This window comes from Gossypium hirsutum, chromosome A07 (genome assembly GCF_007990345.1).
Source record: "Gossypium hirsutum isolate 1008001.06 chromosome A07, Gossypium_hirsutum_v2.1, whole genome shotgun sequence".
NCBI classification, from domain to species: Eukaryota; Viridiplantae; Streptophyta; class Magnoliopsida; order Malvales; family Malvaceae; genus Gossypium; species Gossypium hirsutum.
Window position 1 is genome coordinate 8053325 of NC_053430.1, and position 72089 is coordinate 8125413.

The 72089-nt window shown below is 32.0% G+C and overlaps 3 protein-coding genes and 2 long non-coding RNA genes across 7 annotated transcripts; 1 reads left to right on the forward strand and 4 right to left on the reverse strand.

The window, feature by feature from the left end:
* The first annotated feature begins 6738 nt into the window (after window positions 1–6738).
* On the forward strand, window positions 6739–10883 carry LOC107926704 (uncharacterized). Of its 2 annotated transcripts, none has more exons than XM_016857603.2 (5): window positions 6739–7624; window positions 8872–9024; window positions 9321–9419; window positions 9677–9832; window positions 10460–10883. In XM_016857603.2, the coding sequence occupies exons 1-5, from the start codon at window positions 6944–6946 to the stop codon at window positions 10592–10594; spliced, it is 1224 nt and encodes a 407-aa protein (XP_016713092.1). In that variant the 5' UTR covers window positions 6739–6943; the 3' UTR covers window positions 10595–10883. The 2 variants fall into 2 exon arrangements, with proteins under 2 accessions (XP_016713092.1, XP_016713093.1); XM_016857604.2 differs by having other exon boundaries at window positions 6739–7609.
* Window positions 10884–20017: 9134 nt separating this feature from the next.
* LOC107926701 (UDP-N-acetylglucosamine--N-acetylmuramyl-(pentapeptide) pyrophosphoryl-undecaprenol N-acetylglucosamine transferase) lies at window positions 20018–29324 on the reverse strand. The gene is made up of 5 exons (XM_016857598.2): window positions 28892–29324; window positions 27949–28806; window positions 27001–27109; window positions 21208–21343; window positions 20018–20362 (listed from the first exon to the last, which is right to left on the reverse strand). The coding sequence occupies exons 1-5, from the start codon at window positions 28972–28974 to the stop codon at window positions 20250–20252; spliced, it is 1299 nt and encodes a 432-aa protein (XP_016713087.1). The 5' UTR covers window positions 28975–29324; the 3' UTR covers window positions 20018–20249.
* An 814-nt stretch (window positions 29325–30138) lies between these two features.
* On the reverse strand, window positions 30139–32574 carry LOC107926716 (uncharacterized). Of its 2 annotated transcripts, XR_005930286.1 has the most exons (4): window positions 32303–32566; window positions 31027–31159; window positions 30540–30852; window positions 30139–30423 (listed from the first exon to the last, which is right to left on the reverse strand). It is a non-coding gene; the product is annotated as an uncharacterized lncRNA (long non-coding RNA). The 2 variants fall into 2 exon arrangements; XR_005930287.1 differs by lacking the exon at window positions 30540–30852 and having other exon boundaries at window positions 32303–32574.
* A 3761-nt stretch (window positions 32575–36335) lies between these two features.
* Window positions 36336–39078, reverse strand: LOC107926629 (probable serine/threonine-protein kinase yakA). Its single transcript, XM_016857521.2, has 2 exons — window positions 37901–39078; window positions 36336–37431 (listed from the first exon to the last, which is right to left on the reverse strand). The coding sequence occupies exons 1-2, from the start codon at window positions 39001–39003 to the stop codon at window positions 36555–36557; spliced, it is 1980 nt and encodes a 659-aa protein (XP_016713010.2). The 5' UTR covers window positions 39004–39078; the 3' UTR covers window positions 36336–36554.
* Window positions 39079–65348: 26270 nt separating this feature from the next.
* Window positions 65349–66534, reverse strand: LOC107926627 (uncharacterized). Its single transcript, XR_001692228.2, has 2 exons — window positions 66124–66534; window positions 65349–65706 (listed from the first exon to the last, which is right to left on the reverse strand). It is a non-coding gene; the product is annotated as an uncharacterized lncRNA (long non-coding RNA).
* Between the last annotated feature and the right edge of the window lie 5555 nt (window positions 66535–72089).

Genomic DNA, 72089 nt, shown 5'->3' on the forward strand with positions numbered 1-72089 from the left:
ATGTCATTTGTTGCATTAGGCATAAATGTGTCAATTAAAGTTGATATTTTAAGGGTTTGACTTTGAAGTTGTCACCTTCAAAGATTGACTTTCACTTTAGAAAATGAAAGTTAATGTAAATGTACCGACTTCAAAATTTAAACTATATCGCTAAATAATTTTAGTACTTAATTATTTTGTAAATTAAAATTTTAAACTAATATATATGGTTTAAAAAGTGGATTAAATAAGAACAAGAAAAAGGAATTGTGAGAGAGTTGAATTATTATGTCTCTTTTAGGGTGATATCGGTTCGGTTCGATCAGATTTTTTAATTTTTTTGAACTGTCCATCATAATTTAGTTTGACTCAGTTTGATTATCGATTTTTTCATATTAATTTTTTGCTTTGATTTTTTAGATTTATTTTGATAAAATGAAATTTATTTTATGGCTTTTGAATATTTTTGAGAAAATTTTAAGATTTTTCGCATAAAATATTTCTCAAAAACATTATTTTTTCAACAACTTTTGAATTATTTTAACTAATTTAAATATAAAATATTTATTTTTATATAATAAAAATTAAAATCAATTATATATTAAATAAATAATAATAACAAAATTTATTACCAAATATATCAGTTTGAGTCTATTTTCGATTTCAATCACTACAACCTTGTATTTTCTTAGATTCCTTTGATGTTTCTTTCCTTGGTTTTGATAGGGTAGTGTTAAGGATCCTATAGATTTGTGTGGGCTGACCTTCTCTTTCAACAAATCATTCCACGATTGAAAAGGCCCAAACAGGGCTTAGGAATTTGTAGTCCAAATGGTGATGGGTCTTGTCCGGAAGAGAAAGGAGCTTGTCCTGACAACTGTATTACTGCTATCCCTACTTGTCCCTTTCCTTTCGTATTCATTCCCATGCAACAGAGAAGACGCGTCTCTGCTGTCAGAATCTGCAAGGCTACCACTTTTGCAGCACCACCTCAACGGTCATGCTTTAATGTTCACTCCTCTCACTCTTGCTTTTCAACTATTTGCTTTATTTCTACTAACCTAATCTCTATTTTGTCCCGCCTCGTACTCCCCATTAATAAAATCATAATCGCTTATTTCACCCCAACTTTATTTAATTTTTCATTTTTTTAAATTTATTTTATTTATCAAATCGTTTATTATAGAATTTAAAATTTTAAATTCAGCTATTAACAGTATTACAATTTTTTTATGCAACATATTGAAATTTTATAAAAAAATATTTATTTGATAATCATATAACGAAAAAATTGACAATTTAATAAATTTGAACTTAACAAAGAATTTTAACAATGTTGTCAATTCTTAAAAAATTACATAAACATTTTATTCAAAATAAGGTATTTAGACTAATTAATGAAAATCAAAAAGTTAAAAAGTACCAAATTATGTCAAATATAAGTATAGAGATTAAATTTCAAATTTGAGCATAGTATGTGGACTAAAATTGAAAATCAACCATTATTTCAAAAAACTAAAGGGTATGTATTTGGACATGTCCACAACAACATTTTAATTAAAGTGAAGGATTTAGACTGATAATGTTGTTATAAATGTTGAGTTGTTTAATTATGTGAAAAATTAAAATATAAAGATTAAATTTTAATTTTGAGTATGATAAAATTAAAAAACATTTTAATTTGAATGAAGTATTTGGATTAATTATAATATTATAAAAATTGAAGGAAAAAATAAAGTTACAAATTTGAGCATACAACAAAAGTTGAGCCATTCTTTAAAAAAAAAAACAGCAGCTTTTCTTGTTTATTAAAGAGTATATATATATAATACTGATTTAAATAATTATAATACAACATACCAAATAACATAAATATGATATGAATAAAAAAAATTTTAAGTATTTTTTTGTAAATATTGATTTTTTAAAATATGAATAATATATAAATTTAGTCCTTCAACTCATTCATTTGTATTTAGATGGCCCTTAAATTATTTGTTGGATCTTATTGATTTTTTTTTGTAAATATTGATTTATTAAAATATGAATAATATATAGTATATAATATATTATCGATATTAAGTGTTAGTGATGGTGCCTTATTTTTCTACCTATTTCTTTATATACTCACTAAAATTAATTCATAACAATTGAGAAAATCTTTGAAAAAAAAAGAGAAGTTATAAAAGTCAACAACATAAATTGGAAAAAATTAAGAAATAAAAAACTTTGAATGCAAGACTCATTTTAACCTTAGAAAAAACAACATTTCAATATTAGTATAGAAAATGAAAAGCTTATTTTATAAGATAGTTGTGTAATTATTGTTTTCCATAGCATTAGCACACATAGTTGATAGGTGTAGAATAATAATAAATAGGTAAATATGCAGCCAATGATAAAAATAGGAGATGCAAATAATGTTTGGATTTAGGAAGAAGCAATGATGTAAAATTTCAACTCATAATTCAATTCGTGTAATATTATAAAATTTTCTGAATCTGAAGAAATTCAAGTTTTAAGTAAGAATTTGAGATGTAGCTCGCAGTATTTTTTTTTTTTTTGACATTTTACTTGTAAATTTGTTTGTATAGGAAATTTTATGTATGTGTGGTGATGTGATATATTTTTGGCTTTAAAACTCTATATTATCACCTTAAATAAATACTAAATACCCCCAATATTTTTCTTGCCTTTGGTCCTCCACTCTAGAAGAAGCTCTCTTTTTCTTTTCCTTTCTTTCCTACCTTTCATCATTTCCCCTTTAAATTTTCACCATTTTCTCTTTCATTTCTTTAAAATCTCACACCCAAGGACTATCATTCTCTTTTTCCATCACCACCACCTAGTGTTTGGTATTTAGTGTGAGAAATTATAGAAATGAATTGCATCCATTTTATAGATTATGATACTAATTATATGATTTTTTTTTTAATATCTTACTACTACTAATTCTTCTCACCACTACAATTGGAGAGATAATTATAAATAAGAGAACAACAAAAGTTCCCGATATAAATCTTCAAAGAAAGAAAGACAATTTATGTATAAAAAGTCGTTAGTTATGTACCTATCATACAATTAAAAATTTTACTATTCAATTAATATTCCTTAAAAGAAAGAAAACATATGTCTTGTCAATAATGCAACAATTATAAAAATATTTTTCTTGATTATAATGAAACAAATCAATCTTTGATGGTTCAAAATTAATTTAAAACTCATGAAGAGCTAATATATATTGTTATCCTATATTCAATGTGACAATGAAATATGTTAATATTTCATAATACATAATTAATTTAAGGCTCCATAAGAGCTAATGCATTGTTATCATTATGTTATAGTCAGCCTCAAAGAAATCATTATATTTTAAAAAGATACCAAATTGAGATTGTGTATGAGGAGACAATTAGTTTTTATATATTAAATCTATTATATTGGGTAAGAATTTCATATTGAAAATTTATTGTCTTTTCCTTAAGTTTGAATTATGCATATATTAGTATGGTTAAATCACATGTGATGGTAAACTAGAAGTTTACATTAGTATTGTTGAATCTCACGCATAGGAAACCTAAAGTTTACTAGTCCAAATATATTAATTAGTTGACCATCCCAATAAATAATGATGCAACAAGGCAAGAATTTACATGAATATTTATTAAAGAATTTAAAGTTTTTATTTTTTTATCAAGTGCTGCTTGTTCGCAAAGAAGATTTATTAAACCTCACTAACAAGTTGATCCTTTCTTCATTGTTGGAGGTACTTATAGGAGAGGTCCTCTTCTCTTGTAGTGTAATGTGGTAGGTTGTTATAGCAAACGTACTAATATAGTATACGTGAGGTGTGAATGTAGTGGTCTCAGATAGTACGAGATTGTTTTTATTCTCTGATTGGGCCCACTCATTATTTGAGGTGTTCACACTTAGAGAAGCATTCACACCTAAAAAGTAAGTGCCTGATGAGGTAGCTTGTTGAGCGAGTGTAAAAGGCCACCTTCGAGGAGGAGAGAGTGGTTCGAGTTCTTAGTTGAGAACACAAGGAGAGTTAACTAAAGAAAGCAGGCGATTTGGCTTGGGAAGATGTTCGAGTGAATGGGACCTAATGACGGGGAGTTGAGAGTCTGGTTTCGATAGCTCATTGTGCTAACACGTGTCCTAGCTCTAGGGGGAATAACAATTTTCAAAATTTTATGTACCAAACATATTATTATGAGTATAATGTCATGTTAACTTATTATTTCCACACATTACTCACAAAGAAATCAGCTAATGGATTAACAATTGTCATTTGTATCAGAATTGAAAATTTAAAATTTAAAAAGTATAGATTCTTAGAATGATCCAAGTGAAAAATATTGACCAAACCTACAATTGTACGCATAGTATAAGACTAACAATTGAATTTAACCAAAAGTATTTAATGGTTGTGGTTTGGGTTAGGACTAAAATTGACCAATTAAAGTACATGGACTAATCTAGAAGTATTGCAAAATATAGAGACTATAGTGGAATTTAACCTAAATTTTATTTTATTTTTTAAGAAAAAAAAGAGAGGAGAAATGCAATTTTCAAAATTAAAAAATGGGTGGAGAATCCTATTCAAAAACAAGTTGAAAGGTTACTTTCTCACCAGTCTGATAAAAACCTATTATGCCATTACTTGGCAGTGCCAGGGAAGAAACCCAACCTGAAAAATGAAAAAAATGAAATTTTGGTCCTTTCTTGGTTTCACTGTTTGCTTGCTAGTCAAAAGGGTTGGATTTGTGTTCTCATTCTCATTCACATTCACATTCAAATCATAAAAATGATTGCAATCAACAACCATTATTATACTCTATGCTACGCTTGAGGACTTGAAAATGAGAAATTGAAAATCAAAGCGTGATTAAAGGAAAAGATTCTGCCTAAAATTTATATGCTTTAGGGAATAGGAAAGGAACAAATGGGGGGAGTCCCCACTGGAACTGGATTGGATGCTTTCTGCTCAAGACATCACTCCATTTCTGCTATTTATTTTGTCCTAATTACTGAAATATTTGCAATTTTCAATCATGGCTACTGCCCCTCTGCTGTAATCCAATCCAAAACCATTTTTTTCTTCTTCTTTATTTTTTGGTTAAATTATGATACAAGTCTTTCTACTATTTCTACATTTGAAATTTAGTCTTTATACTTTTTTTTATTTCTAAATTAAGGTCCAATTGTTAAACTTTTTTTGTTAACTTGAATTTGACAAAAGAATTTTAACTATGTTAATAATTATATTTACATTTTTAAATTGGTTAAAATATGTTCCAAGCTCTTTTATTATTTGTATATTTAGAATTTAGTCTCTCTACTTTTTAAATTTTAAAATTCAAGTACAATTGTTAAAACTTTTTCTACTAAATTTGATAATTTGATATTTTGAAATAAAAAATACTCCCTTGATAGCCATGTAACTAATAAAAAAGATGTTGCAATGAACTTAAATTTGACAATACTGCGTTAATAAAAACACTTGCACTTTTAAATCGGTTAAAAAAAATACTCCAAGCTCCTATATTGTTCGTATATTTGAAATTTAGTCACTCTACTTTCATTCAAAGAAATTTAATTCTTCTACTTTCAGATTTCAAAATTCAAGTCCAATTGTCAACATTGTTAAAATTCTTTTACTAAATTCAAGTTCATTACAATCTCATTTTTTTATTATGCGGCAACCAAATAAGTTTTTTTTTAAATTTCAAAATATCACACCAAAGAATTTAACAGTATTTACAATTAAATTTGAATTTTGAAATCTAAATAAAAATAAAGGGACCAAATTTCAAATTTTTGAAGAGTATAAAGACTTGAAACATATTTTAACCTTTTAAATCTGAAAAGTTGAGGGACTCAATTTCAGATATATAAAGAATAAAGGGAATTAAAGGCAATTTTAACCTTATTTATTTGGTGTATTGAATTTTGGTTTTGTAGGGTCAGTTGAAACAGACCCCACAGATCTGACTTTTTGAAGACTCTATTCCCAATTTCATAGATGCATTTCTTGGCTTCCTAACCCTAAAAAGAAAAGAGTGAAAATACCCACAAAATATCATAGCCTCAACCTAACTTTTGTTGAAAAAGACAAATAGGCTGTGACTTTAAACCCTTTTCTCTAACAATACTTAGTCTCAGTTTTAAGCTTAAATAAATAATTAAACTTTTCTGTATGAGAAAAGAACATAGGTTTACTTACAGGTTTACTTACATATTACAGATTCCAAAGGACAAAGTGGCAGCCTTCTGTCTGATAGCTAAATCCCTACTAATTCCCAAAACATGACTTATCATACCCCCACCTAACAACAAATGAATAACAAAATCTCAATAAAGTAAATACAATATGGAGGATTTTTTTATCTAATAAAATTAGATAAATTAATTTTTATATATTAAATTAAAAAATTAATTAGTTGTTTTATTAAAAATTTATCTATTTTTATTATTAAAATCTAATTTTTGTATTATAACATAAAACATGCCGTGTATTACTGTTTGGTCATTTTATTATTTATTTTAATTTTTTAATAGTAAAAATAAATATAATTTTTAATAAATAAAACAAAATATAATTTCACTCGTAACACCAAAACCAGAGTAAAAAGTTGAACTGATTACATAAAGCTAAAAAAATAATTAAATTAACTGTTAAAATAGTTTTCTTTTATTTTTAATTTTTTGAGAATTTATTTAATTAAAAAGAATAAACAACAAATAAATCAACATAAACCAGAGTGGTGCTCTAAAAAATTGACCCTCATCAAATCCAATCAAAATTCAATGCAACAAAAAGGAAAAGGAAAAAGACGAACCTCATAACTCACTCCATCTTCTTCTTCTCCCCTCGTCTAATCCTTCAATCTGTTATTTTTCATTATTAACATTCTCTTTCTCTGTTGCAGAACAACCCAACCCAACCAAAACAATAGCCATGCCATTTCTTACAGAAACCTCAGCTTCTGTTTCTGTTTCTGCTTCTTCTTCTTCTTGTTCCACAATAGCAGAACATCTAAAACTAAGACGACCAGCCAGGAACCAAATCAACACGACAGAAACAGATCCAGACCCAGTGTCGGAAATCCCATCTTTAATCCAATCCACTCGTTCTAAATCCACCATTTCCTCTCTTTTCCTCTCCTCCAACAATGACACAACCAAAAAGAAAACCAATCCTTTTAGTCAGTCTGCTCTTAGAGGACTTGGTTGCACCGCATCTACATCACAACAAGTGTCGGTGCCAGCCATGATACGTACATCAGCCGATTGGGAAACTAAGAAAGTAAAGAAGAAAAAGAAAACACAGCAGCAGCAGCAGCAGCAGCAGCAGGAGCAAGAAAAGAAGAAGAAGAAGAAAAAGAAGAAAAGTAGTAAACTTGTTGTTGGCTATGAGAGCAACAACAGCCATAAGGTGCATCATCATCATCATCAACAAGGTGTGCTTTTGAATGAAGGAAGTGGTTATAACATTAGTTGTGGAGTGATTCAAGATGTTTGGTGTGGACCTGGAATTGGGTTTTCAGCTGATGCTGTTGGCTCTGTGGATCGTGTTGCTACAAGGAGAAATGTGCCTGCTAGAGGGAAGATTGATGTTGAAAAGGTCAACCACAGGGGGGTATATCCATCCTTTTATGCTACATATATGGTTATTTCTTTTAGGGATTACATATCATGTCATTGGATGAGTTCTTTATGAGTTTTGGGACCTTAGGAGGCTAATTTCTATGCTTTAGTACAGTTTGGACTTCATTTAATTAATGTTGTGTAGGTTATTATTATTATTATTTTCTGGATTTGGCACTAGAATTAGGTCCTTTTCCCCCCCTTTTTGGTGCTTAGCCCATGCATCCTTTTGATATTTATGAACACTTTTTTGGCCATTCATTCAATTCATTGTGAATGTTAATTGATCCCTGCCTAAAACTTCTTTAGGAAACACTTTATGTTTTTAATAATTTAGATATACCCCACAGATTTGCTCATTATGAATGAACAAATCGCAATTTCTGAAAGCTTTATTGTGCCTTAAGTTGGTTCTTTATTTGCATTTGAAGCAAGCATATAGGTGATCTTGGCACTTTACAACCTGTTTCATACTTACTTTTTCTGAATTTATTTTTATTCTTAATATATTTGTTGAAATTCATTAGTGACACAACAACCACTTAAATTCTTGGGGGTCTTTTGGTTTTAATTATTTTTTTAGGATTAAATAGCCTGAACTTGGCAATTGTTGAACTGTTTTTTTCTAAGTTAGTCCTTAAACTTGACAATTATTCCCACATTGGGGCCTGAACTTTTTTTTGTCCAAGTTAGTCCTTGATATTTCCTTGAAATCCCTAAAGTTCAGGCCTTAATGTAACACCAATTGCCAAGTTCAGGGACTAACTTGGACAAAAAAAGGTTCAGGCCCCAATGCAGGAGCAATTGCCTAGTCCAGGCCCTAATATGGGAAAAATTACCAAGTTTAGGGACTGACTAAGACCAAAAAAAATTCAGGTTCCAATGTGGGAGTAGTTGTCATGTTCAGGCTTCAAATAGTGAGTTAACCTTAATTTTTTATGGTACATTTCTTTTCTTTGGATTTGGTAATGTTTCTTATTTAGTGCTTTCTTAGTGTGTTAAAGAAGCATTTATAATTTAGCTTTGTTAGTGATGAAAGGTAATATCTTTGGATTTTAAAGCCTATCATGGACCCTATCAAATTAGGTGACAGTCTTATACAGCTTTTGATAAGCATGTAAATGTTTGTTCATCTGATTTGGTATTCTCCTTTCTGCATGATCAGTATTCTTTTGTATTATAATTTTGGATGTAACTTCGTTTTTATGCTGGCTGATTTCATTTCATCTATGTTGACAGCCTTCGTATATAGCAAGGCGGACTGTAAATTCCGAAACACTCTCATTTCTTGATTCTGATTCAGCCTTCATCTCATCGCGTCCTGAACCTGATTTCTTCGGATCTAGATACTATCGCCATGCTCGACATCCTTCTCCAGAGGGGCTTGCTGAGGTATGTCCACATTTGACTCTCACATTTAAGTCCTACTATTGTAAGTAATGAAGGAATGGTTGAGATCCTTATTTTGAGAGTAATGTTTACCATTCAAAAAAGATTCATTAAGTGCCAATGAGGCCTTGGCACCATTGGCAAAGGTTGAGGCCCCAGACCTTGAAGGCCCAAACCTTGAGGTTGGTTTTTGTCTGGTTCTTCATCTGCTGTGCGTTGTATTAGTTGGATTCTAAGTCAGATAGGAAATTTATCTTTGTTTAATTTCCATGTCAAACTGTTGGTGGCTGCTGGTGTAGATAGTGATGCTGCAGAACAACTTTCTAGTGGGCGGAAGATTAGATTCACGTGATCGATTTAGCGACTGGAGGCTTGATATTGATAGCATGTCATATGAGGTATGTTATGTTGTCTTTATCTTCTTAAATTGTCTTTTAAAAGGAAAGAAGCTTATTCATTTGGTATGGTTCGACTGGATTCTCGTTCAACTCTTGATTTGGTACAAAACCAAAGGTTTAACTCGGTTCATGTAGCCACCTTTAAGAGGGTCTTTAGCTCTAGGATTCAAATCTTAGTTGTGTGATGCGCCTTTGTACCAAAAAAAGCTCTTGGTTCAATACAAAGAATGAACTTTCTTTTCATTGATGTAAAACAGCAATTACTGGAGCTCGGTGAGAAAATCGGTCATGTTAACACTGGATTGAAAGAAGATGAGATAAGTAGATGCCTTAGAAAGATGAAAGGCTCAGTTATGAATGATTTACCAGTAAGTGTGAACATGAATGTGGATAGGAAGTGCAGCATTTGCCAGGTGAGTTTTTCAAGTTTGTTCTTCATGTTCTATTATCTTACCTGGGAGGTCCTTGTATTATAGGGATCGAATCAAATTAGTCCTTAAAGAATCAAATAAGTTCACATTGTAATAGAGTTAACATTTTTTTTATAAAAAATGTATTAAAATTTTTGTTTTTCATTTACAGAATCATAAAACTTTAAAAATATTAACTGTGTTAAACAACAAATGTTAATCTTATTTCAATTTGGCATTGTTTGATTGTTTTGTAGTATGAGGATTAAATTGATTTTTAATAGTAGAGGGTTAATTTGATCAGGCCCCTATAATTAGGGGCAGCAGGAGGGGGTGGTAGGAGCCCCAGCCTCTCTTAAAATGAGAAATTTAACCTTTGGCCCTTTTAAGTTTATAAAATTTTAAGTTAGTACATGATAAAATTGTACTTTGACTGGCCCTAAAAAATGATAAAATTTTAATTTAGTCCTTTAAAAATTATAAAAATATAAGTTATTAAAATAGTTAAATTGCATTTCAACTTTCATAAAAGCATACAATTTAATTTTGTCCTTGGCTATAATAGAAGGACCTCTCAAATTCATTCACCCTTTTTCCTTTTTATTCAAGTTTTAATTGTTTGGAATATAGGAGGAATATGAAGCAAATGAAGAAATGGGAAAGCTATATTGTGGACACAGTTTTCACATCCAATGTATAAAACAGTGGCTTGTGCATAAAAATACTTGCCCGGTTTGTAAGACCGAAGCAACGGCTCAATGCTAGCTGCAGCCAGCTGTGGCGGTGCCGATGGAGATTCAATTTTTACTCCCCCCCTCCCCTTTTATTTTCTGAAATGTGTGAAGCCTTAAGGGTTCAACCTGTGTTGACTTGGGCAGTACAGGGAAGAGAAATGTTGCAACTTTGCTCAGCCCTCTTCCTTGAAATCAACTACTGTGGGTTTGTGATTGTGTTGCCATATTTATGAAAATTTTTTCATGTTTATAATTGGTGTTATGTAAATTTTGATATGAATTGATGATATACTTGTATTGGTTTTTATGTTTTTTTTTTTTTAATTTGGTATTGTTGTGTTACTTAAAATTGCCCAACAATTAAATAAATGCTTTGATTTCTCTACTTGATTTGTTTGGGAAAAAGTTGCCTAAAGTGTTTTGAGTAAATTAATTGAAAATAAGAAACTCGAAATCGATTGGGGTATTAAGGATGATATCGGTTCGATGTTTATCATAATTCAATTTGATTTTGTTTTTAGATTTTTTTGACTTATTTTGACAAAATGAGCTCTACTCTTGAAATCATGAGATTAGTCAATTGGTTGTTCAATTTATCTTTTAACCATGAGGTCAATGATTTGATATTCGTTTATAGTTTATGGGAATAGAACATATTTCATAATCATTAGTAAACACTTTAATTTTAACAAAAGAAATTGTTTTTAAGATTTTTAAATATTATTTTTCAAGAATTTTTAAATTATTTTTAATATTTTTAATTTAAATTATTTTTTTCATTTTAATATAAAATATTTATTTTTATATCATAAAAAATTAAACTTAATTATTTATTAAATAAAAAATAAAATTTGGTTTGGTTTGGTTTGGGTAATCGTAATTCTAAATGTGCATTTTTTAAGTCATTCAAATACTTAGGTTCGATTTAAATTTTGGTTTTTCGATTTTTCTTGCTCAGCCCTATAGGGTAATGGTTCGAAGAAGGGTTTTGAATCAATTGATCCGAGAATCAATATAAATTAATTGAATTGGGCAAAAAATCAATTAAAGTGAGCAGTTAAACTGAATTTTTAATATTTTTTTATAAATTTTTAATAAATTTATTTAATTGAATCGATCAACTAATTGAATTAACAAATCGATAATTTAACTAATTCGACACAAACCTGATTCTAAAAATCTTACTTTCTACCGCCGTCAATGCCCTCCTTGCTTGTTTGTGCTCTTTTATGTGTCCTCCAATAATTGATTATTAACACATGGATTAATAAATTATGGAAAATTAATTGTTCTATTGCATATTATAGTAGCTAAGTCATAAGAAATTGTGTAATCAAAAAATATTTGGTGTAATTCATGTTACGTAATGTATTACATGCTATTAATAAATATTGTAATGAGATAATATATATTGTAACAACACAAAAATTTAACGAGAATTTATAAAGTATATATTGTAAGAAATTTAATGAGAATTTACAAAGTATATATTGTAAGAAATTATGTAATAGTGTAATATATATTATAATTTGTGTTACACAATATGTTTTGTAATAAATACCGTAATAAAGTAATATACATGATAATGCAAAAACCTTACGAGAATTTATAAAATTATTATGAATGTTTATAAGAAATTGTGTAATCAGATGATATCTTGTAATTAGTGTTACACAATATGTTACAAGATCCACTTGGATTCGAGCCTTGAGGCAGCAAATGGTGAACCTTTATTTGGTCAAGTCCATAGTGTGTGCATGAGGTGTGGGTATATTCTTACCGTGTGTGCGAAAGTATTAACCTCTAATTGTATAGTATATAAAAAAAATCTTATGAGAATTGTTCTATTACAAAATATATTAGATAAGTGATAAAAAATTATATAATTAGGTGATATATGTTATAATTGGTGTTTTTTGTAAGGAGTAATATATATATATATAATGAGTAGTAAGCTGTTAAATAGATGAAACCTTAGGGTAGAAATTTCCAACAATCGTTCTTCTAGGTGAGTTGAAAGTTAATGTTGGATGGGTGTTCTAAAACAAATGTTTTCCAAAGCAAGTCATCGTTTACAAGAATGTGTAGAATTTTTATATGTAATGGATCAGGGATTAATGCTTTTAAAAATCATTTGTATGTATCAAACAAATCCCATTTTAGATTTTCTTCAAAAAAAATTGTACGAAAATGGAGCATATGTTTTAAATTGATAGTTCAAATGATAAGATAAAGTTTTCGTAACTACGTCAACAATGGACAAAGCATATTGAAAAATGGTGTTGTTGAACACTTGAATGAGATGAGCTTGCACTGATGCAATTAGTAGGTTGTTTGAAATTTATTGAACAAGTAATTATGGCATTGAAAGTAGCTATGTGTTGTTTGAGGACTTGACGGAGATCAAGCATCGACTTCAAACAAGATATAAGGTAAAGGAGAAGTAAACGTGTGAATAAAATAAAATAAAATAAAATAAAGAAAAAATAAAATAACACACAAATTTTACGTGGAAACCCTTTCGGGGAGAAAAACCACGGGCAGAGGAGAAGAAAATTCACTATGTCGAAAATTTGAATCAATACAAGAGGAATAGACTATGTCTATTTATAGGCTTGTAAAGCCATATTCTAGTAGGATTGAAACACCTTATCCTAATCAATATAAAATAGATGGAGTTTAATAAGGTTTAAAAAACCTTATTCTAAAATGAAATAAAAGAAGTCTAGTTCTATATGGATTTTACTTTTATTTTATTTTCCATCGTATTTTATTTAAATAAGAATTTGGGTCACTTAATTCTAACAATCTCCACCTTGACACAAATTCTCAATGAACAAGTTCTTCATCGCGAACTTTCAATAAACAAGTTCTCCACCTCTTCCATAAAACCCCTTAAGGGTTTCCACCTCTTCCATAAAACCCCTTAAGGGTTTAACTTCAACAATGAACACCAACCAAGTCTAAGCAATGCTCAAACTTGGTTATAGGAAGTGACTTAGTCATCATATCTGCAGGATTTTCATGAGTACTAATTTTGCTCACAACAATATCACCACGAGCAATAATATCACGAACAAAATGATACCGAACATCAATGTGTTTTGTTCTCTCATGAAACATTTGATCTTTTGTAAGAAAGATCGCACTCTGACTATCACAAAATACTGTGCTGATTTGAAGGTCTTCATTAAGTTCACTAAAGAGTCCCTTCAACCAAACAGCTTCTTTACAAGCCTCAGTGATCGCCATGTACTCAGCTTCAGTGGTAGACAAAGTGACTGTAGTTTGCAAAGTGACTTTCCAACTGATTGCACAACCTCCGATTGTAAAGACATAACCTGTGAGAGATCTTCTTCTATCAAGGTCTCCAGCAAAATCAGCATCAACATACCCAATGACTCCATCTCTAGTTCTTCCAAACTGTAAGCAAACATCAGTAGTACCTCGTAAGTATATTAAAATCCACTGAACTGCTTTCCAGTGTTCTTTACCAGGATTCGCCATGTATCTGCTAACTGCACTGACTGCATATGATAAATCTGGACGTGAACAAACCATAGCATACATGAGAGATCCTACTGCACTAAAGTATGGAACATGTGACATGTACTCAATCTCATCATCTGATTGTGGAGACAAAGCTGATGAAAGTCTGAAATGAGCTGCTAAAGGAGTACTAACAGGCTTAGCACTCTGCATATTGAACCTGCAAAGAACTTTCTCAATGTACCCCTTCTGACTTAGGTACAATTTACTTGCTTTTCTATCTCTAATAATCTCCATACCAAGTATCTTCTTTGCTGGTCCTAAATCTTTCATCTCAAATTCTTCACTTAGTTGGGCTTTGACCTTTCTTATCTCTACTTTATCTTTTGTTGCTATCAACATGTCATCAACATAAAGAAGTAGATACACAAAAGAACCATCACTGTTTTTCTTAAAGTAAACACAACTGTCAAAACTACTTCTTTTAAAATCATGAGAAGTCATAAAGGAATCAAACCTCTTGTACCACTGTCTTGGTGACTGTTTCAAACCGTAAAAGGGACTTTTTCAGCAAGCAAACATAGTCCTCTTTTTCCGAGACTGTAAAACCCTCTGGTTGTTGCATGTAAATATCCTCCTCAAGTTCTCCATGCAGAAATGCAGTTTTTACATCTAACTGCTTAAGCTCCAAATCATGCATGGCCACAATACCAAGCAAAGCTCGAATCGAACTATGCTTAACAACTGGGGAGAACACATCTGTGAAGTCCACTTCTGGAATTTGACTGTAACCCTTTGCAACAAGCCTTGCTTTATATCTGGGTTCTTCAACTCCTAGAGTCCCTTCTTTCTTTTTAAACACTCATTTACAATGAACAGCCTTTTTACCTTTAGGAAGTTTTACAAGATCCCATATTCTGTTTTTGTGGAGTGATTCCATCTCCTCTTGCATAGCAAACATCCACTTTTCTGAGTCTTTACAGCTAATCGCCTCAGAATAATTAAATGGCTCTTGATTTGCATCTATATCTTCAGCCACATTTAAAGCATAAGCAACTAGATCAGCCTCGGCATACTTCTTTGGAGGTTTAATTTCTCTTCTTGTTCTGTTTTTGGCGATAGAGTATTGCGGTGAAGAAGCAACTCTATTCTCAATTTTTGTATTGGCTTGAGGAGTTGATTCTGTATTAATCTGATGCTCCACCTGCTTTTGGTTTTCTTTATTGGAAGAGTCTTTAAGAGATAAGTTAGGTAGCATAGCAGTTTCATCAAAAACAACATCTCTGCTAATCACAACTTTTCTATTTTCAGGACACCATAACTTATAGCCTTTTACACCAGCTTTATAACCAAGAAAAACGCATTTAATGGATCTTGGTTCCAATTTTCCATTATCAACATAAGCATACGCAGGACACCCAAAAATCTTTAAATCAGAATAATTAGCAAGATTACCAGACCATACCTCTTGTGGAGTCTTTTTCTCAATGGCAACGGATGGAGATCGGTTGATCAAAAAACATGCAGTAGAGGCTGCTTCTGCCCAAAATGACTTCGGTAAGTTGGCATTTGACAACATACATCGAACCTTCTCCATGATCGTTCTGTTCATTCGTTCTGCAACGCTGTTTTACTGTGGAGTATGACGAACTGTCAAGTGTCTCATGATCCCTTCTGACTTGCACAATCTATTAAACTCATCAGAACAAAACTCTAAGCCATTGTCTGTACGGAGGTATTTTATCTGTTTTCCCGTCTGCTTTTCAATCATAATTTTCCAAGACTTAAATGCGGAAAACACATCGTTTTTCTGCTTCAGGAAGAACGCCCAAACTTTTCTGGAAAAATCATCAATAAAGGTTAGCATATAATTAGCTCCACCTCTCGAAGGCACTATGGATGGCCCCCACAGATCAGAATGAATATACTCCAACGTTTCCTTCGTGTTATGGATTCCTCTAGTGAATCGAACTCTCTTTTGCTTCCCAAAAACATAGTGCTCACAGAAATTCAGTTTGCAAATTCCTTGCCCATCAAGAAGTCCTCTTTTGCTCAATTCAGCCACGCCATTCTCACTCATATGCCCTAGGCGCATATGCCAAAGTTTAGTAATATCATCATCTGACAAGGAAGAGGAAGCGACAGCTGCATCACCAGTAACAGTAGAACCCTGCAAAACATATAACTTGGCAATTTTTCTCTGCCCTTTCATCACAACAAGGGACCCTTTGAAAATCTTTAAAACCCCACTTTCAGCTGTGTATCTGTACCCTTTTGAATCAAGAGTACTTAACGAAATTAAATTTCTTTTCAATTCTGGAACATGCCGTACGTCGCTAAGTGTTCTGACAACTCCATCAAACATCTTAACTTTAATTGTTCCAATACCTGCGATTTTACACGAAACATTATTTCCCATCAAAATAACACCTTCAGATACTGTTTCATAAGTTGTAAACCAATCCCGATTGGGACTCATGTGGAAGGTGCAACCTGAATCAAGTATCCACTCCTCACTTACTTTAGAATCATTGACAGAAGCGACTAGAAGTTCACCATCGCTGTAGTCTTCTACAACATCAGCTTCACCGAAATTTTCTGGTTGTTTTCCCTTTTGATTCGCAGCCTCTCTTTTAATCTTATTTTGTAGCTTATAACACTCAGATTTAATGTGCCCTTTCTTCTTGCAGAAGTTACAAGTTTTACTTCTATTTGAAGACTTCGATCTACCCTTAGATTTACCACGAGGATTCTGTTCCTGTGTCCTACCACGATCATTATCAGCATTCCGATCTTGTCTCCCACGAACAATGAGACCCTCTCCCTGAGAGTCGGGTTTAACCACAAGATGTTTCATCTTATCATACGAGGTTAAAGAATCATAAACCTCATCAACTGTGAGAGACTCGCGGCTATATAAAATCGTGTTTCTAAAGGTTGAATAAGACGGGGGCAACGAACAAAGTAGAATCAACCCTAAATCTTCCTTATCATACTGAACCTCCATGGCCTCCAAGTTTGAGAAAATTTCTTTAAACACTGTTAAGTATTCGTGTACAGACGCACCTTCCTCCAAACGATGAGCATAAAGACGCTGCTTCATATGCAATTTACTTGTTAGAGTTTTCGACATACATATTTGTTCTAGCCTCTTCCATAATGCAGCGGCAGTCTTCTCTTTCATTACATCTTGTAAAATTTCGTTGGAAAAATGCAGATGTAATTGTGTTAACGCCTTTCAATCCTTACGCTTCTTCTCTTCATCTGTTAATATCGAAGGCATCTTATCTATCCCTAGCAGGGCATCCTCCAGATCCATCTGCGCAAGAACTGCTTGCATCTTAATCTGCCACAATGCAAATCTGGTGTTGCGATCCAACAGCGGAATTTCATACTTCAAAGATGCCATTACTGTGATTGAGATGAACAACCCGGAAGCTCTGATACCAATTTGTGAAAAAAAATAAAATAAAATAAAGAAAAAATAAAATAACACACAAATTTTACGTGGAAACCCTTTCGGGGAAAAAAAACCACGGGCAGAGGAGAAGAAAATTCACTATGTCGAAAATTTGAATCAATACAAGAGGAATAGACTATGTCTATTTATAGGCTTGTAAAGCCATATTCTAGTAGGATTGAAACACCTTATCCTAATAAATATAAAATAGATGGAGTTTAATAAGGTTTAAAAAACCTTATTCTAAAATAAAATAAAAGAAGTCTAGTTCTATATGGATTTTACTTTTTTTTGATTTTCCATCGTATTTTATTTAAATAAGAATTTAGGTCACTTAATTCTAACAAAACGAATGAAGGTTGCGTGAAGGTCTAAGGATTAACTATTCCTTGTTTGTGATTGGTTGAGCCTAGTGTCATTATTTGGTTGGACTACTCTTACAATTCGCTTCTTGCTTATGCACTCTGATCCTTGGCAGCTGCTATTGTTGGCTTTTCATAAAGACCTGTTAGCCGTTTATTATATGACAACCGTCTGTTGTGGATCCATTTTTCTCTGGGATTGAGTATCTCATTTGGGCTTAATCTTTATCCTTTTAGGCTTAATATATTTGGTATAACAATGTGTCCTCCCTTCAAGTCTAAGGTAAGTTATAAGGTGAATTAATGAGAACCAAAATAAATCAATCACTCAACCCTTTTGTTTAAGTATCCATTGTCACTCTCAATCATGAAGGGACTTTGTAAATGGTGAGTGAAAATGGTATGTAAGCAGATTTTGTAGTCATGAAACACCTCATTGTTGAATGTATGATGATAGCAATGTTGTATTGTGGAGTAATTGCAAAAAGTTTGCTAGAAGTTTGAGCTACATCAACTTGATTGAACTAGTGGTATGTGAATCACATTATGCATTTTTCGGATCAACCAGTGGGGGGTTTCGAATCAGGGTAAAGTTGTTAGCATGAATTGTATCCTCCTAATGTTATGCATTTTTCTAACTTGCTATTAGAGAAGCATAATGTCAAAACTGTTGTGCAACGGATGTGTTTGGTAGAATAGGAGTATGCTACTAAAATTGACTAGTATGATAATGGATCTCTACAAGATTGAGAGTGTATATTTTTAGGGGTTATGCCATGTCTTGTGAGGGAGTGTGGTATCCTTTTTGGAGTAATAAGTGAAGATGTATCCTTATAGGTTTGAGGATGTATTCCTAAGAGACTAAGAATTTATCCCTTTTAAGGAACAAGAAATTATCTCATGAGGGATTACGAAATGATCCACCAAGGGATTAGGGAATTATCCCTTGAGGGATTCGAAAATGATCTATGAAAGAATAAGAAATAGCCCCTTAAAGGATTAGGAAATGATCTCTTGAGGGATTTACGGATTTATCTCCCGAGGGATTAGGAAATGATCCCTTGAGGGATTGAAAATATTTCCCCTAAGGGAGTGAGCTGGATCGATTAAATGGGAGTAAAGTTTAGGAGTTTATCTATTTTGATAGTATTTTATTAATCTCAAACAAGGTGCTTAGTTGAGGGATGACATATTATCTGTTATCTTAAAATATATTTTGATGCGAGAGAATGCATTTAAAAAATGTTTGAATGTTCTTCATTGCTAATTTGATTAATTTTATGATCGTTATTAATTATCACATAAATCACACAAGCGTTATGTTACTTGGGGGAAAATACATGTAAGCATTGTCTAGTGCCAGTTGTAGGGTGTATGAGAGTTACGGTTACATGTAACTTCTTTCCAATAATTATTGTATTACGCATTCTCTTGATCGCCAAGTGAAAAGGCTCATATAATTTGTTTTTGAAACCAGTTGATCCAGATGTTTTGTCTTACCATGCAAGGTTGCTTTATAGAGTTGTGTTCCAATGCTCTCTCTATATACGTGTTGTTTGTGTTGAAAGGTAACAATGTGAGTTGTTTTCATTGTTAATCTTGACTTTTTACTTGCCATTGTCGATCTTCTTCCCTACATCTATTCCTTTTTTTTATGGCTTGGTTTGGGGAAGCGTAGGCATTTGAGTTTATGCTAAGGTACATGCTCATGTGATCTCGACGTATATAATGGTACTACGGTATTGTTTGGAGATATGTACATGCATCATGACTTGTCATACATTTTGATATAGAATGAGGTAGTTGTATACTTTGTATTAGATAGGACTGGAAGTACCTTGTGTGAATTAGCACGCAAACTTACCTCGACACCCATAGTGATCAAATTTAGTGCAAATTTCTTTCATTGAGATCCTAAAGAGTACAAAAAAAGAGAATATCAATTGGCAAGTCCGACTTAAGACCTCAACACCCACGGGTTTTGAGTTTTCTTTATTTATTTAAACAACCTCAACTCCTATTGATGTCGAGTTTAACTTAATATTTTGACTTCTTTTCTTTTCTTTCTTGCTTGCTGATATAATCTCTTTTCTTCTTGTACCAAAGAATCGAAACAAAATTGTGTCTTAACTCCAAAATCTAGTTACGCAGTCAATTGTTTCTTTCTTATCTAACCACCAAGAATGAGTAGAGTTGTTCTACATTGTGAAGATCCGTGCAAGACGAACAAAAGAGAGTAATTCTATGATCCTCACACACTCCTGAATATGCATTACAACAAAGCACTTTGTGAAATTATTGATTGATCTCCATGAACAACAAACATCAGATCAACCTTCGTTAAACATGAAAAATTATTATCCATCAAACTTCCCTTAGCTGTTCTCCTTAACTAAAGAAAGGATGTGTTTTGCAATCTCTGCAGAAGCATCAGGTTTTGCAGCATTCAGAGCCCTCTGGGACATCTCTGCTAGTAATCTCTCATCCCCTGTCACAATGGGCACACATGATATAAAACCAAATTCAAGCATTTTCCACTATTAGGGTAGACCCTGTAACAGTGATAAAAATTAGAGTAAAAGTATTATGAAGGTTCTTGTACTAGGAGTTAGATTACATTTTGCCCCCTTTACTCCAAAAATAGGCAAATTAGCACCTGTACATTAGATTAAAAAGCAAACTTATCATTTCTTTCTGTTAAAAATTTCATCAATTTCTACTGTTTAAAAACTAGCTTGGTCAACAGAATAACTAATAATTACATGAGGCATGTCAGGTGTATATCATTTTGACATATAGGATCAGTTTACTCATTGATCTAACGTACATTGACTAATTTACCCATTTTTTAGTAAAGGGGATAAATTGCAATCCGAATCCTAGTACAAGGTTCTCCATAGTACTTTTACCTAAAAATCTGTAATATCAAACAAGATGCATGCTGCAGATGTGTTTTTTCTTTATTGCATATGGCCAGCAAAACAAAACCAAAATCCTCCATTTTGATACTCACTCTATTCTTATACTCCTTTTAACTTTTCCTAGCAAACTACTAATTTCAAGCCAATTAATCTTTTGAACATACATCGTATGATTATTTCTGGAATTTCACAGAATTGTCCCAAGTTGATTATCAACATATACTTGTAAAAATGGACTTATGTATGTTTCAAGAATAACACTTGCATGGCATGAAACAAATATGTCTGAATACATGGGTCTATTAGGCACATTCGGTAATCCGATTTACCATCAATGATCTCAAGTGATTATCAGATTTCCAGTCTCCAGTCATAACACTAATCATAAATGCAAGCAACAGCTGTAAAATACCTAATATTTCGGATATAGCTGACCCAAGGGTGGTTGAATCAAGTTCATCCTCAGTTATAACCCTTGAACCCGCTACATCTGCCATTAGAAAAGCATTTTTGTGTTGATGCCCTTCTGCAACATTTGGTGATGGTACCTACAGCATCCACAGACAAATAAGTACACAACCAGTAAAAAATAAAATGAGGCAAAAAGTAGTAATTTAGGTAGAATCTTGATTTTCATAACAAGAATGACTTGGTTAATTCTAAACTGATCTTTAGGCACAAACTCAAGAAATTGTCACAACAGAAGGAAAAAAAATCAATATAATGAAAAATTTTGCCTCTGCCTACAAATGATTAAAGAAAAATAAAAACAAAAATGTTTTGATGCTTATATTTTAAGGATACCAACAAAAATGAAATATCTGATCATTGTGCCAGCCTAATCAGAACCAAGGCAGAACTTTTTAAGCTTCCCAAGATTTTATGAAGATAGTTGAAGAATCATGGGCTCAGCAGGTTAGGGGAGATCCTTTAATAAGGTTAACTTTGGTTGCATCTCCAAGAGAGTTGAAGAGAAGAGAATTGAGCTTAAGAATATTCAGTCTCAGCTTATGAAACAGCCTAGTGAAGAGATTGTTGCAGCTGAAAAGAAAGCAAGGCAGGAATATTATGGATTTAGGGAGGCATAGGAAAAAATTTACGGACAGAAGGCTAGCGTTCAATGGATAAAGGATGGGACCAAAATACTTCCTTTTTCCATAAGCAAGTGATGATTAAGTAGAAAAGCCAGACCACTCATGTTCCTAAAGCAATGGGAATAAACTGGAATGTCTTAGCCAGATTATTAAGGAGATTATTGGCTTTTCCGAAAAAAATTTGGGGTAGGCTGATCCAAACATTGTTAAGGTACCTAATGAGCTGTTGAAGGAACTTATATACCGGGAACTGTTTTTGATGAGGTGAAGGAACAAGTAGTGGAACCTGTTACAATTGAGGAAATAAGGAAAACTATTCTTGCAATTAATGGAAATAAGAACCCAGAACCTTATGGTTTCACAGCCAAAATTTTACAATGTGCTTGGGATAATGTGGGTGAGGCAGTGGTGACAGCTATACAGTTCTTTTTCTCCACGGCAAGTATGTCTCCTGCTTTCAATGCAACAGTTCTGCTTTGGTCACGAAGGTTCCCAACCCAGGCAAGATGACAGATTTGAGGCCCATTTGTGTTGTTACATAGTCTATGTTATGATATAATTTTGGGATTGTATGCTTGATATTAGGCTATAATGTAAGGGATTGTAATTGTGTAAATTTGGCTGTTTATTAGGATTTTAGAGATTACTTTATTTTGTATATTCTTAAATTGTATAAATATCCCTTAAAGCTAGAGGGAAAATTAAGTTACTCTTTCAGATTCATCTCATTCTTTTTTTCTTCTTTCATCCTTCTTCTTCCCTTTCTCTCCCACGGCAACAACCATCTTTGGCAATGGCCTCCTTTTCTCCTCAAATTCACATGGTATCTTTAACTCTCACCCCACTTGCCACTGCAAAGCCCACCCCCAGTCGACCCTTCTGAATGAGCACCAAAGTATAAATTATCTCAACCTTTTCAGGAATTAATGGCCTCTAAAAGGATTATTATACCCCACGAATGGAGTAGCTGAACTTAAAAACTGTCAATTTATTGAAACTGGTCGCAGAATGTTTAATCATAACAAAGTACCACTTCATTTTTGGGAAGATACTGTTATTACTGCATGTTATATGATTGGCTGCATACCTTTTTGTCTCACAAAAAGTCATCATGCCATTGTCTTCTTTGGACAACCTTCTTATTCTCTCCCTACTCGAATTTTTAGTTGTACTTGTTTTGGTCATAACCATACACAAGGAAAAAATAAACTTCTTCCCAAAGCAATTAAATGCTTTTATTTGGGTATTCTCGACATCTAAAGGGATACAAATGCTATGATCTTATTACTCACAAATAGGTACAAATTCTATGATCTTATTATTTGCAAATACTTTATTTCTGCATAGTTAACCTTCTTTAAGACTACTCCACATTTCTCATCTCCATCTCTAACCCAAAAGGTTGTTGTTAAAGCCCTCCCAGCTCCTATCTTATTTATTGCTAATAACACACCTCCTATTAAATATCTTCAAGTATATTCTCAACACTCCACTACAAATGCTCCTAATCCTTTTTCTCTAGATACAATTCAAGTAGATGTTCCAAGTGACTTATCCTCTTCACTATCATATTTTCCATCTCCAGTCATGCCTTAAACAGAAGAACACACTCCACCAAACAGCCTCAAAACAATAGTTTTTATCCAAAAAGTTTTCGGGAAAAAATATTTTTAATAGGTAAACGTTTTCCGAACGATCTGACGAAATTTGTCAAGTTGCTCTGCAATTTTCGGGTTTTCAGCGATTTTGATTGACTCATAGCCTTAAGTTTTCATTTAACTTTGCTTTTTTTTTATTGTTCCTTTATGCATTCTAACACTTTATTATTTCTTATGTTATTAGGTTAAAGCATGTTGCACATTCCTTCTTTCGTGCAACACAATTCTTTGGTGTCTAGCCAATTTTAGACTCTTAATGCCACTAGGTTTGTTTTGCTATTTGATTTTAATACATTTTGATTAGTTGATATAAACATTTTAAAAGATTCACAAATTAATTCTTACCTCATTTAAAATTTTATTTTATTTTTGAGTGCATAACGGTGATGTTTGCTTAATTTTTCTTTTTGAGTGTTATGTTCTTTTCAAGCTTTCACAATGACTTATGACACTTGTAGTAGCAAAGAAAGTAATAATCCGAGTGAAAAGCCATCAGTTACCATGGAGAACCTTGCTGATTTCATGATGAAATTGCGAAACGAACTCTACGAGGTCAATCATAAGTTTGAACACTTGATTAACAAGATGCAACGAGATCTAGATGCTCGAGAGGCTAAAGACAAACAACAGGATGCTATACTTCAAACAATGAGCAATACCTTGAATTGCTTGGATGCTCAAATTGAACGTTTGGCTTGTAAATTGGACAATGATGATGGTGTTGAGGTTGAACAATCTCGTGCTCGTGGAAATAATGCTAGACATGCCCCTCGTGCAAATGATGAAACTTTGGTTAATAATGATTGTAGGCAGTCTTCTTTGGCTAAACCAAAGTTTTCTATTCCACAATTTCGTGGAAAGAATGATCTCAAAGCATATTGTGAGTAAGAATAAAAAATATAACTTATGTTCCGTTACTATAAATTTCTGGAGATGAAAAAATCTCATTGGCGACCCTTGAATTTTCGGATTATGTGTTAAGTTGGATGCAACTTGGAATTAATCGTCAAAGAAACTACGAAAGGGAAATTGAAACATTGGATGAGTTGAAGCAAGTGATGTGAAAGTGTTTCGTTCCTTCTCATTACTACAGAGAGGTCAAAATGAAACTTGCCATGTTCAAGGCAACCAATCAATTGATGAGTACTTCAAGGGGAGATGGCCAAACAAAAGGAAGAGTAAAATTGATCTCTCAATTGTCGTTAAATATTAGTGGTGTAGTCAAAAAGATCATGAAGGTTCTGATGTCCAATTAAATATTCAACTAAAGAAGAAAGTAAGTATGACTTTGTGTATTTTGTTGACTCTCACTCTAGTAAAAAAGAGATTTGTGTTGGGGAACTTTGTGAACCAGAAAAAGATGATGGTGAGAATTTTTTCCTCGAATCTATGGATATAGAAAGGTTATATTCTCCTATTGATATGTATTGTATTGAACTGAAAATTTATAATACTTGTGAGGAGATATGAGAATTGAGGAAAAATCATGTGAAAAGAATAAGAGAAAAGAGACATTGAGTGATAAAAGTTTACTTGATGGTCCACTTTTGGTAGGTGAAAACACATATAAGGTAAAATTAGAGAGTTCTCAAGTGAGAAAAGAAAATGAAAAGCAAGAAAACACCCATAAAAAAGTGAGGAATGATTATGTTTTAATTAATCATAACTCAAATTTGTTTAGTGGTGTTTCTTTGTTATAAGATTTCAAGGATTCATTAACGGACTTCCAATCACATTACTCTACAATCGATAGATAATTTTACTTGTGGATAATTTTACTTGTGGACGAGAGGTAAGTTGAACATTGATAATTCTCCACAAGTGCTATAAGGTAAAAAAGGTAAGGAAACATTAGGAATTGATTTAAGAAGGTATACCTAAAATTTTTTTAATAAGTATGTTACTGATTTTATTTGTAAAATATTTCTTTATGGCATGCTTTCTCGTTGGTCAAGTTTCATTAAATCTTTGTCTGAAAGTTCAATTAGTTTTATGAGTTTATCTAGGTTTGTAAATGGTACTTTTGTCGCATTCGATAAGTTTATTAAAAAATCTTATGCATTTGATCTTGCAACAATATTTTTTACCTTAAACTTTAACGATGAATTTTTACATAATAATATTAACCTTCTTGATTTTTATTGTTATGCAAAATTCTTGACTCATCGTTGAAAATTCTAATGGATGACCATGCATATTCAAAGAAAGTTACAAGTTATTTTTTACTTCAACACTCTGTGCCTAACATTTATTTGTTTAGTGTTAATTGTTCGTTTTTGAAGGAGAGGTACTCATGTGCCTAAGCATGGATGACCATGCTGATCTGGGGGATCAAAATCATGTCTTTGATCCTGGAGACAGTTTTGGTGCACAGGAAAACTTAAGTAAGTATTTGTTTGTTTTTATTTTATTAATTCTAATCTTTTTTCTTTTTCTAAATGTAAAGATTTGAAGACAAATCTTCTTGAGGAAGGGGGGAATGATGCGAGTCTCGAGGCGCAATTTCAGGCTCATGGATGTGATGGGTTTACACTACCTTAAGACCCAACAACAAGGTTAAAGGCTAAGTAAATCAAACCAATATTCAATCAAAAGAAATATGTGAAGATGAATCTTTTTGAGGAAAGGGGGAATAATACATGCACAGAATGAGTGAAATTTATTAAAGTCAATTCAATCAAGTTGTCAATTTTCAAGCTGAAAAAATTAGTCAACTTGCGGTGAACTTTTAGATGGGATCTAGACATTTATGAGCTTAGATGTCTGTATAGCATTTGAAGAGTTATATTTGAGAGTTTTATTTAGATGTACTTAACTAGCTTATATTAAGGTCTCTTCATTGTACACAATGAATCAATTCATTCATTATTCACTTTGAGTTAATAAAATTCTTTTTGAGTTTTGTATTTAAGAATTTCTTTTGAATTATAACTTAGAAAAATTTAAACAATCTTTTCAGATTGTGTGGATCATCAATGCTAATAATATTAACATGGTTTCCAAGAGATATTTAGAGTTATATGATATCATAATGGTTGAGGAAAATTTCATGAGAAAAAATCTTGGTTTAGTTCCCTTCCACTTAGGTTAATATTTAACGCTATTATCACTACAACAGGAAGCACAAAATATTTACAAAGTCTTTTATGGTTTGGAATAATAATGCTTCTGGCTACAAGCAATACTCTACTATAATGTTTTTTCTAAATATTTATTAAACAATGACACAAAGTTCAAGAATTTCCTTCACTGAAATTGGAATAATATGTTCTCTGAACAATTAACCGCCCTAGCTTTCATGTCATCAAATTAGTAAAATGATCTAAGTTAACTCATTCATGGTTTTGATATTTTTAGAAACTAATGTTAATTAATACCTAAAGAGACCAAAAATAATAACAAACAAACAACAAGAAAAAGAAAGAAAGATAGGGGTAAAGGTTTTCAATCTACCAATATAGAAGGTTTCCCAGTAGCCAAGATCTCAGAACAAGTCATTGCACCAGCTCGAGAAACAACAAGGTCAGCTGCTGCATATGCCATATTCATTGAATGCAAAAACCTTCATAATTATCAGAGATATATCAAATATTATGGAACTAGAGAATAGACACATCAATAGGCACATAATTATTTAAAGAATCTAACCTTCATTGAACCACAAATAGACAAGATTAGAATAATAAGCTCATAATTATCTATATCAGCACAACCATGTGGAATTTGCTCTCAAAACTATATACAGTTATCGCTACATGAGAAAGAACGATAGATAACAGATCAAAAGGTAGATTCCAGCAGCCAAGCAAGAATACGATCAAATGAGAAGAGTCATAACCTTACAAGGCAAACAAAATGATGCATCTTGACTTAGATATTCGAACAAGCCCAGGGCCATTACATTTTTGTCTTCTTTTCAATGCGAAGACATGAATGTTTGTATGAGTGTCTAGAAAACTAACATCCAGAATCAACAAAGCCATGCGTACTTGTGCATGTGTCTACCAAGCTAATATGCCCTTGTGACTAATGTAGAACAATACATTCATTAATTTTCTCCAAAAATATCTGGTTATGTAAAGTTTTTTCCAATCTAACTACACATAAATTCATAAAGCACCATATATTTCAGCCTTCTCAACTTTATCTTTGTAGTAAATTTTCTTAGATTATTATCTATAACGAGGTGAAAATAAATAAAGTCCTTACAGAGTTCAAAGTTCAGGGTGCTGCAAAGGCATTATTTCTTCCAAAAAGTTAACATAATTGCTTCATCTAGTGTATCGCATTTGCATATTCAAATCATACTAAGCAGCAGAAGTCTTAAATCAATCAAACAAACAATATTAATCATATGAACAAATAGGTTAAATCCTGCATCACAAACACAGGGCAACTTACGGTGCCAAAAGCAGTCGAGGGTGGCTCCTAACCAAGCTCTCCATTTCATTAAACGACTCCACCCCTGTTTGCCATATAATAAACCAATTCTCATGTTCCAACAGCAACTGAGAGTACACATTCAACAAGGCAATGTTAACAGCATTAGCTCCTAAAGAACCTCCAAGAACCAAAATCACTTTGATCTCCTCTGAAGAACCCTCCATTTTTTCTAGCCATGGAAAAAAATGCAACCTCGACAATGCCTTTGAAACCGAATTTTTCAAAGACAATCTCACGGGATTCCCACAAACAACACATTTTTCTTTTCTTGGGAAACTTTGAACCGTTGAATTGAATGCAACAAACACCAAATCAGCAAACAAAGAGAGAAACCTATTAGCAATACCGGGAACGGAGTTCTGCTCTTGGATCACAACCTTGATCCCTTTCAGCAGAGCAGCTAAACAGACAGGAAAAGAAACATACCCACCAGTTCCAACCACTAGATGGGGTTCAAATTTTGACAAAAGGGTAAAGCATTTGGTGATGGATTTGATCAGAAAGTACGGGAGGAGGAGATTACGGAGAGAGAAGAGAGGCCTGACTAGTTTGACGGCCGGTATTGGTTTGAACTCAAAATGAGCTGACGGAATTGCTGTGCTTTCCATGCTGTTAGGGCGGCCTAGGAAGAGTAATTCGGAGGTTGGGTTGACGATTGTAAGCTCATCTGCTATAGCTACAGCAGGGTAGATGTGTCCCCCAGTACCACCAGCAGCAAACGCCACACGGAGGCCGTTCAGGGCGTTGCTGCCGCTGCTAGTGGTTTGATCATTTCTTGCTTGTTGTATGGAGAGGCAGCAGGTGATGTTAATAGACCTGCAAAAATATAGAATTCTTTACAGTTAATGGGGATTTGTGGGCAAGCCAAAGAAAGAAGAAGAAGAAGCAAAACTCGGTTTACCTGGGTTTAGAAGGGGAGGAGTAGGATAGTAAATAAGGGGGTTTAGGAGGGAGAGAGAAGAGGAATTGAGTTGTGGAAGCCATTTTCAAAGCATTAGTATTTCAGCTGCTCAGGTTTTAGATAGTAATGTGAATAAATGTGGGAGGTTTTGGAGTTGAGAGAAAGGGTTCAAAGTTGAGACAGGGGAGGTGAGGAAGAAGCGTAGATAGGCCATGGTGGGCCTTTTTGCTGTAATTGCCTTCTCTGTTTTCTAGTTTTACATAAATACTACACACAGCTCGAAGTCCAGGGGAATCTTAAATTGGTCCTTTGTTAATATTTTCCTCCGTTTGGGCATGTGTAGTGGTCACGTGGCATTGCTTGTCCTTTTTCGAAGTTGGATCACTCACCTCGCCTGCTATATTTCTGGTACATAAGACACCCTTAATCACTGCAGCCCTGCATGACTAATAGCCAGTTCTTCATTGCTTTTGCTTTTCAGAAGTGCTTTTGAGAAATTTGAGTGTTTGGCATTGCTGTCAAAAAGTGCTTTTGAAGAATAAAATGTCCATTTTAGACATGAGATTATAAAGTAACAAATATGTATTTAAATAATGTTCAAATTAGTTAATATTATGATATTTTAGCAAAAATATAAAAAAATAACTTATTATAACTTATTGTTAATATTTTAATATATAATATTAATTTTAAATATTTCTAAGTAATTAATATTAATTATTTATAAAATTTAATTAGAATATATAAACTATATTTAAATATTTAAATATAAAAATTAAATATTTGCAATTAGATATTGACACGATTGTATTATTATAAAAATTATTTTTTACTTTTAATTAATTAAACACCTATCAATTTCGTTCCAACTGTCATTGTATTGTAATGTTATAATGTTTTTGTTCTACTATATGACAATGCACATTATTTGTCATATTTTTGTTCCAATTTAATGCACACTACTATTTTAGTGTAATGTTTGCCAATAATTGTTTCAAAATGGTATGAACTTTGGACCAAAAGAAAAAAAAAAGTTATATAAACAACAATTCAATAGAAAGTCGACAAAATTAATTGAAGTTGGTTCGATTCGGTTAATTATTTTAACAGAAAAAGCTCAATTCAACTAACGGTTTAGTTAATTATAGTTCAATTAACAATGGATCGAACTAACTATTTCATCACCCTTTAGATTAAATGTTTGAGAATATAAAACAAAATACTTAGAATTATAAAAGCAAACATAGTTTCAATTGAACAGTTTAGCGTGTATTGCATTTCATTTAAAGGTTCAGCTAAAATCTTTAAACAGAATCAGACCTATAGTAATAAAACTGGTACATACCATGATGTAAAAAAGTACAAGAGAAACAGAAGAGCAAATTTCAGTCCACTCAGATGTTGAACATATTTTGAATAGACCAACAAAATCAGCTATCCACTGTAACATACTTGAGAACTCTATAGGGAGTTGATACACATAAAGCATGAAAATGCTGAAGCCTGCATAAAACTGGAGAGCCTTCCACAACCTTGACAAAAAAGAAACAGAACATAAGCTACTAAAAACATTAACCAATGATAAAATCAAATTCATTGACAAAGAAAATGAAATAGAACAATGTACAAAGAGTCAAGAAGCAATCACCTGAATAGTCCTAGAAAATTACTAGTCAAAGACCAATCTACTAGCATTAATACTAGAAAATTGCTAGTCAAACAGGAAGCAACTTTAAGATGGAGCCTTTCATGAAATAAACACTGGGTTAAGAATCTGAGCAAGCATTAATACTTTGGGTTAAGAATCGTCAACAGCAAGCAGCAGCTATATCCATTTTCTAAAACAAGGAACTCAAACATAAATATGGTTTGAGTTACACATGATATCACCTTTCAAAGTTCAAGCCATGCTTTCCAATCTCTTTGTCCCACTTAACTGAATTAATCATACTTTTTTCCTACTAAAAGTAAAAAAAAAATCCAAAAAATACAACAGTTGCAACTTAGGAGTGAACAGTTCTTTTATATGTTAACTTAGGAGTAATGATCACTTGTAACTTGACACAGTGGCTACTTAGCTGACACCAAAGAGAGCAATTATATACATATATTTACTTATTAAAAGAGGGAAACACCTGTATGTTCTTCATTACTACTAAAAGCCAACTGCCTGCATCTATTTGCTCAGCGCAGAGCCTCACACTCTCCACCAAAGGTCACATAATTCACCAACATCAAATGCTAGCATCTGAGAATATCATATTCTACCTGGGAACAAATTTACAAACAGAAGGCTGTGAGCCAAGCGCCGTAGAGAGAAGAATGGCTCCTGATTAAATGTTTTAAGTATAAATCAAGCTTTAGCAGAGAAAAGCCAAAACTTATGTTAAAAAATGGAACAGGAATATACCCCAATGGGCACTTACTGGCATTAGATTCTTTTACCAAAACAAAGAAATATACCATGTTTAGCTATTCACAAGTTCTCCAACTAAGTTCCCAACATTAAACAAGTTCATCTATTCTCAAATCCAAGCAATCACGTTGATCAAATCAATTGTTATATTAGATAAGAATTAATTCCAAAAGCATCTTACTAACTACTTCCAAACCACAAAGTAAAAACACCAAAAATGGAAAGAACCAATCAGGTTTTCATTACTTAAATATCATTATTAATAAATAAAACTCTTTGCTTCTTCTTGATTTTTCTCTCGATTCTCGAATGCAAAGAATGCAACAAGCAGAACCAATTCCATATTTTACTAAAAGAAGAAAAGGGACTTCAGCCTTTAATATAATCAAACAGATCTAAGAACAATTACATAAACTGAGCAAAGTTGGAATCTGCACATTCAATCTATTTGACTTTTCTAAGAAGAAAGGCCTTGCTGGTTATCAATTTGAAAGTACTTCACAGCATTTTCAAATCAAACCTTCCCCTTTAGCTTGGATACGAATCTGATTCATTGCAAAATCCAACCGTTGAATGTGATTTTATGATCATTTATAGATTGGAGAGCTTGAATTCGAGTAATTAGTAATGTTTCTTATCGTAAAGCTAAACCCTAGAAACAATTAAAAAGAACATCATCAAAACTTTTAAATACAAAAGATAGAGAAAATTCACCAACGATATGGAATTTGGATACGAATTTTGATTTAGTCTATATTTCTTCTATTTTATCAACTAAAATAGTTTGGAATAATTACAAAGCGGTAAAGCAAAAGAGGCAGAGCAAAGCAGCAGTAGAGGAACAAAGCAGTAAAAGCAAAACAGGCACAAAAGCCAGAATTTTCCCTCTTTTTTTTCTGTTGGAAGAGTTACTTACCTGCGGAAGAGGAACTAAAAAGCAACTAAAAACAAAGCATAATTAATAATTAAAGAGAAGAAGAAGAAAACAAACTTACCTGCGGAAGAGGAACAAAGAACAGAAAAGAGCTTTCACAGTGAAAATGTGAAAAAAAAATGGGTATAGAGCTTTCACAGCAGAGGAAAGAACGTTTTTTCAAGGGGGAGAAATAGGTTAATTTGGTCTTTTATTAGCCAAAAGCACTTCCAGCGTTTTAGATGGTGAGATTTTTAGCTTCTCCATCTAGAGAGAAGCACTTTTTTGATGGAGAAATTTTAAGAGAAAAAGGAGGCTTAAATGCTGATGGACCAGACTAGGTTTTCACAATCCGATACATAGTTAAATTGGTTAGGTGTTCATAAAAATAAAAATAAAAATAAAATATATTTAAAAAATTGGTTCAACTCTTAATTTAATCATTTTTTTAAGATTCTAAATTTAATTGATTTGATATTTTTCTTTGAATTGATATTTCGACCGGTCAATTCAATTTGATTCAAACAATTATGTTCAAAATTTATGAAATTCAACATTTCATTAATCAATAAATGCATCATGAAATCTGCCCATAGTTAGCCTCTCTTGAGACGTAATTGATCGTTAAGTTCTATTACCATTTATAAATATTGATGATGAGTTTGATCAAGGAGCAATAAACTGTATCTTCTGATGTAGTCAATTCTGTATCAATTCTGGTTATACCGACCCATGTACACCATTTTAGTAAAAAATTGAAATAGTAAACTTTTGTTCTACATTGATAAAAATATCAATCTATACCAATGACACTGATTCGTTCTGTCCAATTTCGATTGCACCATTTAAAATATTGTACACCAACTAGTACATTAGTTAAAATTTACCAACTTTAAACTTAATTTTATTTATTTTAAAATAAAAAAACTAATAAATAATAAAAGAATATTGTGCACCAACTCGTACATTATTTAAAGTTTACCAACTTTAAACTTAATTTTATATATTTTAAAATAAAAAATTAATAAATAATAAAAGAAGTGTTGGGTTTGATTTTAAACCGGTCCGAAGAACTTAATTTTATATTTTAAATTATTTAAAATATATTTATAATTTATAATTTATAAAACAAATATAAATTATTTAAACTCCATAACTAAAGTTGGTTAACCTATTGAACTGATTGACCTAAGATCGATTTAATTTTGTCAGATTTTGAATTCTATTCTGGTCCAATCAAAATTTTTTTTAAAATTATAATAGTTTAAATTGGCTTAATACCAAATCGGATGCTCTCCCTTACTTTTGTTATATCTAAGGGCTAGTTTAGTACTGTTTTTGAGAAGTGCTCTAAAAATTATGGTGAAAAGAAATATTTTTGAAAAGTTTAATTTAAGATTTAAGTGTTTAATATTTTGCTGTCAAAAAATATTTTTAAAAAGTATGGTGGCAAAGGTGATTTTGAGAAGTATTTTTCAAAAAGTTTAGTTTAAGATTTAAGTGTTTAATATTTTGTTGTCAAAAAGTGCTTTTGAGAATTAACATGTCCATTTTATATATTGTGTTATAAAATAACAAATATGCATTTAAATAATGTTCAAATTAGTTAATATTATGATATTTTAATAAGAATATAAAAAAATAATTTATTATAATTTGTTGTTAATATTTTAATATATAAAATATAAATTTTAAATATTTTTAAGCAATTAATATTTAATTATTTATAAAATTTAATTCGAATATATAAATTATATTTTAAATATTTAAATATAACCAATAAAAAGTTAAATATATAATATTATATATTTAAAATAAATTTCAATAGGAAAATAATTATATATCCAATATAAATAGTATATAAAATATTTTACAAGAGTTAAAATTATTTTTTGTTCCTAAAAGTGTTTTTGTCAAAATCAGAAGTTAGAAAAATTTATTTTTGGTTTTGGGTTTAAAAGCGTTTTTCAAAAGCACTTTTAATTTCAAAAATAATGTGTTTAGTATTATTTATGACTCCAAAAACGCTTTTAAGAAACAATGCAAAATTAAACCTAAATAAATCCTTAAACTTTAATTGTTACCTAAATAAGCTCTTAATTTTTTTGTTTTTGTTTTTTTATATTAAACTAAGCCCTTGTAAAAGTGGGCTATTGTCCCTTATATTGTATCTTTACACAATAATAATGGCTTAATTAGATATGAGTGAAAATATAATGACTTATTTGGATATTAATTAATGACATGCTATGTGATAAAGGGTAAACTACATAACTAGTCACTCAACTATAAATTTTTTTTATTTTAGGCACCAGAAATAAAAAGTTTGCAATTTAAGCACTTACGTCACATAGTTCGATCATTTTGGTCACTCTCGTTAAAATCACAAACGATGAGCTAACATGACAGTTAAAAAATTTGGTATAATAACAAATTTAACTCTCAAATTTTATTATTTTATATCGATTTATTTATAATTGTAAAAAATTAACTCTCAAAATTTAAAAATATTCTCAATTTGATCGTAATTCTAAAAAAATCAAAGAAATATATAAAAATAAATAAATAATTTAAAAAAATGTAATAAAATTATTACTATTACTATTTTGGTTTGTCTTTGTGCAATGTATTGATACATCTGGAATAAGAATATAAAATTAAACTAGGAATCCAAACATAATTGAATAGAATATTCTAAATCAAGTGTTAAATTCAACATTAATGCTATAAATTTAACAAATATTTATAACAAGAAAATAATTGGTCATTAATATTGTAAGAATATTTTCATAACCATATATAGTAAATGACATAATTAAATTTCATAATTGCTAAAATATATTACATTAGTTTAGACCATTAACATAACATAACATATAATCAAATTCATAATTAAAGTGGACAATTAAAAATTTCCAAATAAAAGACAATTAATTTTCTAATTTAAATATATATTACATTCATAAAAATAATATTGCAATCACCAACAATAAATATTTCACCTTTAACCAATTTATTACATTTCTTGATTGTTATAAATACCATAAAAAACACAAAGAATGGCCATTTTTTATCACAACTAGAGCCTGGTGGGTAACTGCAGGTGCCTTCACTCTTTTTTTCCCACTCAACGGTGTGACCCAAAGGCAAGTCCAGTTATATCCCAGCACCGTGAAATTTCAATCTCTACTGTAACCTAGTTTTCATTCCATCGCACTGTAGGTGCAATTGAATCCAAATGCATCCTAAGTGCCCATCATCAAAACAATTTGGGTATTACCCGAAATCATAGAATAATCCAAAAAGGAAAGAGATACCCAAATTGTTCAAGAAGAAATATTATATTCAAAGCATCATAACATACTCAAGTAGTGTAATCTTATTCGAGCTGAAAGTAGTACTCATGTAGTAAAGTTCTTCTAATAATATTATATCCATAGTTTGAACTTGATTCAATTGGGGAAGAAGTCCATTTCTACTTTTTCCAATAGTAAATACACCCATAGATGATATAGAGACACCCATTACAAAATATATCAATTTTGCAAGGTGTTATCTGGCCAAACATTTTGTTTTCAGACCTAGAAAACTGACAAAAAGGCTTTGCATCAGAAGACTAAAGTTCTCAGGTGAGGCTATAAAATATACTAAAACATCCGGCTTAGTAGGATCTTACACCAAAGTTTGTTTCCTAGTGAAGCAATGCAAAGCTGATTAAGATTCCTTATAATGCAAATTGAATATGCTGAGGTTAACACTTTGTAATATGACAAAAAACTGATCCTTCACATTCCCTTTTCACCAATGAAATAATAATTAATTAATGTCAGCCTCTGCTAGATTCGCAAGCCAGTTAGCAATCAAACGGCTGCTGTTTCTTGCATATGATCTTATTGCTGCATTCTTATTTGGGTCAAAAACTTGCTACCATATCTGATTTACTAGGATAGATTTTGTAATATATAATTAGTCACATGGTCTTGTTCTGATATCCAAAACCTCATATTCTTCTCCTCAAACAGTTCTATCATCTTGAATGTTGAAGTGTATAATTGCATGGGTTTTATTTGATCTTCATGCATATAAAAGTAAACTGGAAAGCCCTTTCAAAATAATTTAACAATCAACGCAATGCAAGGACTTGTTATTATGTTACACAATACAACAGCCATAGCAAAAGAAAAGAAACTTAAAATAATGAACGATGGTGAATATCTTATTGTGAATTATCTTACTAAAAAACATTAATTTGTGCCTATAACCATTGTTATTCGGGTAGAAAAATCAAGGTACAACCACCATATTCATCAAAATTGTATGTTTCAGTCACCCAATCACCTGATTTGCTGATTGCTACCATCAGTAGGCAGTTGTTTCGAAGCATCTGCCAATGCGGCCGCTGCAGCAGCCGGAGTCAAGGTTTGATACTGCGGAGGAAGTTGAGGAGTTTGATGCTGAGCATAGTACATTTGATCTTGTGTAGGGTTCGGATACTCATAGCGATAATTAGCAGTATGAGTTACAGCAGGTGATGGTGGGGGATGTTGCATTTGGGAGAAGCCTACATATGGTTGTTGAACTTGAACCACTTGGTGAGGTGATGGAACTGCTGTTCTATACACAGTTGCTGCCATTTCAGGTTTAGCTGTACTTGTGGGATAGATGGGCGGCATAGTCTCTTTGTAAGCAGTTGAGACAGTAGCCATTGAAGGAGTTGGTGGTGTCAATGGGCGAGTTGGGGCCATAATACTAGCATCACTTGCGTTGGATTTCATAGTCATGACACCAGTATTAGATTGCATAGACATGTATGGTTGTGGTTGTGTTACTTGTGTAACAGGCATTACATATACTGCAGGGTACTGCTGATCAGCTGGATGATGAAGCAACTGCTGCTGTTGTAATGGTGGAGCGTACACCGGATAGTAAGTTGACATCTGCATCGGAGCAGGGGTGTAATGCACAGTGTCTTGCACGAACTGTTGTTGTTGTTGTTGTTGTTGCTGCTGCTGTTGCTGTTGTTGATCCAATTGTGAAGACAAAGTGTAGGAATCTTGAATCTGTTGAATTTGGGCTTGGTTGCTTGGAATGGAAGTATCTGAATTGGTATTGGGGTTAGCAGCAGTCCTATTATCTCTGATTGTAACATGAGTTTGATCTTGATAATACATGGCCTTTGAGAGAGAATTTGCAGAGGCAATGCTACTATCGCTGCATGTAAAATAACATTGAAATCAAGAAGACTGATAATAGCATTATAGCATACTAGAATCCTGTTGAGTGCAAGTATCTGTTTTAGAGTGCCTCATTCCCTCAATGGTGGAAATATTGTTCTTAGGATGTTTATGCTTGATTTTAGCTCTGAGTTTTTGTGGGGTTCATGGAATTTTGGCAGGAGCGCTTTGTTCTTATCACTAAGATCCTTTAAGGGCATGGGTTTGAATCCCATCAGGCCAAATGATAAAACATTTTCTTGGTAGATTTAGGAGCTACCGCCAAAATTCCGTAAACCCTTTTGGGCTCTCCTTGAAATCAGAAGACAAAAATCGAGTGTAGACACCTGAGAACAATACTTTCACCCTTCAGGGAGTAAGACACCCAAGGCAGATATTTGCGTTCAACAAACCTAATTCCAGCTAAACATTGGACTATGGAACTGTTAAACTTCAGAAAAATTTACCTTGCAACTGAATCAGGGGAAGGCAAATTATAAGTGCCACAAGCTTTGTGTTGTACTGGCTGCAATGGCAGTGGAGGTTTGCGAAAACCGACTGGAACTCCTTGATCGGATCTCTCATCATCAGATAAAATACGATTCAAGTTGTCACTAGAACCACCTGTGCGAGTAGGCGCCAGATGCGGCGGCAGAGCGGACACTGCCGCCCCATAGCAATCATCTTGCTTATGGATATTAGTAGCAAAACTTATCTGAGCAAACTGTTCTTCTATGCCAACCCTTTGGTCTTGAACTTTAGGACCACCATCTTGATCAAATCGAACCCGAATAGGTGGCAAGTTGGACATTGAAGGTGAAGAAGAAGATGAACCAAAAGATGAAGATTTCTCCACTAATGGAGAATCAGGCAATGAACACTGAACTTCATGAACTACATTATTGTTTTTGACTTCTTTATTCTGCTCTTCTACAACTTGTTCTGCCTCAAATTCACCATCAATATTCAACAAGGCTTCTATGGTAGCAGAATCTGAGTTTCCTCTAGGAACCAATCCTGAACCATTAAGTGCATCAACAAACCATGTTTCTGACTTAGCATCATTTAGCAATGGACCCATTGAAGCTGCAGTGTCCGGCTTGTTAAAGAAAAGAAACAAACGGATTCTCGAGGAGGTTGCCGAAGAAGCTGATGTTGCTATTAAACGATCATATTCTTCAACCATGTTCTCAAGATCCTCATCTGTAGATACAGATACAAGGGAATCAAGGTCTTCAGTTGGAAGCTGGTACTTCAAGGTAAAAGAACGACCACTAAGAAGAGCACGAGAGAGACGGGTACAAAGGGCCGAAAGGGAACAATGACGATCAACCGCAACGATACGAGTCTCACCGCCGATGTAACAAAGCGATTTGTCATGTGGACGAGGCATTATATGACCACCAAAGCTACACATTAGGCGTAGCCTTGCACCAGGAACAGCTGGGAGAGGATCATCATAGGTGTTGTCATTATGCGACCGTGGAGATGATTCAACTGATTCAGGATAGTTTAGATGTACACTTGTGGCACCAACTGTGGGGGCAGCAGGGAAAGATGGTAGATCCATTGGAGGAGGATGCAAAAAGAATGAAAGGGAAGGGTTGGTTTTATAGTTACTGTCTTATCATTTTGGACTTTCTCTAAACAAAGCAATGCTATTAAACAGCTAAGCCTTGACTACGACTAGGATTTAACAGCAAAACTGGTATTGGTGGTATATTATTATTTTTTTTTTACAAGGGTAAACTAGTTCAAATACCATTGATTTATTACTAAGTTTATATTTTAATCACTTAACTTCAAAAAGTTATTAAATGATCATTAAATTATTTAGAAGTTTTCATTTAAGTCAGTAAGCTGTCAAAATCGATATTGTATGATCTTCTCTATTTGCACCGTCTGCACCAATTAAAAGTCTTTATTCCTTTTTTTTTCCTTCTATAGTTCAGTTTTTTATTTCAAAATCTAAATAGTTTTTTTCTCCGATCTCTAAAACTAATAGTTAGATCGATGGGTACAATCCACTATACCGTTCATCGAATAGTCATTTAGGGTTCGTTAGCTGGACTTTAAAAAGAAAAACTTAACAACCCCATGACATAAATAAAAACTTTCGAATAATTCGATGACCATTTTATAACTTTTTAAAGTTAAATAATCAAAATATAAATTTACTAATAGTTTAATAACCTCAAGAGTAATTTACCTTTTTATAATCAGAATGCAAATTAAAATAGAAGTTAGCAAGTGGGTCGCATGGCAGCATGTGCCATGGGAGCATTGCTAGCTGTAGATTTGGTGGGAATGGGAAAGGGGTGGAATCCTAGACAAACTAGTTTAGTCATGGCATCTGGACTTTGATGGGAAATGGAGTCCATCACATGCGGATTTATAGATTTTTGTGCTTTATCATCATAACTGCTGCTTTAATTCTTTATTAATTTAAGAGCCAAAAAACCTTGGCGAGTCACCAGCTAAGATTGTGAAAGCTACTTTGCGTATATTTAGTTTAGTTTTGCAACTTTGCTTTCCAACAGATACGAGGAGGCTGCAATAAGTATACGAAACCCAAGAGAGAAGCCATGGGCCATTAACCACCATTCATAACCTCAAAATACTAATGATAAGGGGAATGAATTTGGATTGTATTTTATTTTTTATTAAATAAATTAATTTTTATATGTTAAAATTAATTTTGTATTTTGTCATTCATTTTATTTTAGAAATTCAAAACTGTTTAAATAGACTTTACTTATTAATATAGGATAAATTATAAAAAAAATAGTCACTTTTGATTGTTTCAGATTACATTTTAGTTACTTATGTTATCATTTTGTTACAAAGTAGTCACTCCACTGTTAAGCTTCATTCGTGACAGTCCAAATACGTTTCAAATACCAACTTGAATATCCTACATGGCAGTCCAAATTAAATTTATTTAATTAAAAACCTATTTTTATTTTAGCAACTGGACAATCAAGTTGACATTTAAAACTCAGTTGCACTGCCATGTAGGACTATCGTTAGGGAGGTAAGGGAGTTTAATAGTAGAGTGACCACTTCGTAATAAAACGATAACATAAGTGACTAAAACGTAACATTTCAAACATAAGTGATTAAAATATAATCTGAGACAAACAAAAGAGACTATTTTTATAATTTACTCTTAAATATAATATATATTTAAACTCAAACCCAAGCCTAAAGTTAAGCCCAATTTAAACTTTTTTTCAAAACCCAATCTAAATATTTTGGATGTTGGTTGGAAATTGAGAGTTGGACCTAGGATGACTTAGTTTTGTATAATTGTATTAAGAATGTATAACTTCATAAATTTCAGAATATCATTTTTAGTAGTATATTCTATTGGGATAATTTTTTCTCTTTAATTTTTATACAACTTTTTAAATTTCTGTTGATAGTTTTTTATTAAAAGAAATATGGTTTTAAACTAATTAAATTTTTTAGTAATGATATTGGTATTGCATACTAAATCATGTTTAATTATTTATAATAAATATAACATTGGTTATCGTATTATTAAATTAATATATTATGTCATTATATATTTTACATTATCATTAAATTTAAATTTTATAAATTTTAATAATTACTAATTTTATACATATATAATTTTAGTATTAATAATATTTTATATTTAATTACTTTTTTGAAATTTTAGTAAAAATGTTATTAATAACTTTTGCTATTAATAAAATTTTAATATAAATATGTAATATGTATTTTCATAAAATAAATAATTATTATTATAGGTTCTACAATATCTATTATTTTTGATACAATGCTTAAAACTATCCATAGCCTCCTTCTCAACTTTTAAATAAGAGGATAATGCGTTTTAATGCACTCGACTCCACGTCCTCTTACACTAGCAATGATGTTAATACCAGTCAAATTAAGACTCAACCGACAAGTTTACTTTTATTTTTTAAATTTATTTCATTTAATTTGGGCTCTCATTCAATTCAGAATAACTACCTTATTCCTTTGCCCATTAAATATCTAAGCATTTAATATGCTAGAAATGAAAGATTGACACTAACAATGGCGGAGCCACTAAGAGACCCATGAGGGCCATGGCATCCCGGTTAACTTTCAATTTAGACCTTTATAATTTATAAAATTTTAAATTAGTAATGATAAAATTATATTTTGATCTAAAAATGATAAAACTTTGATTTAATTCTTTAAAAATTATAAATATATAAACTATTAAAATAATAAAATTATACTTTTATTATCATAAAAAATATATAATTTAATTCCAACTCCAAATTTTTTTTTAACCCCACCACTGGACACAAACATAATAGCACGGAGATGAGAAGACAAAGCCTCCACAATTCAACCGAAGGCATATATATAATAGATATCACAACTTCCCCAGCTAAAAGCAGAAACTTCACACTTCCAAATAACCCTAAGCACTAATTCTCCTTGTCAACTTCTCTATTTATTCCCAGAATATTTGTTTGTTTTTTCTTTTGTATTGTTTATTCTTTCACATTATTATAAAAAAGATAAGGTAAGCAAAGCTACTTTAAAAAATGATGCCTATATGTTTGCCCAAAATTGCAGCTTGTGTTGCACGCCAGCAAGGCTCGATTGAAATGTCTGGGGGGATTCAAGCATCTTATTCGAAGAAAGCAGTCAATTAGAAGAGATAGAAAATACATAAAGATGGATAGGGTGGAATTTCAAGGGTCTTCTAAATGATTCCAAAGTGTGCAAGCGAAGAACCAACCAACCCATTAACCCCTCATTATTGTGTAGCATCCAATTAATCACACTAGCAATGGCAGCATATCCGAACCCAAAAGGGGAAATCACAAAACTTCAAATATATCAAATTCCCAAAACGGCATGCATGCTTTAGCTTCATATTTACCGGGGTCTAGTTCACTAAATAATCAGTAAATTTTCATTTTAGTTATTTAACTTAAAAAAATTACAAAATGATCATTAAAGTATTTAAAAGCATTCATTTAAGTCATTGAATTGTTAAAATTGTTATTGTATGGCTTTCTCTGTTCACATCATTTGCATCAATTGAAAGCTCTCATTCTCCTTCTCTTTTACAGTTCAACTTTTTTTTTCATTAAATATATTTGAATGTCACGAATCTATGAATCAAACTTTAAATAACTTTCTTCTCTGATCTTTGACACTGACAATTAAATTGAATTAGATTTAAGTTATGTTCTTCTACTCGACAACGGGTACTAATTGTTGAATTGTCATTTCATTAGCCAAATTAAAATTAAAAAAAAAAAACTTAACAACCTGGTGACTTAAATAAAAACTTTTAAATAATTCAATGGCTTAATAAATTTTTTGAATAGTTTAGTGACCATTGCTGTAACTTTTTGAAACCAAATGATTAAAATGTAAACTTATTAATAATTTAATAACCTTAAATATAATTTACCCTAATCTTATTATATGTACTAATAATCACCCAATTTTTAGCCTATTTCTATTTTGGTCATTAAGGTCGATTTTTTTTTTTTTTTGGTATTAAGAAAAAGTAGTCTATGCTAAGAAGTGCCAGGACATTACAATTCATCTCATATTAGGTCCAACAGCCAAGTCCTCTAATAATATGGTTCTAATTTCAGCAGGGGAACTATCTACTATCTCCATATTGAAATGTCCTTCTTGCGGCCTTATAGATAAAAAAATCTGCAGCTCTATTTACTTCCAGAAAGATATGGCAGACTTGAACTTTCCACGGACGCCTGCGGGGTTCGCCACTGCTTCTAATAATGGGACAGCTGCTAGTAGAAACTCCAGCACCGTTCAAAACCGTGATAGCTGAAAGATTGTCGGATTCCACAGTCACTCTTCGCGACAGCCTCTTTGCCATGCCTACGACAACCCATCAACAATCCCCCAAAGCTCTGCTTCAAAGACCGGACAGCATTCGATGTTCCGGCAAAAACCAAACAACTGTTCCCCATTTTACGGAGAATACCATGTATTGAAGCTTGCAAAGAAACCAAATCGACAACACCATCCGTATTTAAGACTATGTAGTCAAGGGTTTCGGGTTGACATTCATGTTTGATTAGAACTAGCGGTTTATAAATGTCATTGAAAGAAAATAACTTTAGTAGCCTACTCAACAATTTTGAGTTCAAATAATTGTTGAACCAAAAAAGAGAAAAAAAAAACTTTTGGAATAATCATCAGCCATTCTTAAAGAAAAGAGCGTTATGATTACGTTTCAAAGTTGTTATGATACTTTTATTATTGGCTCAAAACTCGAATGAGACCTGAATGTGTTCGGGTAGGATGCCATCAAGTTTGTAGATTGAGCTCGCATGATAATAGGTGCTTGTAGGAGGGATACCTATATTCTCCTGTAAAGTCACACATGAAATCGTGTATGAGAACACATAAACACGTGTTAATCTAGAATAAGATACGTATTAATATGCATGAAATCTACTTAGCATGTTATATCAATAAATAATACTTATATCATATCAACAGAGAAGCCTCATCTAGGAGAGACAGAGAAAACTACTCAAGAGAAGGGAGCTTTGAGAAGCAAGCAGAAAGAGGCAACAACGGTGGAGCTGTTAGCGACAGATATCACTCTGCCCGTTGCTGCCTCCATTGCTGATTTAACTTTATAAAATGGTTTTTCATTTATTTATATTTTTCATAATTTTATATGTATTTTTATAAAAAAAAACTTTTATTTTATTTGAATTTTTATTTTAAAATTTTTAAGAATCAATACTAAATTGATAAAAAATATGTAAAGTTAATAGATAAATTTGTTATTTTTTTAATATATTAAAACTAAATTGATAAAATCTCTAAACATTGAAAAACTAAATTTATTATTATATCAATAAAAAAGAGTTCATGTCAACTTTTCACGAGCGATCATACTATTAAATAGAGACATAGTTAAAGGGGTATGCAGGGGTTTGGTCTCCTCTGGCTAAATGAAAATTTGCTTTACGGTTCTCCCTCAAAATTAAATATTCAATTTAATTCTTTTTAACATTTAATTAAATAGAAAAATTATAATTTTAACCCTTTTAAAAAATTAACAATTAATTTAAGCATTTTAATACAAATTTCTTAGTTTTGTCCCCTAAATTTTATAATCTTATCTTGATTTTCTTAACCAAAATTTTTAGCTTAACGCTTGATATTAAATGTTGATAATATTAAGGACTAAAATAAATTTTTTTGAACTTAGGTGATAAAAATAAAAATGCACTAATTACAGTATATACAAAGATAAAACTACATTATAGAAATATGTAATTTGGAAATGAATGGATTGAATACACCCAAACTGATAAAATCTAAATAAAAAATGATCATTTCGTGGAGATGTTGCAGCCAATACAAGCGGTATCTATTCCAAGGGTGTTTTTGATAGGGTCCTTAGGTGAATAAAAACGTGGAAAGTAGCGAACGGAGTATTGACAAGTAGTTTAGAGGATAATTTAGGAATGTGAAGCCATTAAGTAATTAGCACCAACCGCCCCATTTGGTTCTCTATTTCTATTTAGAAGAATGTGCAAAGTGATTGTGAATTGAACACACAAAAGATAAGAAATGCTTTGGCCTTTTGCCTTAATCAAACTCTCTTTATTGCTTTCTCTTCCATGCTTCTTGGCAAGTTGCAAAATGTGGGTTTGCTCTACATATGGATTCAATACTGCCCTCACCTTGATGCTCTTTTTGGTTATTGTGATAGTAGAAAAAAAAAAAAGAGTTATCAAATAGTATTAAAGTCATGCAAATTGCATGAAAAAAAGCTGATGACCACTTGAGCCACATGCAACTCAGTCAAGAAAGGACCACAAATGTCCTTCTTTTTACATTATTTTTCTTTTTCTGTTGCGGTCAACGATTGTTCTCAAAGCCAAAAACATGGATTCTTCATTTAGAGATAACAGGAAATGGCTTCTACACTATGATAACAATTTTTGTAAAAGAAATCCTAGCTAGCTAATTGTTATACCACTATATTGCCAAAACACATGGCACCACGAGAAGGCATCGGAGAGACATCCACAGGTAGCCCTCCTCTCACCTTTCATTGGAAGGTCTCTCACCTTGCAACATTCGGTTGGTCACTGAGTGACTAATCACCTGGCCTTCTCATCCTTTAAGCCACCATCTTTTCAATGTAAATACTTTTTAAAAGATTATTGAGATACACCTGAACAAAAATAATATTTTGCTGCTTCAAAAGAATAATAGAATGAGTCCCATCACGGATGTCGCCACACACTCCATGATGACAACTGCCTTACTACATCATCACTACTTGACAAGGGATAACAACCCTAAGCATTTACCCTATGCACTTGACCTCCTTTACTTTCAAAGTAATCCTCTTCTTCTTCCTCTTTACTTTCTCCGACTCTCCACTTATTTAAATAAACTGATTTCTTTTATACCACCAGTGGTAACCCTAGCAATATGTGCTTGATTTTTTTCAAGTGTGCAGAGATTGATTGGTCCACATGTGTTTCTGGAGCATTTTCCAGAACGTAGCATTTGTCTATAAATTGTAATTGGTTTTGGTGTGGTGGGGTCTCACATATGGTTGATGATAAGTCAACAATATGAAAATCATAACAACTGACCTAAAATGGATGTAGATTTTACGGCCACACAGCATGCGGTTTTTGACTTTGTAAAGATGATCTTCCAAAGATTTGCATTACATCTCATATCATATAAAAAGTTGCCTCCACATCATCCAAACCGCAAATCTGTTTTACTATAGTTAACTTTTTTATATATACCAAACCTAAAATTAACTTATAAATCCTCCTTAACTTTTAAATAAAATAATAAATTTACTTTTAATGTGCTCGAAAAATTTACTTTAACGTGCTCGAATCCTTAAATATTTAGTATTTTAACATTTTTAAAACTGAATTGATATTCAAATGATTTATGCCAACAATTCGATTAGGAATTTAATATAAATATTACATTTGAAAAAAAAATTAGATAAGAAATTTTTAAAAAGTTAAAATAAAAAATCAAATGTTAGTTTAGTTGAAATGATAAAGTTGTGTTTATAAATGTAATGATCAGGTCTCAAGTTCAAATACCATTTTGAAAGTATATATATATATTTTATAAAAGTCTCTTTCACGATAGAGTTGAGACCCTCAGCAAAACACTTATATATATAATATTTCAAGATCAAATTAATAAAATATGTAGATGTTAATGCTATTTTAGCATGAGCTAACAATAAATTAATTCAATTGGTAATATTTAGCCACTCCCATTACTTATTTTTAGCAAAGAGAAGGAAAATTTTCTTTTTACTTATTTTGAAGAGGTTATATTTTTACAAGAGTTTTTACTTATCTAATTTCAAGTTTAAATCTATACCAACTATTTCTTATTTTATATCTAACTATTAAAATATATATATGTATGTATAAATAAGCCTTTTTCATATATTATATTATAACTATCCTTTCGTTAATAATTTAAGGGAGAGTGACAAAAAAATCAATGTTGATAATGTACTCGGTGACAAAGTCAAATTTTTTTGGAGTTATGTAACCAAAATAAAAACACATTAATGCTTAAGTGACTAACTATATAATTTATTTTAATATTTAACTTATTTAAATTTAAGTTTAAGACCTTTTCTAGACAACATATGCTCTCTTAAAAGAATAAAATCTCATGAGAAGTTATTGTTTCATGACAATTAAGTAAGGTTACTTTTATTCTAAAATGTCACATCAATAAATTTAATAAAAAAATTTGTTGAAGTTAATGATTGAACTTAAAATTTAAGATTCAAGAATTAAATAAATTAAATTCCTAAAATAAAATTAGATGTAGAATAAAAAATATAAAGATTTAAAACATATTTCATCATATATTTTTTTTAGTATTTTCTATGTTGGAAATAGATTAGCAAATCAATGGTAAGTAAAGAGAGTACAAATGATAAGACTGCCGGTGGTTAGTACCATCAGTGTTCTACAAGAAAAAACCAGTATCTACCCTACCCTTGCTTAACATTTCTTACAGTGGCCATCCCTTTTCTCTTCCTATATATAGATGCCCATGGGACACTCCTATACATCATCCCCCAACCTCAAAACTTACACATACTCTCTCTCCCTTTCCAAATACATACATATATGGCTTTTGCTCTCTCCAGTGCATTCATTCCTTTTAAAGTAACTTTTTTATTCTTTTATGTCTAATGTTTTCTTTAATTAAAGCAACAGGGAAGGGAGAATAGGTATAGGGTTGAGGAGAAGAGGAGGCAGTGGTGAATGTTGTTGACAGAAGATAGAGAGCACAGATGATGGTTTGCAAGTACTTAATGCATTCCCCTCCTTTGTGCTCTCTATGCTTCTGTCATCATCACCTTCAGCCCCTCTTACTACCCCCCAACCCCCTTGCCTTTCATCTCCTCTTCTTTACTGTGTGGTAGATGAGGAAAACTTGATATATAGTTTTAGTATTTGGCTTGCTATTACTATGTTTTGCAGTTAAAATTTGTAGGGTAAGTTTTTTTTTTTTTCATCAAGAACCAAGTTGATGATGAACCCTAGCTTGTAATTTAAGTGGATACTTCGTAATTTATCATTTCTTTTCATTTTTGTAATTAATCTACTATTACTTACATGGCTTACTTGTCATTCTTTTTATGCTCTTTCAACTGGGATTTCACAGATCCAGAACTCCAGATTGGTTTATGTATTGACATGGTTTGAAACTTTGAACCATAACTCAACTACTAGATAACCCTTTAGTGATACGTGTCACTTGTTACAGAATAACAAAGAAAAATTGGCTGATTCTTCACACTTAAAAGGCTTTCATTGCTACTTACTTTGGAAGGGGAGGGTAATTGGGTTTCAAGAAGTGTTGATGCACTTTCGGGTTGGGAGCTTGGAAGATGACTAGTTCTGTAGGAGGAAAAAAAGTTGAGCTGTGGGTGTCGGAGTTGACACATTGTTCTTCGATGCTTTAAGTTAGTGAAAGGTTGATGGTTATGGAGAGAGTAAAAACATATTAGCTTAGTGAAGAAAGAAGATGAACAAGAATAAAAAAGAAAAAGAAGGAAAGAAGGATAATAACTTCTGGTGTTATATGCTTAGAATTGCAAGACACAAATAGTCTAATGGGTTTCCAACTAATCTGCTTCAATTGGAGTAAATTTTTTTCATTTGAAAAGTGAATGGAGGGGTAGGGTGGATTTTTTTTAACAGTGGATATGTAATGATTATATAATTATTGAAAGGGTAAAAATTGTAATAATGTGTTATAAAAATTCATATTTTTATGTTTGAATTATTTTAAAGAATTATGTTTAAATATTTATTTGTATTTAAAAGTAAAAAAATTTATCAACAAATGGTTGGAATGTACTTCTTCATCAAGAATTTGGACTAAGTTCAAATCATAGAGTTTTCATTGTTGGCAAAACTTTACCTGAATAGTAGGGTAGATGCAGATGTTGCTCCACATCTTATACGCTCTACTCCACCATCTTCTCTACTCTACTTTAATTTAATTTTTTTTCTTATTTTTAATATTTTTAATCTTTTTAAATGCAAATAAATATTTAAACATAAAACATATGATTTTTTTATAACATATTATTACATTCTTACTCTTTCGATAATTATATATATATACAAAGATAAAATAGTAATTTTATATAGCATAACGGGGCAAGTAAGCAATTACTATAACTGTTGCATACCTATTGTCCAAAATAGAAATTCACCCTCTGCCCATATTCACTTTTTAAAAGAAAAAAATCTACCCCACTCAAAGCAAGTTAATTCAAAATTCATGGGACGATTCGAATTTTACCATCTCTGTTGAATATCACCTCAGCCTAAAGAAAACTAGACTTAAATTATAAAACACCTATCATATATGCCAAGAAAAAGATGAAACTAACTGTAGAGTGGTGATGAAATCAATAACATCCACCCTGTTTAGCTCCATTGTAATCCCTAAACTAGTTTTTTATTAATTGTTTGGTGTAAATAGTGATCACACATTATGCCAAGTAGAGTTCATGGTGCTGTACAACTAGCATATTTTGTCCTTTATCTATTGTTTAACAAGAAGCCAGTACAATAAGATATCCAAATATATATTCATTTTACCTTCTATACAATAAAACTTTAATTTATCAGCCCCATATATATATATATATGCAAAGCAAGGTCCATGGAACCATGAAATCTTAGACATCACACTATTTCGGTTACTGTAACTCGTCTCTTTCTTATAACAATACCATCATTTCTTAGGGATATTTACGGCAAATGATGAAGAGAGAGATTTTGAAATGGACAGGGAGAGTCGCAAAAACAAGAGGGCCAATGCTTTAAATTGATATCGGTTGGGTTGCTTCTACATACAAGATGTAAATTGAAAACAATTGCCTTTACACAATCTAACTACTGACCTCTCTCTCGTAATTCTTTTAAAAAAAAGCTATATACATTCAATTAGCTTCCGTCTTATTCATCTCTCTTTTCTTTCTATATTGTTTTAAAGGCCTGAGGAGTTTTAGTTTTGAAGAAGCCAATTTTTTCCCATTCAAATTTGGCTTCTTCCAAAACTATATAACAGTACCAAAAGATTAAATTTTAATGTTATGTATACACGATGCATATATTGCAAATAATATAGGAATTTCATATAATCCAAGTTAGCACTCGAGTCATACAAGATTCCGAGGACAATGGTTTCACCTCCTAATTGTGTCTCTCGAGTGAAAAATTCACTCAACTATTTCTTTTATTTAGTCACTTTTGGAATAACATTAATCTTGATGTCAATCCGACCATTAAAGCTAAGCTCGCTTCAATAATCGATCCAAGATAAAGTATTTTTTTTATGGGACTTCATAAACATCTCATTAATTTTTCAAGTTTTCAATTAGAATAAGTATATATTTAGATTATCTTTTAATATAAATTATTTTGTTGTTTTATGTTTCGACTATATAATAACACTTAATATTAATTAAATGTTAGATTATTAGTGAGCTAATATTTACTTCTATTTTGTTTTGTGTGCAAAAACACTTGAGGACAATACACAAAGGGTATTGATATAATTAATGAATATTTTATTAAATCAATATGTTCGAAAAATACAAGTATATATAAACGAAAATACTATTCTAAAGGCACTAGATCTAACATATATATTATTTTTCAGGTAAATAATATTATTTATTTATATGAAAATCATTGATTAGGTCAAACATACACCACTTAAGCATTAATACTCTATCAAAATTTAATGTTATTTATTCTCTAAATAAATATTATATTTTGAGAGAGTTCATCTTTTCGGTTTCTAGCCTTTAAGATAAATTGAGTCCATACTCTAAGTAGACGAAGTTTGAATATAGCCGAAAAGATCATTTTGGTCAAAAATTGTGAAACATTTTAGACTGATTAACTCAAAGCACATGTACTAATTTAATTAAGGTTATTGTTATAAATAATACAACCACCCGATTTTTAACTATTTTATATTTTCTTCCTTTTCTTGTAAATATTTTAAGATTTCTATTTTTTAGTCTTTCTTCTTTTCTGTTTTCATTTAAAGCTTATAAGTAACTTGGATTTCTTAACATTTCAGGAATTATATACTGAGCATATAAATGGTAACCAAGATTCGAAAAATCCTTGTGATTCAATCATCTCTATCCTACACGTTCGCTCTTTTCCATTTCTTGTTTGTTATTATAATATTTTGAGGGTTAAAATTTGTTATAAATTTCTATAATTTTTTATAAATTTAGAATTCAGTTTTTATATTTTTGTTTCTAGTAATTTAGTTTCTCTATTCTTTAGATTTCAAAATTTAAGTCTAATTATTGACACGGTTAAATTATTATTATTATATTTATTGGTGTGATATCTTAAAATTAAAAAAAAAGTACTTGATTTTAACTAAAAAAACCTCATTATAATAAACTTGAATTTAACAAAATTATTATGAATATCTTATTAAATGGATGTCCATCATGATCAAGATAAATGTTTGGTGTACCTTAAATTCTAATAGTTATTAGAATTAGATCTCTACTTCTTCTATACTTTTTTTTTTTTGCTTCAGTCAAACTATTATGTTTAAAAGCAACAGAATAGTATAGTTCCAGTTAAACAATACAATTTTCACAAAAGCTAATATAACATGAAAGCTAGACATTCCAATCACCAATCTAACATTCACAACCACGCCTTAAACATAACCCTAAGTTTAAAACCTGCTGACACTAATGTTTTTGCCATTTCATTGCCATGCTGCTCTGCTTTTGAAAATGTTATCTCACCCACACAGGCTAGTCTCCTTTCTATATATACGAATGTAATTTGTTGCGGCTCTGATAAAGCATTGTAATCATCTCTTTTATTAATAAAGTACATTCTTTATTGCTTTCATATTTTTTTTCTTTATTCTCCACATCTTTCTTTATTTTATAACACATTATCAGCAAGATCTTGCTCAAAGTGATAGTTCCTTTTATCGACGATCAAATTTATCCTTTATTATTTTTAATATCTTTGATGGCAAGATGCAAAGTTTTTACAGGAAGTTTCTTTTATTTAGTGTTTCATATCTGATTATTATTTTTCATTCTTCTTTCATTATACGTTATCGTTGTTTTGATTAACTTATTTTACTTTTTGTTCTTAAGGATGGTGAAAGATACCGTTACCTGTATGAAATTGAGAAGTAATATTCACTCTCAAAGGTTGCTTTTTGATATTTGCTTGGGGATGATCTTTTTTTCTTCATTACAAAGGATGTTTATAATCACTACTTCTCATCCATGGTAACGTAAGTCAATCTAATCAACTTCTTTTGAAATTTGATTTGATATCTATTAAAAATTCAATTTATATAATTCACTATCTGTATCTCTATGAATTTATAAAACTCTTCACGCATTTAGTTATTGAGATTTTTATATGGAGATAAATATTTTTTTTATTTTTAATAGAATTTATTGGTTTAAATTTAATTTTGATTAAAATTTATGATTAGTGCGGAATGTGAGTAAAAATACTTACTTGTCATGAACTTTAGGATATTCACATTGTCTGTAATAATTATATCATTGTAAAATTTGAGATGAAATTATGTCATAACAAGTGGAGGTTAGAAAATGTTTATGTTTAAACTTTTATAACTGTAATGTTATTTTAATTTGACATTATAATATTTTATATTTTGTTGTGGTATGATATATAAAATATATATTATCTAACCACAATGATTTATCAGTGACATGAATTTATTATTTGTTACGTTTAATATATGTTTTATTTAAAATAAATTAAGCATTTATTAAGGTTATATAATAAAATGATTATATGCTCCTGAAGAGCTGGTATTGCATCAAACTGTAAAAAGCTCTTTAAGAGCTTATATTTTAACTCATTGTGATGCAAAATTTTGTAAAATATAATATTATTTTTCAGATCAAGAAAATATATGTTGAATAAAACCTTCATATGTTTTACATTAAAACGATATATATATAAGTAACATGAGATACTCATGTATTTGTATTATATATATTCCTCGAAGGAATACATTACACTATATAATTGAAATATCTAATGTGCTCTTGCAGTAGCAATATTGTGAAAATGACTGTAACAATATTTTTGAACGATCTCATACCTTCTTATGGCTAAGTAAAATATAAAGTTACTAATGAAAAACTATGAAATTCTTCCTACTAGTTTTGCTTCATTCCCTGGAGTGAATGTAGCAATACAAAATGTAATAGGCCAATTTAGCCCGGGTCCAGATTACAAAAATAAAACAAAATTTAAACCAAAATACTTAAAGTTCAAAATCCATTTACAACAAGTTACAGGCCCAAAATTACAAACCCAAACGAGCCCAAAAAACCAAAAAACCCTAACAGCCCGTTAGCCCAAAACATTTAAACATTTTCAGTAAAAAAAGGAACCCTAGAGCCCTCGCACCGTTTCTCCTCTGTCACGCTACCCGCGCCTCGTCCCAAGGTCTGACGCGCGTCTGCAACCTTGCACCAAAACGAAAAAGAGCACATCTTCTCTCCCCTTCGTTGACTTTCCATGGATACCTGCAAAAAGGAAAAAGAACAAAGTAGAGAATAGTAGAAGCAGAAAAGACGAAAAGAAAAAAAAAACCAATATCCTATAATATATTTCGGCTATAAAAGCCAGAAACTTGATTGTAATTTTTTACGAAAAAAAAAACATAGAGAAAATATATACAAAAAGTAGAGATTTTGATATTGATTCAAAACAGGTGTTGTATTTTCATTTATTTATTTTTTCTTCTATAATAAAAAATAAAAAAAAATAAAAAAGGAACCCTTTTTACCTTTTTCGCCTGTCGGTATCATCATCAATCTGCAAGGCCATCGAATCCCTCGGGATTTGGCCAAAGGCCGTGGCTGAGGACGGCGAGAGTTAAGGGGTTTTTCTTCGTTCCTTTTGATTTTGGCTTTTTTTTTGGTTATTTCCACCCCAAAAAGGAGTTTTACGTAAAAATAATACAAAAAGGGGTTTTTTTGGTTTTTTTTTTGCCACCGTGGATGGCGGCCCGTCGTCGGTGACCAGTGGTCGGTCTGCGAAAGTTTGTCGGAGTTATGTCCGGTCTGGGGGAGACTTTGAGAGAGTGAGGAAAAGTTTTTTTTTTAAAGAGAATGAAATGAAATTTTTGAAGTTTTTTTTGCTTAAATAGACACCTAAAACGACGCTGTTTTAAGGCTGGCTTCAATAGCCCAAAAACGACGTCGTTTCACCCTTGACCTGCGTGCTGACCCGATCCACCCAGAGGATCTGCGAGTTTTTTACGAATAGTATATTTGCGCGAATAGTCCTTCCGCTTTTGCGACGCGCTTTAGTTTAGTCCCCTTTTTTTACTTTTTATTTTATTTTATAGATTGACCTTCGAATTTTCGCGCGTTTCAATTTAGTCCTTGGCTCGCTGATCTCCTAGAGAAGGGATGCGTGTCCAGAGGATTGGGTTATTTTCTCATTTGGTCCTCACTGGTTTTCAGCCTTACATTTTAGTCTTTATTTATTTATTTTATCCTAATTTTTACTTTTAATTTCATTTTTATTCTGATTTAATCCACGACTATTTAATTTCAACCCTTGATATATTTTAGAGGTCATGTTTATTTATTTATCATCTTATATTCTTTATATATATTAAAAATTAAAATGTTTATATTTTCTTTATTTAAATATTTCTTGTTGGTATTATTTTATTCTTAAGATTATTACATTTTTTCATTTGCATATTATTATTACTATTATTTATTTATTTATTTATTATTGTATTACTTTATTTTAAAATTCATATTGTTCATATTTTCACATATTATTATATTTTCATTATTATCCTTTTTATTTCTTGTTATTTTATTATTCCTTTTATTATTTTTTGGCATTTTTCAAATCGTGCCTTTTCAATAATGTATTTTTCATTTATTTGAAGTAATTTTATCATTTTAAATACATATCGTTTTAAATATTACATTTGTTATTATTCAAAAAAGAAATTTTTAAAATTAAGGCAATGTTCTGTATTTGGAGATTTGAGAAGTCATACCCTAACTTACGGGGTTTCGATTTTCTCGTCGAACCTAGATGACCGAATATCCTTTTAAAATTAAAATACATGAGATTTAAGTAAAAATATAAAAGGCAAGCTTATTCTCAAGTGTCGAAACCCTTTTTTATTTGGGAAAAAAACGGGGATCGACTTTTAAAACAAAGTGTGGAGTTGCCACTAATCTTTTTGTTTAGGTGTGATTGGATCACCTAATAAAATATTTTATTCAATTTAAATCAATTTTAGTTTACGTAAATTTAAAAAAATGGGTTTGGGAGCCGGTTACGTATGAGGAAGGGTTAGTACCCTTACTACGCCCAAAAACTGGTACCAGATTGATTAAGTGTTGTCCTTATGTCTAGGATTTTTTTTAAAACATTTGAAATATGGTTCCTTTTAAAACATTTAAGTGGTTCAAGTTGGTCATCAAAACTCTCTCGTTTCAAAGGTATACAGCATCACATCCTGCACGATAGGACATGATCCTTTATACTTTTGAAAACACGATTGATTTTTGACTTCCAAAAGCTCTTAGGTCAAAAATTACAAAAGGATGTCCAAATATTTAGTCCAACGAAAAATCAAAACCCAACACGGTAGGGCACGATTTCCCGAATTTCTAAATATTGAACATTGCCTTGTTTTTTTTAAAAAAATTTAAATAAATGATTGTAAATTAGCTTAAAACGCATTGATTTTACTTGAAATAAAATAAAATAATTGATTTTAAAAAGTTGGAGATTACCAAGCAACATTTGTAAACAAAAAGGGAAATAATAAATATGGGATAACATGCACAAATAAAGTACAATACTTGGCGAATGAAGATAATATAAACTTATCCTACTAACAAAACAAACAATTAAATCTATCTAATCTAAGAAAAATGTAACCAATTTTTTAAACATGGGTGGAGAACGATTGATATGACAATAAGAAAATGAATAAATAATATGTAACAATAATGTATAGAGCATAATATGAATTAATCAATATAAAAAAGTACAAAACAAAATGAAATTAAAAGCCACTGTGATATAAAACAATTTTAAAATAATGATGAATTGACAAACACATAACATGTGAATGGATGAATTTGAAATAATTTGCATAAAAAACTAGGGATATATATAATTAATTAAAATAGATGTTATAGGTGAATACATTTGAATTAAATAATATGCAAAATGTTAAAAAATATTTAATTAAAATTGACAACATACACACAATAAATGAGAACTTACATAATACATAAAATTTGAAATGATAATAAAAATATATAATAAAATATAATCTTAGGAAATAAACTATATACATAATAGATTTAAAAAAATATACATATATATATAAATAAGTTTAGAAGCAATTATATGTAAAAATAACATGGAATTAGATATGTATCTAGGATCAAATATATGTACCACTATATCCAAAAACATTTAAATGAAATATTATATAGAATGTTAAAATAATATGATATAAAAAGGAATTCAAAATAATGATTTTTTTAAAACAAAGTGAAATTATTAAAATAATTTCAACACATATATAAAACAAAATTAAATGAACTCTCTTTAAAAAATAATGAATTATAAGTATAGAAAATTTAATTAAAAATAAATTTAAAATAATAGGGATAATTTATGAATAAAATAAATTACTGAAATTAAATCAAGGACCAATACGCAACGCGTGCAAACGCACAGGGACCAAAGTTGGAAATATTCCAGATCCCAAAATGCAGCACTTAGGTGAGGATCAAATTGAATCCACACGTAAATTACAGAGAAAAACTAAAAACAAGAAAAACAAATAAAATTCAATTGAATTATGGTACAAAAGAGAAGGACGTTGGTGCAAATATCCCTTCAAGACCAAGCACACGGATCTTGACCGTGCGTGGGTCGGGTCATTGGGTTGTGGCTATTGTACGGTGCCGTTTTGTGGCCATTGATGTTGGCCTAAAACGGTGACGTCTACTGCTCTTTATATTCTCAAAACAAATCCTAAATGCAACCTTTAGCCATTTATAAAAAAAGAAAAAGAACCTAAGTTACTCTCTCAAATCATTCGGCCGACCGATAGTCCCCTATTCGACCACCCTCGCGCCTCTCTTCTCGATGAATGGCCTCATATGATGGCCGATCGAAGGTCTCATTCAACCATGGAGTTTTGCTCACAAGCCCCAAAATCACCACCTAGTTTCGATTATGACGAAACAAGCGAGGATTTGATGGTGTCGAAAACAAAGATAAATTCCTTTTTTATTTTTATTATGTAGTAAATGAAAAAGAATCATAAAGAAAGTAAATGAACACTAAATCGAAAGAAAAGCTAAAAATCACATTTTTTGATTTGCTTTTGAAATGTTTTTTTTTGTATTCAGTGTGCGTAAGTTCTCAAAGATTACATTCGGTGGCTTTTTATAGCCGAAAAATGAGAATAAAATAAATAAGAAAAATCAAATCCTTACTGTAATTTGTTGCATAATCTGTTATTGGCTCCTTCTCGTGTGTTCGGGCTAAGGACTTTGGGTTATTTGTTAATTTGGTATTTAATTTTGATGTTTGGGTTTGGTTTAGTTTTATTATTTTTTAGGTTTCAATTTGGGCCAACATTTTGTAATCTGGACTAATGTTTTATTTTTGTTTTGGGCTATTAAAAGTAGATGTAAATAGACTTTTATTTATTGGTTTTGTTTTGGACTTATTTTATTTATTTTTTTGATAACTTTATGGGCGCGGGCGAAATGGGCCTTCTACATCAAGGATTCAAGGTGTCGTGTACTAACTTACGGGATGTGAAATTTTGTTACTTCGAGATAAGAAGGCATTTTATACATATTTTGATTTATTCGAGTAATTTTAATTAAAAATAACATAATAAAAAGATGGAGCGTATTTTAAATTCTTTTTGAGTTCTAAACTTTCGACATTAAGATATTAATTAATTAGGTACCAATTTTGGGCGTTACGAGGGTACTAATCCTTCCTCGTACGTAACCGACTCCCGAACCCATTTTTGGATTTTTTTGTAGAGCAAAAAACATTGTTTTAATCAATTAAACCTTTTATTAAAAAGATCAAGTTTTGAGGTGATCCGATCACACCTAATATAAAAAGGATTTGTGGCGACTCTATTTTTGTTTTTTATAAAAATAAAAAGTTGACCTTAAAAAAATGGTTTCGATAGCTTGGCGACTCCACTGGGGACATGATAAGAGAGTCAAGCCACGAGTTAATTATTTCTTGTCTTTTTGTCAAAAATTGATAATTTGGTTTAAATTTATGATCCTTTCGTTGCATTTCATTTTTATGGTATACATCATTTTGATATATTTGCTTTATTGGTTTGAGTCTTTGGATATATTTTTGCATATTATATTTCATAACCGGTCGGTTTTACCCTTTTAAGTGAGAGTGAGAAACCATTCTTTCGTGAGATCTTCACCTCCATATAGGATAGTGGGTCGCTTTCGGGATACAGCCGTACCTATGTCTTCGTGAGATTTTCATCTCCGTATAGCCATAGGGAAATGTATTTCCCTGAACTGAACTCGGTTCGTATAAGTCTATAATGGGAGAGGATCGAGGAATCTGCCTATTCAGGTACCCTTACTTTAGAACCGAACCGCATATAATGAACCCTAAGAGCCTACCCTAGATAGAACCGCATTGAACCCCTAGTGGTCACCCAAATAGGCGTTTTGTTTATTATTTCTTTCTTGCTTTAAATTTTAGCTTGGTATGCAATGTACTGACTTGTTTTGCTTCGTTTTGACTATGATTACATGGCATTTTCATCATAAAAAAGGTGTTGATTTACATTTATTTACTAAATAGAGAGCTTGCCATGGAGAATGGATTTCTTGATAAAGTGAAAGATAATGCGACTGTCTGAATATGGTCTAAGAAAACGCAATTAGAAAAGGGTGATAGTTTAACAGATAGGTATGTGTCAAAATTATTGGATTTCACTCGTATCAGCATGACTCAAAATAGCCTCCAAGAATTGAAAAAATATGGAACCGATGGGAAGATGAAACTATGCAACTATTTTACTGTAATTATGGTGATTTGCCCTATTTACTCGATATCAAAATGGACAAGCACTTGTTCAAGCTCTGGCTCAATTTTGGAATCGCATCTACAGTTGTTTTACCTTTGGGAATATAGATTTGGTACCTACTGTGGAGGAGTATACAACTTTGCTTTGATGCCCGAAGATTCAAACCTTACTCTAGATTCGTCAATGTCCCGACTTTCTTAAAAAAGATAATGAGCATCACGGGGATGAGTGACCAATGGGTCGTGGTCCAGATCAAGAAAAAAGGGGATAATAAATGTATCCCTTAGAAAAGTTTGTAAGATTTGATTTTGGCGTATCTGGACACAAAGAAAAGGGTCGATATCTTCACCTTGAGTATCTATGGGCTAGTAATCTTCCCCAAAGCACTAGGGTATGTAGATGAGGCAGTTTTAGATTTGTTTGACCAGCTCGATAAAAGGGTGTGACTCGTCCCAGCAATCTTGGCCAAAACTTTCAAATCTTTAAATGCATGCTGGAGAGTGGGTGCAGGTAGGTTCATCGGATGTGTGTAAGTTCTATTAGCATGGTTTCATAGCCACTTTTAGAAGGTAAAAAAAGTTCTTATCAAGTATTCTCTGAGAACTACTCTTTATTGAAAGAATTAGTTGCTACACTGAGGTGAGACGATATTTCGAAAGAAAAATGGATGGTGATTCTCCAAAATCTCCAAGACGAAGACGTTGGAGGGCTCTTTGGATGATCCCTGATGAGATTTTATACCGGTGTGGAGACTTCGACTGGGTCCCTCTACTTGGGATATGGGGAGCTATTGGATATGCTCCTCTACTTGTGTTGAGGCAGTATAGATCGTGGCAGTTAATACCAGCAATGGAAGGCCTGGCCCAGTGTGAGTTTTCGTATAAGGGCGATAATTACAAGAAAAAGGTTCGAGAAATATCTAACACTTGAAACCAAACCCAAAGAATGAAAAGATTTTTCGCAAATCCGATGATGACCCTCGAATATGATGGATAGTGGGGTAAAATAGTCAATGAAAACATCCCTGTGTAAAGTCAAGAAAGCATTCGACAATGGAAGAACACCTGCAAGTGATCCCATCTGAGCTAGAGATCATCAAGCAAGATTTGAAAAGAGGAATTTGGAGCTAGGAAAGAAGATCAAACAATTGGAGAAGGAAAAGATGCAACTAGAATTAGATGTTGATGTCCAAAAGTTAGAAGCCAAGAAATTGAGAAAAGGAAAGAGTAAGGCTGAGGAAGACTTAGACAGTCTAAAAATAGATTATAAGAAGTTGCGCTTGTCGATGAGGACTACCGAGCTAGGAAAAATATCAGAAAAATGGTGACAAGAGATGAAAGAAGAAAATATCATAGCCAATCGATGGGAAAGGAAGTTTCAAGATGCTCAAGTTCGAGAAGAGGCTCTAGAAAGGAGTTTTTCAAAAATTCAAAGTGAAAAGATCAGATTAAAAGCCCAGGTGGTAAAGCTAGAAAAGGCGCTTCATTAGTATCGTAGTCACAACTCCACAATTGAGCTGAAAGTGAGCCTAAACAAGATCAAAGAGCTGAAAGGAAAAATAGAAAAGCTTAAAACTGTATTACAAAATTGTAAACTCCGAGTTGAACTCCTTGAAGTAAATAATGAGCATTGGAAAGAGCAACTACACCATTCTCAAGGTCAGGTCAGGGATAGAGACCATATCATGGGTGAAGTTGTGGCTCAAATACGAGAGGTGACCGATCATTTGCAAACTCTAGCAGTTTAGGCTAACATGCTAAGCTTGAAATGTGAATCAGAATCGAATCAGGATCGAGAGTTAGGTTAGCTTTTTAGGAAAGTTAAGGTTTTGAATATTAGGACAATGCCGTATATGTAATCTGTTTTATGTAAAGAATTTTTTTTTCTAGTAAAGTTGTTATAATAGAATTGAATCAGAGTCAATGCCTCTTTTTGCATACATTCCATGCATTTGTATTACATTGCATCATATGCATTAAATTTTACAAAAGGACCTTAATTAATCAAAATTATTTCAGTTAACCTGAAAACCAACAAGAGCCAGACAACCGAATATCATTATAGTACTCTTGCCAAAACCAAATTAATGGATTAAAGACTAGAATAGATTCAAAAAGACATGCAAGACCAGTTGCAATGTAACAGCCTGTTTTTAAGTCAAATCATAATAGTGGTTTCGGGACAAAAAATCTAAATTGAAAATATTTATTTTATTATTTTATTAAATTTTAAAGCATGATAGAATTATTGTGTGAAAGTTTCGTAAATAAATTTTACTGTTTGAATGCTTAATTCAGTAAAAAGGACTAAATCGCGTAAAGCATAAAACTTGTGTTCTATTAGCTAAAAGTGCCAAATAGCTATAGAACATTAAAGTAAAGGTCCTTAAGTGGTAAATATACCATTTATGGGTAACATATGGTGATAGCATGGCAATTGGTGTAAGTTTTAATATTTTTAAAGGTTATAAAAGTAAATTAGTAATTAATGTTAATGTTAATGTTAATAAAACAAAACCAAAATTCTTTATTCATTCATATTTTTAGCCAAAAATTGGATGAATAAGAAGCTAACTTAGTGTTTTAAATTTGACAACCTTGAATTCTTCAATTAGGTATGTATTTTGGTTTGGTTTTAAGTGATTTTTATGTTTTTGAGATCATTGCTTCGTATTCTAGCTAGCCCGTACCTTAGATTTTGAAATTGTTAAAGATTTGTCATGTTGCCATTGCTGAATGTTTGAGTACTTGGATGTTTGATTATGGATTTTGAATATTTGTTAATAGTTAAACTAGTTTTGTAAAGTGATTTTTGACGAAAATGTAAAATAGGGATTAAATTGTAAAAATGTAAAATGTGGTGGTTAAAATTGTGAAATAATGAAAGATATGGGCTGCTAGGAGTCCCTATGAAATTTTTATAAACATGGGTAGTACTAAATTGCATGAATTTACAATTTTATGTGAAAATGACAAAATTGTAGATAATATGAAAGTATAGGGGCAAATGTATAGTTTTGCCAAAATATTAATTACAGGCTAAATTGAATTGATTGAATACTGAATGTACTGAATTGGATATTATATAGATCAAGATAAGCCGAGATCGGAATTAGATTGGGGAAAAAGAAAAGTAGACGAATAGTCGATAGTTTTCATCAGAACAACTCGAGGTAAGTTCGTATAATTAGAATTGAACTTTTAAAATACTTGTGTTTATTTGTAATGAATGTGTATAATTAAGTAATAGATATACTTGGAATGTTAATGCTTTATCAATATAATTTGATAGTTACCGAGCCCCGTTTGAACTGTAAGAATTCGTAGAATACGAATGACATGTCACTAGGGTTACCGTTTTGGTCGAGATCCTGCATGTGTTGCGGACTCACCGTAGCTCGAATGAGCTTACCGATATATCAAATCGTAAGAGCTTACTGTTTTCAGCTCGTTAGAGCTTACTGTTTCAGCTCGTTGGAGCTTACTGTTTTAGCTTATAAAAGCTTATTGTTTTCAGCTCGTCAGAGCTTACCGTTTGAGCTTAATAGAGCTTACTGTCCATCAACTCAGGAGGAGCTTACTGTACATAACTCAAAAGAATAGAAAATGATAATGAATTAACAGATTGCTGATTTATACGTAATGTATATTACCCGAGTATCCCTCAATATTTTAATAGGTTCAACGAGCATAAATTCTGTTTATATGGATGAAGTACTGTTTATACAGATGAGTTACGGTTTTCAAATGAATTATTGTTTATATGATTGGAAATGAAATGTTACCAATGTTGTACATGATATATGAATTTGGTATGATACAATGTATTGAGATAATGGATGATTTCATGTATTTAGGTGACTAACTTGTGATGAATGCTTGTGTTTAGGCATTTGGTAATTGAATTGAATACATTTTGATTATTTGCCTTGATTTTGGTATTTATGGTAAGTTTAATTCTGAATTATACAGGCTTACTAAGCTATAAAGCTTACTCTGTTTCTTTTTCCATGTTTTATAGAGGTTTGTTAGCTCGCTCGTTTCGGACAAGTCGGAGTTGCACATCACACTATCCAATTGCCGATTGGTACTTTTGAACATGTGGATATTTGTAAATATGACATGTATAGGCTAGCTATTATGGTGATAGTTATGGTTACTTGAGATTATGGTTTTGATACATTTTTTGTATAAGTTAAGCCATGTGATTTGGCTTATTTTGGTATCATGTTTTGATTGTGTATAAGTGTTCAATTATGCTATGTTTTGGCAAGGATATAGATGGAATGAAAATGTGTAAATGATGTCTTGATATGTAGTTGGCATATGAATGGATAATGCATGATGTTAATTAGGTATTTGAATATTATATGGAATTGGCATTAAATGTGTATGAAATATCATGAAATGGTTGCCTATTGGGTTGTAAAAACATTACCATTTATGCTTGTGTTTACATGTGAAAATAGGGTGGCAAAATGGTTTTGCAATTAGCCTATTTTTGTCCACACGGCAAGGACACGGGCGTATGTTTCAGCCGTGTGTGACACATGGTCAGGTTACACGGCCACGTGTCCCCTAGCGTTGAAATTGAATTGAAAACAGTATGCTCTACACGATCTCACAGACGGGCGTGTGACTGGCCATGTAGTACAAGTCAGTATGTCCCCTGTTGAGCACGCGGCTTAGCACACGGGCTTGTGATTTGGCCGTGTTGCATAAGTCAGTATACTCTTCAGTTTTCACACGGGCTAGCACACGGGCGCGTGACCCCTGAAATGTTGAAATTTTTCTAAGTTTCCAAAATTTTCATATGTTATCGGTTTTGTCCCGAACACTTCTAAAGCATGTCTAAGGCCTCGTAGGCCCTTATAAGGGACAATATGACATTTTTGAATGGTATTTGTATATGAATGTATGAATGTATGATATATGAATATTAAATGATGTGTATTGATCAGTAATACCTCGTAACCCTACTCCTGCAACGGATACGGGTTAGGGGTGTTACATGCAAGCGCAGTTGCAAGAACAGTTAACTGAAGTACAACAGGCGATGAGGGATCAAATACAGGAATCCCAAAGAAGTATGATAAGCCAATTGACGCAATTGCTGGCTAGAAGACTTGAAAAAGGGAAGAGCACTATGGACAACTCAGGGGATGATAATGAGGACCCTATTTATCCCCCATGTTTTACCCCGATAAACGCCCAGGCACAACCAAATGTGTATTCACGAAAGGTACCATTACAATCAGACCTCAACAGTATCAAGTCGGTACCTCGATACCGATGAACTACCAAACAGGCTCAGGTTCCAATCCGGGGGATAATCCAACCAATCCTATTGTTCTTGATCTAGATGATATGGCAGAAATGGAAAAAGCAAGAGTGGAATTGCCAAAGCAACTTAAAGATCGGTGCAGATGGTTAGAAGAAAAATTCAGAGCAATGGAAAATGCTGATTATCTTGGCAAAATTGATGCTAAGGACTTGAGTTTGGTCCCGAATCTGGTGTTCCCTCCAAAGTTCAAAACTCTAGAGTTTGAAAAGTATAATGAGACTAGCTGTCCTAAAGCTCACATCACGATGCTGCCGAAGGATGACAGGATACATGAATAATGACCAATTATTAATTTATTGCTTCCAAGACTGTCTGATTGGGTTAGCAGTCAAATGGTAAAACCAACTGAGTTGTGCCAAAATCAATTCATAGAAAGGCTTACCACAAGCTTTTATGAAGCAAAATAGTCATGTGACGGACATGACACACGACAAAATCACATTGCAGAATATGGAGAATAAGCAAAGTGAGAGCTTCAGGCAATATGGCCAAAGATGGAGAGAGGTGGCGATGCAAGTCTAGCCACCTCTTCTGGATAAAGAAACCACGATGCTTTTCGTCAATACTTTAAAAGCCCCGTTCATCAACCATATGTTGGAAAGCGCTACTAAGTGCTTTTCAGATATAGTAATGTCCAGTGAAATGATTGAAAATACAGTGAGAAGTGGTAAAATAGACGCGGGGGAAAGCACCAAAAGATCAGCCCCGAGAAAGAAGGAAAATGAGGTGAATAATGCAAGCACATATAACAAGGGTTATCAAAACCAATCACTGTAGGCCCGCCAAGGACAATAACTACTAGCCATCAGGGCCCCCAAGGCAAGAATCCAACCCAAGGCTAAATACAGAAAGGTCAAATACAATAGCTGTATTAGAGTCTGTTTGATGTACATGTGGTATCACCTTTCTACTTGAAACCTATGCAACCTCTGTAATAGGCCCATTTCACACGGGCCCACACCAAAACTAAATAATAATAATAACTAATAATAAAAACAAAACAAACAAATAAAGTCCAAAATTTTAAAAAGTCCATAGCCCATTACAAACCCAAACCTAAATTAAACCCAACTCTAATCATTAAACCCTAAGACCCAAAAGCAATAAATTTGTAGCCCAAAATAAAATAGGCTCGATTGGCCCAACATATTTGGAGTCTCCAGCAGCCTTGTGACACAGCTCCTCTTCCGTACAATCGAACCTGCGAGAAGAAGCCAAATAACAACAATACAGTAAATAACAGCAAGGAAAATAGCAGTAAAATAGAGGGGAAAATTAGAAATTAATTTTTAATTTTTGTTGCGGCTATATAAAGGCAATTGTAAACAAAAGAGGGGAGGCATGCATATGGGAATACCAAAGAAATCAAATCAAATTAGCAAAAAGGTTGCGTTTATTTTTTTCAATTTATCTTGCTTTCGTTTGATTTTGAGTGTAACATTGCTTGGTGATAGCAAAAATAAAAGGGTGTTGAAACCCCTTTCGTTTTACGGAGATCTATCCCTCTTATTTTTTTAAAATCGATTTCAAATTATTTTCATCTAGATCTTTTTTTATCTTCTTCTATTTTTGTTAGTGTACAAAAATAAAGAAAGGAGGGAAAAGGGAACATGCTTACCAGGCCTTCGTGCGCGCTGTAAGCCACAAGAAGTGGTGATGGTCCGGCGGCAGCATGAGGTTTGGGCGAAACCCTAGCAGAAAAGGTTAAGAACATAAGGTTTTTTAAAACTAAAGGTTTGGTTATAAAAAAATAAAGGAGGATTAAGGAAAAATTGAAGCAGCACCATAGGGGGAAAGTATCCGCGCGTTGACCTGGTCCTAAATGGGTAATTTACGCAGCCAGTCCCTCCCATTTGCGCCACCTTTAATTTAACCCTATTCTGTTTCTTTCATTTTTTCCCTAAATTTTGCGCACCATTTCAATTTAGTCTGCGCCTGGTTGCTATTTTTTGGGGTTGGGAACATTTGCGTTTTTAGTCATTGCACATTCACGCGCATTGCACTTTGGTCCTTATTTCTATTTTACTGGTTTATTTTATTTATTAATTATCCCTTTTAATTTAGTTTTATTTCAATTTGTATAATTCATTATTTTTTTTAAAAATTCATTTAACATTCATCTTTTTAATTTTTTTTTACATTTTGAGTTACTTTGATAAGTTTTACTTTTTTTTATTTTTTTAAATTATAAAATCATTATTTTAAAATTCTCTTTTATATCATATCATTTTAAATTTTTGTATAATCTGTAATTTAAAATTACCCTTATAATAATATATATATAGTTTATGTTAAAATTAGTTTTATTCTATATACAATATTAATTCCATGTTATTTTATATTTAATTTCTTTTAAATCTATTTATATGTATATTTTTTTAAATCTATTATGTATATAATTCATTCCTTAAGAACATATTTTATTTTATATTTTGTTATTTGAAAACCTTTCATATTTTATATATTATTTAAATTATTTTTTGTGGTTGTATATTGTCAACTTTAAATAGATGTTTTCATTTTTAAAAATATTTTGTACATTATTTGATCCAAACTTCTTCTTTCATAACATCTATTTTAATAATCATTCATATATTATTAGTTTTTTATACATGTAAATTATTTCAAATTCTAGCATGTGTTATTCATTTGTAAATTTTTCATATAGTTTTTAAATTGTTTTGTATCATATTGGCTCCTAGTTTCCATATTGTTTTGTATATTATGTGTGGTTTTTTATTTTCATATTGCTTCATATATTATTGTTGCATATTGTTTATTAGTCTTTTGTATTATTATTTTAATTTTAATCTTCTATGTTTGAAAGCTTGTTATATTTTATTCTAATCTATTAGCCTTATTTCTAGCTTTCATTAATTTGATTATTAATGTTTGGATGTGAGCTCGTTGTTATTGTGCGTTTGTTAATTTGTTCTCTTCATTTTTACGTCTATACTATTTTCACTCATTAGTAGAGTACTTTATCCATGTATGTTGTTCCATGTTTATAATTTCGCCTTTCATTCACAAGTGTCGCATTGTAATTTTCTACTTATTGATTCAAAATTAATTATTTCATTTTATTTCAAGTCAAACTAATTCGCTTCAAGCCGGCTTTACAATTGTTTATTTGAAAATCTCCCAAAACAAAGGCAATATTTGATGTTTGAAAATTTAGGAAAGACAATCCTTGTGACCATCTATTTGTTTTCATATACCCGGCACGATACATACATAATATAGGGGAAAATGTACCATTAAAATGTACCATTAACGAATTTTCAGACGCGGATACATACGGATCCTTATCATACTGAAACGACTGCCGTTATTAGTATTAAACCAACATCGATTCATACAAGCTAAATCTTCTAATCGATAATTGGGCCAAAGAAAGAACTTTAATTTAATTAGTTTCTTTTTATCACTATCAAGATGTTTGTTTTTAGTCAAAACTTGACCACAGTTTTTTACATTATTTAAAAATACTGCATTTCTATGCATACCATTTTTATCCCTGGAATTGAAAGAAATTCGAATTCGCAATTCTCGCCGGTAGTTAGGGGATAAAATATTTTCAGGAACAAACAAATCATAATGATTTTTGTCTTTATTTTCAGTCATCTTTTGATGTCTTGCAATAAATTCATAAAAATGATTTTTATCAATATAGTTTTTTTCTTGGTATCTTTGATTAATTTGGTGTTTATTTTTATGAACCAAAAATACTGCCCTAATGTGCTAGGTTTCGATTTTTCGTTTGTCCAAATAATCAAATATTCCTTTAAAATTTTGTCCGTGTTTTCTAAACTTCAAAACAAGGTAATGTTCTATGTTTGGAAATCCAAGAAATCATGCCCTAACGTATTGGGTCTCAGTTTTTCGTTGGACCAAATGATCGGATATCCTTTTGTAATTTTCAAATGTATGAGCTTTTGGAAATCAAGAATTGATCGTGGTTTCGAGGGCTTAAATGATCGTGTCTTAATGTGCTGGATGTGATATTGTATTCCTTCAAAACAAGAGAATTTTAGCGTCCAATTCGAGTTATTCAAATGTTTTAAAAGATCGTATTTAAAAATCTTTTTTAAATTTTAGACATAAGGATATTATTTAATCAATTAGGTACCAATTTTGGTCGTGACGAGGGTGCTAATCCTTCTTCGTACGTAACTGACTCTCGAACCCGTTTTCTTGAACTTTGTAGGCCAAAATTGATATTTTAATAAAATAAAATGTTTTATTAGGTGAATCGATCACACCTAAACAAAAATGATTCGTGGTGACTCTATACCTCGTTTTAAAGTCGATCCCTATTTTTCAAAAAAAAAGGTTTTGACAACCTCCATTCCCCAAATGGTACGACGCGAATGCTCATTACGAGTACCACGCGGGATTCACGAGACACTCAATCGAGAACTACACCGCTTTTAAAAAGTTAATTGAAAGGTTCATCAAGATGGTTATTGTGAAGTTCGATGATCCATTGGGATCTAATGTGGCAAGAAATCCATTACCCATTCATTCTGATAAAGGGGTAAATGTGATAATTGAGAGTGGAGGAAAGAGAACCAAGATTAATGTAGCGGAACTAAAAACCCCACTAAAATGGGTTTGGAAGAAAATGGTAGAAGGAGGATTAATCAAACAAGATTTAGAGGAAAGACCCAAAAGAATGAGGAACTACTGTGAATTTCAAACTGAAGAAGGTCATAAGATCCAGAAGTGCATTGAATTCAAGGCCTTAGTGCAAAATCTGATAGATAATAAGGAGCTAAAATTCTTTGAATATGCCAAAGTCTCGGAAGGAAAAGATGTGTGCTCCTCAGAAGAAGGGTCAATAGAGAAGGTCTATAAAGTCAACCACCTAGTGATTATTATTTCACAACCAAGAAGCAATGAAGCTAGAGTACAAATTGCACCAAGGGTCATGATCCAGTAACCTGTAACTTTTCCCTATAAGAACAGTAAGAGGGATCCCTGGAATTATGACTGAAACATGACAATCCCGGGAAAAGAGAACCCGACTTACACTTCAGAAGAGCCTGTAAGTACAAGAACTGAGCCCGTTAAAGGAAAGACCCCAGTAGTTGAGTATAAGAAAGAAAATATGGCTAGGCTTGAATCACCAGTTAATGAACCAGTAACTGAGAACGAGGCTAGGGAATTCTTGAAAATTTTAAAGCATAATGAGTACAGCGTTGTAGAATAGCTACACAAACAATCGGCTTGCATATCAGTACTAGCCTTGCTCTTGAGCTCAGAGACTCATCGTAGCACGTTGATAAAGGTGTTGAATGAAACTTATGTCGCTAATAATATCTCTGTGAACAAGCTGGACCGTCTAGTTAACAATATAAGTGTCAATAACTTCATATTTTTCAATGATGATAAAATACCTCTGAGGGGCATGGGATCTACAAAGGCTCTACATATCACTACTCGCTGCAAAGGATATATATTGCCAAGGGTGTTAATTGATAATGGATCTGCACTGAATGTCTTACCTTTATACACATTGAACAGGTTACCTGTGGATAGCTTTTATATGAAGACGTGCAAAAACATAGTAAGAGCATTCGATGGTATGGTAAAAAAGGTGATGGGAGGGATTGAGATACCCCTTTTGAATGATCCAAACACGTATGAGATAGATTTCTTGGTGATGGACATCAAGCTTTCTTATAATTGCTTGTTAGGGAGGCATTGGATTCACTCAGCTGAGACTATGCCGTCATCACTGGACTAAAAGCTAAAGTTGGTAACTGAGGGTCGACTGATAATAATAAACGCGGAAGAAGACATTATTGTATTCGTAACCGTGAAGCGCCATACATAGAGTAAACAATGAGGCAATAGAATGTTCACTTCGGTTCATTATTGAAGGGAACAAAATTCTAGTGCCTAAAATATCTAAAACCACGAGGATTAATATGCAACTGACAATTGGGAAATAAGTATTACCCGGGAAATGATTCAAAAAATTCCTACAAGGAAGGGTCGAGGCACCAGTGCTAATGGACAAGCGAGACCACTTTGGCTTAGGATACAAGCTAGATGCGAGGCAAAAGAAGAGAGAGCTGGAGAAGAAGTAAGAAAAAAGAAGAGCGCGACTAAGTAGGGAAGAGGTTAAGTGGGAATCAATGACCTTTCCCCATGTATCCAGAACTTTCGTGTCAGGAGGAACTATTCACCATGAAAGGAATATGCCAAGAAAAGAAACCGCAGAAGAAATGTTGGGAAACCTGAACATCAACGCCATATTCGAAGAAGGAATTGGGGGAGAAAATTTATCAGGCATCTGCCCCTTTGTACTTGGAAGTGTTCTAAACAATTGGACTGTAGAAGAGATTCCTATAGTTTTTAGAGCTAATTCAGAGTAATGTTCAAAACACACTTATTGCTCGAAGCCTAAGAGCAATAAGAATCCTTTTGTGAAATAGGCTTATGTCCAACATCTTTATTTTAATAAAATGCATCTTTGCGTATCATATTAATTAAATATTTTTTTATTCTTTCCATTTCATTCATAACATACCATACAAATAATTATTCTTAGATTCTTTTGCTCTTTAGATTTTCCTTCATCCCTACAACAGGTATCCAGATATTAATGATATGAGCGACGCTGCTACTAACTCAGAGTATCTTTTTTAGCAAGATATGTGTATGGAGGATTCTTAGTATTTTGAAGATGATCGAGACTGTGACCTATCTCCTGATTTGTTAATGATTGTAAAACAATATGAGAAACAGATCCTACCTTACAAAGAATCAGTAGAAATTGTAAGCTTAGGAGAAGAGAAAGAGGTGAATATCGGAGCTTGTATCACCGTAGAGATAAAGCGAGACCTCATTGAGTTACTTCAAGAATTCAAGGTTGTCTTTGCATGGTTATATCAAGACATGCCCGGGTTAAATACTGATATCATGGTACACTGGCTCCCCATAAATAAAGACTGTAAGCCAGTTCAACAGAAACTCCGAAGGATGAAGGCTAACCATTTGCTGAAAGTAAAAGAGGAGGTCAATAAGTAATTCGATGTTGGTTTCTTACAAGTGGTTAAATACTCAGAATAGGTTGTTAATATTGTCTCCGTCCCTAAAAAATATGGGAAACAACGAATGTGCATAGACTATAGGGATTTGAACAAAGCCAGCCCGAAAGATAATGTCTCATTACCACATATCGAAACCTTAGTGGAAAAAACGACATGTTACTCACCGTTCTCTTTTGTGGATGGTTTCTTGGGATACAACCAGATAAAGATGCATTTTAAAGACATGTAGAAAACCACATTCGTAACCATGTGGGGAACATTTTACTATAAAGTGATGCCTTTCGGACTGAAAAATATGGAAGCGACGTATCAAAAAGCTATGGTAATGTTGTTTCATGATATGAAGCACAAAGAAGTCGAGGTTTATGTTGATGATATGATTGTGAAGTCCCGAACAGAAAAAGAGCATATACAAGTCTTAAGGAGATTGTTCTTGAGGTTGAGAAAATTTCAATTAAAGCTTAATCCAGTAAAATATACTTTTGGGGCTAGGTCAGGTAAATTGCTAGGATTTGTAGTCAGT

What these genes read in the sequence shown, in the direction of transcription:
- LOC107926704 (XM_016857603.2), top strand. Translation starts at nt 6,944, where the DNA reads ATGCCATTTCTTACAGAAACCTCAGCTTCTGTTTCTGTTTCTGCTTCT. An exon ending in TTGATAGCATGTCATATGAG is followed by an intron (nt 9,420 to 9,676) that starts GTATGTTATGTT and finishes GATGTAAAACAG; the next exon opens with CAATTACTGGAGCTCGGTGA. An exon ending in GGAAGTGCAGCATTTGCCAG is followed by an intron (nt 9,833 to 10,459) that starts GTGAGTTTTTCA and finishes TTTGGAATATAG; the next exon opens with GAGGAATATGAAGCAAATGA.
- LOC107926701 (XM_016857598.2), bottom strand. Translation starts at nt 28,974, where the DNA reads ATGGCTTCCACAACTCAATTCCTCTTCTCTCTCCCTCCTAAACCCCCT. An exon ending in TCCTCCCCTTCTAAACCCAG is followed by an intron (nt 28,807 to 28,891) that starts GTAAACCGAGTT and finishes ATATTTTTGCAG; the next exon opens with GTCTATTAACATCACCTGCT. An exon ending in CCTCGACTGCTTTTGGCACC is followed by an intron (nt 27,110 to 27,948) that starts GTAAGTTGCCCT and finishes ATAATTATGAAG; the next exon opens with GTTTTTGCATTCAATGAATA.
- LOC107926629 (XM_016857521.2), bottom strand. Translation starts at nt 39,003, where the DNA reads ATGGATCTACCATCTTTCCCTGCTGCCCCCACAGTTGGTGCCACAAGT. An exon ending in TCCCCTGATTCAGTTGCAAG is followed by an intron (nt 37,432 to 37,900) that starts GTAAATTTTTCT and finishes TTTTACATGCAG; the next exon opens with CGATAGTAGCATTGCCTCTG.